The sequence below is a fragment of the Polyodon spathula genome, chromosome 4, assembly GCF_017654505.1.
Source record: "Polyodon spathula isolate WHYD16114869_AA chromosome 4, ASM1765450v1, whole genome shotgun sequence".
Taxonomy (NCBI): domain Eukaryota; kingdom Metazoa; phylum Chordata; class Actinopteri; order Acipenseriformes; family Polyodontidae; genus Polyodon; species Polyodon spathula.
This window is the reverse complement of record NC_054537.1, coordinates 29,233,891-29,305,979: the sequence shown is the minus strand read 5'-3', so window position 1 is coordinate 29,305,979 and position 72,089 is coordinate 29,233,891. Positions and strand designations below refer to the sequence as shown.

Genomic DNA, 72,089 nt, shown 5'->3' with positions numbered 1-72,089 from the left:
CAAAAAGGCAGTCCATCAATTCAAGAAAGTCAGTGGTGAATTCGGCATCAGAAGGCACTCTTGTTAAGCAGACCATTTTTTTTAAAACGTAAGTGGAGTGGATTACACACAAACATGTTTCATGTTTCCAGACAGACTATCATGTTTAAAAATATAAGATCATTACCTGCGGAAGCAGTATGACTGAACACCTGTGTTGCATAGTGAACATGCATGTTGCTGAATGGAGGCAGATTTATATGTTTTTCATTTGTTTTTGGTGCCATTCTAATGCTATGCTGCTTGGCGATGGAGTAAAACAGCTCAATATGCCACCATAGAACCTGATGACCACCAACCTGTAATTAGAAGTGATGAACATCATAAAAGTTATAGATTTTAAAATAGAGTGTGTATGTATGTGTGTATATATATAAATATATGTATATGTATGTATATATATATGTATATGTATATATATATATATATATATATATATATATATATATATATATATATATATATATATATATATATATATATATATATATATATATATATATATATATATATATATATATATATATATATATATATATATATATATATATATATATATATATATGTGTGTGTATATATATATATATATACATTCATAAATATATATATATATATCTATAAATTTATAGAAAATTAATTAAAAATAAAAACTGAAATAGCTTGGTTGGATAAGTGTGTGTATATATATATATATATATATATATATATATATATACACACACACACACACACACGCATATATAATATATATATATATATATATATATATCTTGTAATAGCAATCCTAAATTAGCTCATATATATATATATATAATGCCTATACAAAGTCTACACCCCCTTTCAAAATGTTCACCTTTTGTTGCCTTATAGCCTGGAATTAAAATGCGTTAATTATTTTTTTCATTTATCTACACATCCTACCCCACAACTTCCAAGTGAAAAAAATATTCTAGAAATTTTAGAAAATTAATTAAAAATAAAAAACTTGGTTGGATAAGTGTCCACCCCTCTTGTAATAGCAAAAGTTGTTGAAAGGCACAGATCAGGGGACGGGTATAAAAAAAATATATCAAAGGCCTTGAATATCCCTTGGAGCACGGTCAAGATGATTATTAAGAAGTGGAAGGTGTATGGCACCACCAAGACCCTGCCTAGATCAGGCTGTGCCTCCAAACTGGATGATCAAGCAAGAAGATGACTGATCACAATTTTTAAAAATGAATCATATAATCATTGCACAGATTCTAGGCTTGACGGAGGAATAGTAGTTGCTACATCCATAATAGTGGTTCTTTCTCCAATTAAGTTGCATACCAACATGAGCCATCCTCTTTCTTGCTCTAATGGGTGCAGTACATTTCCTTAGAGGGTTAGAACAGCTAATAAGAGTATAAGACAAACTGACATCAAATAATGTATACAGTAGGATTAAAACTATTTTAAAATATCTATTTTTTTTTTTTTTTCCTGAGTTTCCACAGTTTATAGCAGCACAGAGTCACGGCATTTTTCTTGTTTAAACACTGTGCAGGGAAATAAATATTCTTAATTCCGGTGGCCAGTTGCATGAAACACTAGTCTTGGACTTCCTTACCCAAATTAACTTTGAGTAGTCCCAAGATTAGCACTAATCTTGGTCTGTGAAACCAGGCACTTAAGTATTAAGTTTAAGGATAACACTGTAAGGATATTTTGCCTTACGGGGATTAACTCCTTAAACTAAGAGGAAATTTAACTTACCACACACTGGTTGTATCGCTTAAACAGACTGTCAGTCATAATTAGGCGCTAAAATATGGTTTTGATTGATAGACAGATTATGAATATCCAGATCATACAGTGACCCCCAACTGCATATATGTGTGCCACTATCTCGTCATATATGCAATTTGTAAGTTTTGAAAAAATAAATAAAATAATACATTGATACATGTTGAGAAAAATGAAATACCTTTATTGTATTCATTTAATACACACATTGCAATATATATTTTAATAAAACTAAACTAAGAGTATTCATTAAATTATTTAACAATGTGGTAACACCGGTTACTTTAGAAATACATAACATTAACATAAAATATTGAAGCGATGTCGGTTAACGCATCACACATGTGTGAGGCAATCCACGCCCAGGCGGAGGGCGGGCTCGAACCCGGGACCTCACGCACTAAAACCATAGCGTCGATACCTTCTGCTGCTGCTGCTTAGCTCAGTGCACGCTACAATATTATCACGACACAACAATATAGTCTGGTAAACAAACTACCGATACCTACTAGGACAAAGCAGGTGAAAAAAAAGTAATGTTTATCCGTATGTATGCTATAAAATTATTTCACAAATAATTAACATACACAAAAATAGTAATAAAATATATCTGATATGATATAGTTTTTAGATTTCCCGTTACCCGCTTCCGAAAGCTGTCAATCGATATTGTCATCAACGCCCTGCGATCAGCCGTAACGGTGTTTACTGCGCATGTGCCACGAACAGGACAGTGCTCAGAAAATAGCATTTTTCATAATAATTACGTATTGTCATAATTTGATAATGTTGCTGTTTTCTTCAAAAGACCTTGGGCAAATGTGAAATATACTTCATAAGTTTGATGTATTTTATAACATGGCGAAAACCAGCACGAAGCAACAAAATTTCTTACGCCTCCATTGACTCTCCATAGAAAAAAATCCACCAAGCTCTCTGAATAGACCACAATGCTTTGCGTGTAGTGAGACGGACCTAAAGACAGCGTCGAGTATCTTGTTAGAATATATTTGATATTATTGAACTCAAGTTAAGCATTGCTGAAGAGCAGCAGTCAAGGGAGAAAAAGATGAGATGACCACATTGTTGATGTGCCAGTGTCCCGTGAGAGGGGGAAAATGAAACGCAAATCACCCAGAAGGAAGCGCAGGTCATTAAGAGAGGAGGATCAGCTAGCAAGCGAACACTGTTAACCGGTCGACCTGGTGAGTGCGCTTGAACTACTGGTTAAAGTACACTATCTACAGGGTTAAACTAATGCAAACATTGGTATTCATAGTTAATATGCCAGGTATACCATTTCCATAACACATTATTTGTACAGCCCATTTAGGAAAAAAAAAAAAAAAACATTAAAAAATAGTGACTATGGCTTAATCCACTTGCTGCCAGCCACATCGTCTAAATGTGCCCTCATAAATACTGAACCAGCTGATGAAAGCAGATACTTTAAACACGTATATACTATAGAAAATATCGCTGTGCAATAAAATATATTTTTTTTAAGTTTTATTGTTATTAACAAGAACAACAGAAGTTGCTTTTTGACTAATAAGACTGCATTATGCCAACTTACTTAAATGAATGAATACATGAAAAGACTAGTTATGAAATATTGCACCCAACAATAAATAAAACTACCGTATTTCTGAATTCCACGTAGCGTCAGTAGAGGTCTCTGTAGATTATTTTCTCTGAAGCACCGTGAGATATTATTGGCCCTGTCTTTGGAGCAAAGTTCGCCCAGTACCCGGATGTGAGATATATAAAGCAGTCAAAGCTCTAGTTCCTTCTTTTCCAGTTTACCGATAGAGACGGAGTTTAGGATCCTGGTTCACCGCTGTTCGCACAGTTCAATTACGAATAAGTCGGCCGGGAGCGTTTAATCATGGTAAGATACTTTTCATATACTTCATGGTTCTCCTTTAAATAGTACACCCCCCCCCCCCCCCAATATATATATATATATATGTATATATATGATATATATATATATATTCATATGCATAAATATTTTACTAGCCTGTTTCAACCCACGTATTTCATTAAAATGATCAGGCCTGTTTCAACCCACGTGTGTAGTGTATGATTACGTCCAGATACTTTCCGTAGAATATGGCACATGTTTGATAATCTATGAATGGCGAGATTTAAAAATCAAATCAGCAGTGGAAGGTGTTAAAACATTTTAACAGTTTTAAGTGTGTCCTGGTTTTTAGTTTGCCGCCTTAAGGCCAATGGCTGCTAGTATGTACTGATGACTGATACGAGCAACTACAAATTCTGCTTTCAGCGTCTGTACACGTTACGATGTAGAATTGATAATGCCTAATCTTTTATTCATGCTACATTTTACAACGGTAATATACTATCGTTGAAACAACCTAAGTTGTCCGGTAGCTTATTTAAGCAAATCCGCTTTATCAAAGTCGTTGGTACAGTGTAATGTAGAAATAAGCTCTCGTCTGTGCGATTCATCTGGTTTTGCGCAGAATAAATACGTTAATGGTGTGTGTGGCTTTTTTTTTTCTTTTTAATGCGCTATCCTGAGCCATCACGTAGTTTAAAATACAGGAAAGGTGTAAAGTATTTTCCACGATTAAACTTGTACGTACTGTAACAAACAAACGCTGTCTAGGAAGAGCTTCTGCATTGGTGTGCATCAGCATACTGGTCGTGCTTTGAGGTGTCTGTTTATATGCATATTTACAGCACGTGTCAGGGGCGTCCTATCATATAAAAACTTAAACAGTTTAACGTAATTTTATCTGATAATGTACTATTTTTTGTTATATAAATCACACCAAACTAATTACAATATGATTTGCCAGCACAGGAGTAACTAACAAATTGTGGTATACACACTCGGTACTGAAAAAAAGCCTTTTTTACATTCATTTGTTCAGGATAATATACAGTAGTAGACTCCAGAATTATTCATACCCTAAATATAATGTAACTGAAAGCTGATTTTAGCAAAAAAATGCAAGTGCTTTCACTATTTGTTGCATAAAAAAAAAAATGAAAATGTAAAAATGGTGAGACTGGCAGTACTGGGCATTGCAAAAACAAATCTGGCCAAAAATCATTTCATTTAAATTTACAGGGTGTGAAATAAATTTGATAATGTTTCTAGAATTTTTTTTGACAGATGTTTTTTAGATGTCCAGTACACTGCTAGTCTCGTTTTCATTTATTTATGTAACAAATACTGAATGTACACTTGCCCACTATTTTTACTAAGTAATCCTGGAGGTTACTGTAGTGTTACACACCCTGTGGGGAGAGGGAGTAAAAATGAAAGGGCCCTTGTAGGCAAGATCTAGGTTCAAACACACAATGACAACAGGATATGGTACAAAACAGGAATTCCTGTTTTATTATTTACATACATTCTGAAATGTCAGTGTCAGTTCCCTCTCTGGGCAACTGAACCCCCCTCCCATGGTGCCCCTGGCACATGTTTGGGTTCTGTTAAAGCCATTGTCACTTTTTACAGGCATTTAAGGACACTGGCAAGGCACCTGTGGAGGCTGAGGTTGCAATCCACCGCATTCGAATCACCCTGACGAGCCGCAATGTGAAGTCTTTGGAAAAGGGTAAGCATCTTTACAGTGAAATGTTTTCTTGTGCTCCTGGTGTATAGTTAATACTGTCTATTTGAACTGTGCTCGGTTGAGGCAAGCAAAACTACTATTCTGGCAATGAGGATATCCTTTTTAAATGAATCTGTGATTATTTTATACGCTATTCTGAGCCAGCTCATGTTGCGTAGTTTCCAATGTGCAGTCGCACAAGACCCTGCTAACCGGTTGGTTTGTTTATTCTTGTTAGTATGCGCAGACCTGATCCGTGGTGCCAAGGAGAAAAACCTGAAGGTGAAGGGGCCTGTTCGCATGCCAACCAAGGTATCGAGATGAAAATACTTTTAGTATGGGAATAACTGATTTTAATTAATATAAATTCTAATACCAGGGGGCAGACACCATTGTGATTAATAATTTCAGTAATTGTACATTTTTAAAATCTCAATCATGTTTAAATCAAAGCATTTGTGTTTTGGGGAAGAATGATACCACCATGTACCTACTGTTGTGCTGGCAATGAGGATGATATTTTAAAATGAATTCCAGTGATTTAGTTATACGCTATTCTGAGCCACATTTTAATGGTACATGCCACTGCGATTGCATGTTTTATAAACCCCAAAATAAATGTGTTACGATCTTGGCTGGTTTATCAAATAAATTCCGAACTGGCAGTAGGTGATATTAATGCAAACGTAGGTGTAACATTTGAGAACCAGTATGGGCTTTGTTATAACTTGAATACACTTCTCTCCTAGACTCTGCGCATCACAACCAGGAAGACTCCTTGTGGTGAAGGTTCCAAGACCTGGGATCGTTTTCAAATGCGGATCCACAAGCGTCTGATTGATCTGCACAGCCCATCTGAGATCGTCAAGCAGATCACGTCCATCAGCATTGAACCTGGTGTAGAAGTCGAGGTTACAATTGCAGATGCATAAATTCTTTATCGGCTGCAATAAAGATGATAAAAGAATACACTGGCTTTTTTTTTCTTCTCCCATCTCCGCTTTTATATTTGAAGTTATTTGTTTTTAATTCAGTAAAGGCTGGGGAAAAAGAAACTGGGTTACAGATTTTCAAACACTAGGCTGCAAGTTCATTTGATGTCTTAAGAAAATGTGTTGCTTGATTAACTTCTTGTGGAACCTGCATGCGGTATGTTTCATGGAAGCTCTTGCAAGCCTTACACCTGGGGAAGTTGGTTTTGGGTGGCATGTTAAGTGTGCCCTTTAGACATAGTGTGATGCAAAAGAAAGCCTGCCATTGCAGGCTGCTCTTTGCCAATCAACCAATAGTGTATATATTACAGGCCCCGTTGCATGTAAAGCTTTTTTTTTTTTTTTTTTTTTCTTTTTCTGGGTGGAAAATGAAACGGGCTTTGTCTAACTGTTGTATGGGGTTGTAATGTGTGTATTATGTACATGGTAGTTTCTTCTACTGTAGGTCCATGCATTTTACTGATTTTTATTTAAGGATAAACTATTTACCAGTACAGAGGGTTTTTTTTGTTTTTTAAATATGTATGACATTGGTCCCTTGTTTTTTTACCCTTGCAACTAGTGGGGGGGGGGAAGGAAGCAGGGTGGCATTTCAGTATTCAAACAAATCCTCATTTCAGGTTTTAAGGTTGTTTCAGACTGACAATTTTATTTTAGAGATTTACAGAAATTGACATTGTTATTTAAACAGTCACTGATTTTTGAGAATTGATGCCAAAATATGAATCAGTTACTCACTATATGAAGCAAATTCATCCACTCCCTGGTTTGAAAGAATTGTATTTTCTACAGGTTTTGCTGAATCTACCCGATTTGCTTTGGAGCAATGGCGTAACTCCTTTGAATTTCCATCTGTGTGATGATGACTATTTTGTAGTACTACACAGCCTATGTGATCTGCTGTGATAAAGTTGCTTGATTTTAAGCCTAGAATTGAGTTCCACAACTGCAGAGAATCTCCTATTGCATACATAGTGAAAGAGCTCTATAGACAGGATTCAGTCAGAATGGCCTCTCCCAGGTGCATTATATAGTGAAAAACTACAGTTTTTGCATGCACCTGATTTTTGTGAACTATTCTATTTTTCTCCTGTTGAACTGTAACTTGATTGAGACCGTAGGCACCTAACCTAAAAAGCACTGGGGAGACAAACTATTTTGCCACTCAAGTCATTTGCTCTGTCTAAACACACTATTGTATGTTATAATTTTGCCTTTAAACGGTTTAAAATGCAGTAACAAAAATTAAGTCATTCAGAATAGGCCATGGGTCAATTGCAACATACAAGTGATTTAGTCCAGATCAAGTGGACTAGAAAATCCTGCCAATCTGCTAATTTAATCCTGATTGCAGCATACTAAACAGATGTCTGTGCAGCCTATACTGAGGGAGGAAGAGACACCGGCAAGCCTTACATAGAAACCAAACACAGGATTAAAATAAAGAAAAAAGGCACGCTTCCTAATATTTGTGCTCATTCTTTTTGCTTAGTCTGTGACTTCCATTCATTGCCAATTTAATACCGTATCAGTGATGCTTTCTTTCCTCAAACGAAGTAAAACAATGTGCCCGACTTCACCGTTTCAGTGGAGGAGAAGAGTGAGGCGCGTTCTCGTTCAGCTGTCGAAAAAAAGAAAAACCGCGTCTGCGCAGGCGTAAAATCACGGGGTACAGAATTCAGTGGGGTACAAAAATCAGAGGTACTTTAGTCGGATATTTAGTCTAATTTAGCAGATGATCCACCTGTTGATTCTGGTATGCAATCGGGATTAGAAGATGTACTCATTTTAGTGAAATCAATGGACTAAATTTGGTACGTTTATTGACCCCATCCAACACTGATATATCATTTTTTTTTTTTAAAAAAATAAAATAAAACGCACTTTATACGAACATTAGTTTGACTCATAGTCCGGACTGCACTATTTACACAGCTAGCGTTAGCAGTGGCGTGTCAGCAACAGAAGATGCTGGGCAGTTTATTTTTTTTATTTATTTATTTATTTTTTTGGAGACTACGAAAAATGATAAATATAGGCTCGGTAGTTGTTAGTTTAGTTTGTTTTTGTTCTGTATTAGCCCAATTAAAATACAATCACCAAAAAAGGCAAGAGTGAACTAGACGGGTATTTATGTAATTTTATTTTATTTTAAGTAAGGAAGTTAGTAGGTTTGTGTTTCTGCGGGTTTAAGTTCAATTACAAATCTAAATAAAATGTTGTTCCTGTTATTAAGCACTGGTAATAATCTGAAGCAGTGATAGTTCAAAATAACAGAAGCCCGTTTTACAGAAGCCCGTTTTTACTTTTGTGAAGTAGGCTAGAGTGCTCTTTTGTTATTAAAAACATGTCATTTATTGAAATTAATTTTCAGCTTTCATATTGAAGCAAGCAGGAATTTGCGTGCACCGTTTAAGACGATTTCCAAGTCAATTAAGCTTATTTGTGTATGAAAAACGACAGTGGTGTCATCTTACTTTGAAAGCACACGAAATCGTAAGGTAATTAAAATATTTTTGCTTATATTACTCTCCCCGTCATTCTGCGCACTGTCAACCTTTGTTAAAGATATAAAGTAATGTACCCGATCTGAAGCAAGTATAAAACGACCGAATATTGTAAGTGAAAAATATAAATACTTTAAAACTAGACAGAAATGACTTGGTTGCACTAACAGCAGTTACATTATTGTTGTTTTAAGTTATTTTGTTATGGGCAAACTTTCCCCTCTATAACTCAATGGACCATATTTAGAAGCAAGCACAAAAGCAAAGACACAATTTCTTACAAGAATAAGACCATTTTAATGGTATAAAACAAGGAACAAGTCTTGACTTGTCTTTCCTGCAACTAAGTTTATACTCTTACTGTTGAGTTGACCTCAGACCGCCAGCCAAAAGATTGGTTTTGACCCAGAAATTTCAGTCAAAATGATCATTAGCCACTTTCACCCATGTGCATACAGGTTTTAAGAGCTTGATTAACCATAGTATACAGATAACAAGCTTGTGTGTCTTACTAAACTCCTAGTGAAACCAGGACTGGATCAAACTGTGATGCAACTGGATTCTTTTCTGTTCCTGCTTTGTTTCATTATGTGAGCAGCACAAGAGAAGATTCAGCACAAAGAATAGACAGTGGGTGCTATTTAGCTGCTACAAGGGCAAGGTTTGGCTGAGTTCTCTGAAAGGAATAAAACAATTTGAACATATTATAATTAGCACGACACTACGAGTTGAACTGCTCTTGACAGCAACTTTATTTTATTTTATTGGTAGTTGTATTATGCTGTAATTCTTGTTTAACCCTTTACAAAATTGGGGTCAAGATATAAAACATGGCCCAGTGTCTATACTCTTCATTAGGAACACCTGTTGGATCTCCTTTCCAGAAAATCTCAACTGCTAGATAAGCAGGTGAAGATTGCACATCTGTGGAATAACAGGCTTCCATGAAGTCTGCAATAATGAATGTTTGTTCACTGTAAGAGTGCCATCAGTGTTATGTGGCTGACCATATAATGGCACTGGACAACTCTTGTTAAAACTCTGGTCTTAAAACACTATAAAATTATTATTATTATTATTATTATGATGATGATGATGATGATGATGATGATGATGATGATGATTATTATAAACTTTGGTGTTATATTTACCAGTACACAAACACAATAAAATACTGGGTAACACTTTATTTTAAGCACTACATACTAGGTATTTAGATGTACTTATCTGTGACTAAATAGCACATAATATATCATGTATATCCTCTTAATAAGGATTTGTTAGGTACTTATTATGCTTATTCTCAAACATGCCTTACTAACAGGTTACTGGACATTAATAAAGGATTTGCATGCCTTATACTGAAGTAAAGACTGTTCTTGACCATATTGGGTCCAACTAGCTGTTTGTATATGATTAATACTTTGGTATTAAAGCAGCAAAACAAAGTGGACCATAACACTCTATCCCAGATTTAGACTTTGTTTCCAATAAATGGCTTATTAGAAGGATGTGGGTCTCTAGTAAAAAGTTTTGCAGCCCCTATTCTGAAGTGAAGGTTTCATTATCACTAATTAAGAGCTTATTAGAAGCATATAGGTCATTAATAAAGACTTTTGCAGCCTGTATTCTGAAGTAAAGGTTTATTTTACATTACTTAAGAACTTATTAGCAGCATATGTCATTAATACAGTTTTGATCTAACAAATAATGCACAATTGGGGGGGCAGGTGTGGAGCTGGGGGCTTCCAGTTGCCTGTCAATTAGTACCTATTTTCTGTTTAAGCCCTGATCACTTGTGCCTTCGCTGTCTAGTGTTTCGTGTTCCTCCTCCCCCTTTCATACATGGCTTCACAATGGTCATCTCTGGGGTGGCAAATGAGTCTCACTTCCCCAACCTCAGGGCTAGGCATCTGTCTCCCTTACCTTCAGGGGGGTTCTCACCATGTGAGTCAGGGTGGACCTGTGGCCACACTCTGTTTTTTCACAGCTTCTGTGCTTTTCTTACCTCACTCGAGGCTCTGTTCTATACTCTACCTTACTTTCGGGACGTGGCTACTCCGTGCTTGAGTCCCATATTAACGTCTATGCCTTGTCCTTTTCTCAGGTCTCATTCCGTGTGAAATCTTGGCCAATTCGGTGTCTAACGAGCGCCTCTTTACAGAAGTCTCAGATGCTGGGTACCTCGCTCTATCTCCTTTCATGTTCTGGTCTACCAGGACGAACTTCCTTCCGAGGGGCGGCTCCCCGAATCATAACCCTTGTATCTGTTTTCGGTTGCTGGTCCTTTGCCCCTGGGATGTGTTGGCATCGCTGCTCTCAGTCAGCGACCTCTTTCTATCCTGTTTCGGTTGCTTGGTCCTCTGCCCCTGGGATGTGTCGGCCTCGTCACCCTCAGTCAGCGACCATCTTTCTATCCTGTTTTGGTTGCTGGATCCTTTGCCCCTGGGATGTGTCGGCATCATCGCCCTCAGTCAGCGACCATCTTTCTATCCTGTTTCGGTTGCTGGGTTTCTGCCCCTGGGATGTGTCGGCATCGTCATCCTCAGCCGCTCCTCTATCCTAAGTCCGGTCCTTTCTAGCCAGCACTCTGTCCTACTAACTGCTCCTTTCTGCTTCTTCTGCCCTTACACCCCCAGTTCACACCCTGTGAATAAGCTCTTAATTAATGAAAATTAAACCTTCATTTCAGAATAGGGCTGCAAAACTCTACTATTGACCAAAATCCTCCTAATAAGACCTTTATTGGAAACAAAGTCCAACTCTAGTGTCAGATTTTTTGCACATACTCTTTTTATCGATATATATATATATATATATATATATATATATATATATATATATATATATATATATATATATATATGCTCTGAGCACACTCTTAAACTCAGGGGAGACATTCAAGGAGGACAGAGGTGTTTTAAACTCCTGTAGTTGTTTTGTTCGGGGCTGGGCTTGCAACGTATCCAGATTACTTTTTAATAATCAGCTCATTTTAATTTGAAGTTTTAACGAATTAGATCAGTACAAGTGCTCTTTTCAGTTTATTAAATGCTTTAAATGGATTGAGTAGTTACAGTCTACTTTGGATCCCTGCTAATAGGCAGCCTGGGTGTTTGCGGTGCCTTTACAGGTTTAACAGCATTAGTACTTCAGTACAGTAATACAAATATGGGTATCATATATTTAGCTCTTAGGCTATAAAATGCAAAAAGCTAAAAACGCCCACCGCGAAATTCTAGAACATTCAATAGATATGTCACTCTCTTAAGACTAAAACATAATGTCTATGCCTTATAGCAATGCATCAATTCAAAAGAGATATTAAATTCAAATATATGCTTACTTTCCAGTATATGGAAGTGTAGTATAGGATATATTGAAAAATAAGAACTGTCTTCAAAAGGCAGAGACTTGACCACGACCAAACAGCAATCAGTTTTTCAGAGATCCTCAGAGTATGGACTGCACAACTCGTAGTTAACAAGTCGTGTGATACTTGACTGGGGTTTTGCCTTGGTTTTTATTAGATTTTCCCCCAGCTGAATACATCAGAAGTACCTGGTAAATCTAATCATCACTCGGCCTTGACACCTCATGTTTGAGTTTACATTCTAGAAGAATCTGGTCAACTCATTTTTCAAAACTAATTGGGTCTAACTTCTTGCTAAAAAAATATTAGAACATGATTTCTTCACTCTTTTTTCAAACTCCTTTTTCTAAAGTCAGGTGGACCAAAGTTCACAGGTCCCTTTCTACCAAATACAATACAAGTATATACAGGGTTGGTGCTAGGATGTGAAGTTAGTAAACTGTTTTTTATAATCTGTGTATATATGAGAGATGTTTTTAATATGCAACACCAGATCTATTTAATTCCATTAACGTCTTAGCCGCATATTATGTTACCCGTTGTCAATGAGTCAGTTTAACTTTATATACAAATGTGTGTTAACAAAGCGTAGAACAAAAAGACTGTAGGGGTTTATCACAAGCCTTTGAATAAGCATACAGTGATCACTTCAGTTTATTTCCATTTAAATCTAAGCTATAATGAAACATGTTAAATATAGTGTGCTTATATTAACTTGTACCATGCTTGGACTAAGCTTGACCTCTCTCGGTTTCTAAAAATTCGCCTGCAGAAGCAGATTTCTGACACCCTGTTTACCTGCCATGCCTAGTGTTTTAATTAACATGAAACTCAACTGTAGGCAGTTTTCAAAATTCACTGCATGAAGTGATTTTTTGGCCAATTCAAGAGACGTCTGGTCCGGTATCTTTTCAGATAATACAAAAAAGTTTACATCCTAATTTTTATAACTAAGCTCTCATTATTTTCTTATAATGAGATACATACTCCTGTCTTTCTTAAAGCAGCCGCTGTTGGTTATCATTCAAGGTTGGCAAATCCTGCTTTGAGGTGCCAAAGACTAAGCCTTATCTTTTGAAGGTCTAATGCCCTTCCATAATTATACTGTGTGTCTGAGACAAACATTTAATTATTTCACAGGAAAACTCTACAGCTTTTTATTTACAGTTTTCCTGTAAATAAATATCTCTGTTTATTACTGCAGTAAGATCTTTACATAAACTAAACAGGTGTATTCTTTGGTTTAGTTGATATTGCAACGTCTAAAGAACGTTTTGTTTAGTTGGAGAAACTGAACAAATTCTTAAATTGATTAAATGAACATTATTTCAAATGTGTCAACAATATATTTACAATATTGTTAATGCCATGCTTCTGTTATAATAAACTTTTACTATTTTCTTTCAACAGTTTAAATGGCATTATAAGATGTATATCTAATTAAGTTACTTCAGTATCCTAGAAATTGTAATATTATTTTACTCCATTGATAAATCTTTTAAGTTTTGAATGGAAGGTCCAGTTATTTATATCTAAATACAGGCTAGCATTAACGCACCAGAATGCTGTAGTGCTACAGTAACTGAATTAAGTCTGACCTTGTTCATACAAAATCCAGTCAAAGCAGATTTTAAGACAACTTTTGCTTTTTTTGCCAATTTTAGGATTGATTAATATGAAACACCATCGGAAGCATTTTTCAATACTCAATTATTTCAAACCAATATCTAACTTAACGTATTAACACATCTTATGCTTTCCATTCCCATCTTTTCCTGCCAGGTTCTAATTAATTTCTGTCGTACATAGAAAATGATTATTGTAAGATAAACTCCTATCTTCTGTTATCAGAAAGGTATTTCCATTCGTTAATATTAACAAGATCGCCCATTATAGAGAGGATCTTGGCTTTTAAATCGCTGACTGTCAAAAATCCCTGCTTCATTGGCCAAAACCAATGAGTTATTTTCAACATTGCCTGTACTACAAGCAGGTGAGAATGAGGTTACAACATTAGTTGTATTCCTTTAGTAAGTTTAGTGTTAGTTACAGTTTATACTTTAAATGATTTTATAACATGTAGTTCTAATTCAGATATGTCAATATAGCAATCTCTTATAAACTGCAGTTCTGTTTTGCTTCATTGATATACACAGAAGGCAAGGCTATTTTTTAAATATTAATATTAACTGCTCATACATTTATTATATTAGGTTTCTCATTTATTTAAATACATTTGTTTTTTCTTACTGTAATCAAACCTAGCACGATTGCTTCTGGCATATTACTGTGTTCCATAGATTCTGCTCTCGCTGGATCAGAATGTTTTGAGACTCTGAGTCCAATTAAAAAAGATGATTTTGCCTGATAAGGGAGGTTTGGAACTTTCAGCAGGCCAGCCTGACCTTCAATGCAATGAACTCCTTCTCACAGGCTTTACACAGATCGGCTAATAACATTTTCTACTGGTTGTACAATATATTCTTTAAAACACATTACAGTCATTACAATATTTGTTGCAGTTTCACAAATGTTCAATTTGCATCCCAAAGATCAGCCTGCTTTCAGTAGCTGTGACAGTCTTGGGTCAGTTTCTGCTCTCAGTGAGTCAGTTTCTACACTCAGGTGTGGGTGACAAGTCTTTAAAAGCCTGATACCTGTAAAAACTTAAATCTTGTTAGCTGGGCTCCCATCTCTACATTCTCATTCCCATTGTCAGTGGGCAAACATATTTTAACTGAATCTGGGTCCATAAAAGAACCGCACACCCTTGCAACCAAGGCCTTCCATGCAAAAGGATATATTGACTTCTAGCACAAAAGGGACGTGCTAAAACCATCTGTGACACTGGGATAGAGTGCTATCCATGCATGGTCCACTTTGTTTAGCTGCTTCACCTGTCAGTAAGGCATGTTTGAGAATAAACATAATAAGTACCTAACAAACCCTTATTAGGAGGCTATACATGATGTATTATGTGCTAATTAGTTCCAAATAAGTACACAATAAATGCCCCAATGTAGTGCTTAAAATAGTGTTACCAAATACCGCCAATAATAAAATAAACGGCCTGCAGAGTTTTATCTGCAGAATTCATGAAGAAATTTGTGGATGAGCAGAATAACGCAAGTATTCATAGAAAAACAATAAGCAATGTAAATTTAGTAAGGGATGACCTCAGACACAAGTCCTCTGTGGCATGTTAGGCAGCATTTTTGTAGACTGATGATGGCCCTCAGTGATGAGAAAAGCATCCAATTCAACCGTCCCAAAAAGCCAAGCGAATTTTCTACTCTAGGGTAGTAATAATGCAGCAGTTTTACCGCCCACCAAAAAAAAAAAAAAAAACATTGTTAAAAAAATATTGTTTTACATTGTTATTCTCAACACTTCTTCGATTGCTAACCCCCACTGCTCCTCTACTTCTACCATTTCTGTCTGTTGGTACCATTTATAACAAATAATAGTCGCCAAAACTGTAGAAGGCTGAAATTCTATCTCTGGTTTCTGGTGACATTGATAAATCACTTGAGCTAGTGCTCTCCATAGAATTACTTAGGCACAGTTGGGTGAACGTTATTCCTTATTATTTGTAACAACTACACAGAATTTTATTGTTTCAAAATATCAATTACTTGGAAAGTGCAGATTTTCTTCTACAAAACATGTTTCACATAGCTCATCAAGATTTCAGTCTGAACCATCAATAAATCGGTCTGCAGTATGCAAAATATCTACCTGATTTTTCTTTTAAAACACCACCAAATACCTTCATTTTAAAACTACTTCAATTGATCAGGTGGGTTTAATTATACCTGAACGAGACCACAAGCAATCTCATTTCACCCCATGCTTCGAAGGCGGGGTTACATTTGAAACTAATATTGTCACCAGTAGTAGCAAAACGTAGCGGATCGTTTTCTCTACATTACTGTATTTAATGTTATTCTCGACAAATGCTGAATCTGTTTTAAATGTTCGTTGTTAAGCAGACTTTTTAAAAACATTTTGTTAAAAAACTTCAGAACTTCGTTCCCAGCTGTTTCACATCGAGGTTTAGAACCTTGTTAGAAATGTCCAAGAGAATCGACTTTGCTGATGAAAGTAGCGTTCACGCTCATGCTGATACAGACGCAATGTAATCTACCTCCTATGAACTTAACATTGATTAGCTATACAAAAGTGTGCTATCCGAGCTGTCCACTATATCACAGACCTGACACAACTCAGACTGACTTCTTCAAAGGCACAGTAAGGGACCTGATATACAATTTCCTGAATGTTAATTACCTGAATGCTGGAAAAACACATGCAATCCAAGGCAAGAACCTAAAAAGGCAAAGCATTGTTTTGATCAGTCACAGCCTGGCATTTGTGATTCAGACTTGCTTGTTTCATTGTAGAAGAGGGATTGTAATGGACCCAACAGCATTGGCAGCACTGTTGGAGGCGCAGGAGCGGAGGCATCAACAATCATTGACGGCCATGATGGAGAGGATGCATGGCTTGTTCCTGGAGGCCAATCGGGGGAGGGAACAGGCGGTTCAACCAGCAGTACCCTTACCAAGGGTAAGGGTAGTGAAGATGTCGCTGGAGGATGACCCCGAGGCTTACTTAGTTGCCTGCCTTTCAAAGGTAACAGTAGCTCAGTGGCCTCGGGAGTGGTGGGCTACCCAGTTGGGCCCCAATTTTGATCGGAGAGGCCCAAGCAGCCTACCAAGCCCTGACACATGAGCAAGCCCTGGTGTACGACCAGGTGAAGCAGGCTTGACATCACAGAAGAGACACACCGCCGCCTGTTCCGGGAGTACCAGCGACCCCCAGGACTGCGACCCCGCGTGGTGGCCCAGAAACTAGTGGATCATGTAACCCGGTGGCTCTGCCCTGGCACCAACGATGCTGAGAAGATCACAGAACTGATTGCCATAGAGCAGTTTTTGAAGGTGCTGGGGACGGACACCCAGAACTGGGTCACCAGGCATCGACCCACCACGCTCCTCCCTTTAACCGACCCCGGATGGCGAGTCCAAGGACAGGATCCCCACAGCACTTCACCCCCTTCCCCCACGGGGCTACTTCTCATCGACACCCCACGGGCGGCCTTCCTCCACCCCAATGGAGGGCGAGGTCGACCCCCAGTGGGGTGAGAGCAGAGAACCCCTCCTCTCTGTCGAATTGGCAGCAGGACATGCAAGCTCCGTGGGTGCCCTTTCACCCCACATGCTACTGGTGCCATGAGGTCGGCCACCTCGCGCGGAATTGTCCGGCGGCGATGGAATATGGTGCGTCCTCCCATTACTTACTAACAGCACCAGGTAAGTCCAGGGGTAATGATTGGGAGGGGCCTTGCATTGTTGATGTACGGGTTGGTGATGTGAGTACCCACGCGTTGGTGGACTCGGGATGTGGGCAGACTTTTAATTGAAGAAGCTCTGTTGGCAGGGGTACCTTGGTGGTCAGGCGGGGTGGTGGTCATTTCCTGTATTCACGGGGATAACAAGGATTATCCCCTCACTAAATTAGATGTGACGATTGGATGTCATACCCGCCGTGTAATCGTGGCAGTGGCTACAAAGTTGCCATATCCAGTTATTTTAGGTCGAGACTAGCCATATTTTGAAACAATGATTAAAAAAACGGTAACGCCAGTCTCCAGTAAGACCATGGGAGCAGCGGGGGAAACTATTGGGAAAATATTCCCGCTGCAAGCTGATTTGTTCCATTCCCGATTTCGCCCAAAAAAAGAAGGAAGGGTTGAAAAATGGGAAGGAATGTCAATGAGACAAGGCTGGGGTTTGGTGGGGGAAACTTCAGTCTGTTAAATGTAAGGGAAAGGGGATTGGGACTCAGTGTGACCTGCGGGGGCAGGTTACTGAGGCCCCCAGTGCTGAAGCTACTGTAGCTCTGCTCGATATTCCAAAGTTCTGGGACCGAGATGTGGACCTAGTGTTGGAACAAAAAAATAATACTTCGCTGGCACACATCTGGGGGCAGGTTCGGTCTATCGAGGGGAAGGATGTAGAGGGTAACCGGCCGCTTACGTATCCTCACCACATTATTGTCGGGCATTTGCTGTATAGGGTATCTCAAGCCACGAGCACAAGCCAGATTGTAACACAATTACTCGTTCCTCAGTCTTTTCGACGTGAGATCATGCGGTTGGCTCACGATGTCCCATGTTCGGGACATTTAGGTAGCGATAAGACTCGGGAACGAATATTGGCTGGAATATATAACCCTGGAATGAAAGGGAGGCCCTGTTTATAGCTGGTGACAGTTAGAAGAGGATTTTGGTCCTACTGTCAATCCATCAGCTACAACTAACATTCCAATGGGAGAACAGTTACTTCAGGATCAAAAACGTGAGCTCTTCCAGTTGGTGGAAAGGTTTAGTGATGTTTTTTCTGATTTGCCTGGCAGAACTAATGTTATTTCTCATGCTATTATTACTCCACCAGGTTTCAGGGTCCGAGAGAGACTGTACCGGATCCCGGAAAGTCGCAGGGGTCCCGTTCGCAAGGAGGTGGAGGTTATGTTCGGGCTTGGAGTCATTGAACCTTCCCGGAGCGAGTGGTGCAGTCCTATCGTGATGGTGGGCAAAAAGGATGGCTCCACTCGGTTCTTTGTGGATTTCCGGAAGGTTAATGCCATCTCTAAGTTTGATGCGTATCCAATCCCCTGAGTGGATGAGCTTCTCGACCGACTGGGTAAGGCGCAGTTAATTTCGACTTTGGATCTGACGAAGGGATACTGGCAGGTTCCACTCACTCAGAGCTCAAAAGAGAAAACTGCTTTCTCTACCCTAGATGGCTTGTTCCATTTCCGGACCATGCCCTTTGGGTTGCATGGAGCTCCCGCCACCTTTCAGAGACTGATGGGCCAGGTCTTGGCTCCTCATCATCAGTACGCAGCTGCATACATCGATGATGTAGTGATTTTTAGCTCCACCTGGAAGGAGCATATTATTAGGCTTTCAGTCCTTCAGTCTCTAAGGGGGGCTGGGCTAACAGCCAAGCTGGGCAAGTGTGCATTTGGCAAACAGGAGACCCAGTATCCTGGCTACATTATAGGTAATGGCCGGGTAAAGCCTATCGCCATGAAAGTCCAGGCGCTGGTGGAGACAGCTATCCCGAGAACCAAGTCACAGGCGAGATCACTATTGGGGTTAGCTGGCTATTATCGCCGTTTTATCCCCGAGTATGCCACCATAGTCAACCCCCTGGTCGATCTCACCCGAAAGGCTGCTCCAAAATTAGTTAAATGGACAGGGCAGTGTCAGGAAGCATTTGATATGATTAAGAAGCGACTCTGTCAAGCCCCCGCTCTGATTTCACAAGATTTCAGCAAAGAGTTCATCCTTCAGCCTGATGCCTCCCACATTGATCTGGGGGCGGTCCTGTCCCAACAAGTTGACGGAGTGGAACACCCTATCATTTATTTGAGCAAAAAAATGGCTCCTAGGGAAGTTAACTACTCCGTCATTGAGAAGGAGTGTTTAGCCATCAAATGGGCTACTCACGCTCTTCACTATTACTTGTTGGGGCGTTCTTTCTCTCTTGTCACTGATCATGCTCCTTTAAGGTGGTTACACACGATGAAGGACAATAACGCTTGGATAACTCAGTGGTATCTAGCGCTGCAACCCTTCCACTATACAGTGAAACATCGTGCGGGTAAGGAGCATCAAAATGCAGATTTTTTTTCAAGGGAGGGGGGACCATTGGGGAATGTAGAGTTGGCCGAGTGTTTCTTCGGCATCATTCTAAGGGGTGAGGTGATAGAGAGAGAAAGGATCGATGCTGTAAATCTCCCTCCCGTTTAGAAAGGGCGCGTGCAAGGGGGAAGGTAAGCTGCCTCCTAGAGCTGCCACCTCGTTAGTAGGTGAAAACCGGAAGGTGACCATATTAGGAGGGGCGCGTAGCTGCAAGTACTCGGGACGATTCCTTTGCAGTCAGCTGCGGGGCAGCCCTCTATTAGGGAAACCATGGCAACGCGGTGACTGCGGGGAGGAGTTTGCTGGGTACAAAGGGGAGCAGCTATTGTCAAAACCTCTGCTTACGCTAAGGAATGAAACTAGACGGCCAGAGCCTGTATTGATTGATTTGTTTGGTTGGATTACATGTTTTTTGTGTTGCAGAGGAGGAGTGAGCCGCAGACCGGCTGAGCACAGAGCACGTTCCTGCACAGCACAGCACAGCACAGCACCTCACCACTCACAGCACCACGCTTCTCAGCACCAAGAGCACTGCGTGCACAGAGAACGTGGGGACGGACAAAGTCCCGTTTTTGTTTACTTTTTATTTTCATTAAGAGCTGCCGTGGACCCCCCAGTACCATTGCTGGTAAAGGGGTGGATTATTTTGTGTTGATATTACTTATTTGTTTTGTTATTATTTTCGTTATTATTAAAAGACAGACTGTTTTGGGAGAATGATTGTGTGGACCTCCTTCCTTCACTGCACGTGACCACAATGCCCCTTTATCTAATCTCCATTTGTGACCACTGGTCCTTGTGTCTTTTTTTCAGGTCGAAAAAGTCCCTTGGGTCGACATTGTCAATACCTTCATTTTGACTTTATGAAGCAAAATTAGTTACTTCTATAGGGTGACACAAAACCTTTGGTCATAGCCGTACATTCAACTCAATGGGCTAAGATGCCAAGCCCATTACAGTGGCGCCCTCTAGGAAAGAATCTTGACCACTGTGGTTGAAATGGGTAATTCTATATATTATATATCTCCACACACACTTTATTTCTTTTCCACCTCCAAGTGGAAGGGAGCCTTTTCAGTTTGCAGTGTGGATCTCTCTCTGTGAATTTTATAATGAATATATCAGTGGCTTGATGGTGCCTTTTCCCACATCTAGAAACCATAAATAGAATGCCTTAAGAGTGAGTAGGTACACATATATTGGTGTCACCGAGATGGTTGGTTTTGGGGGTGTTTCCATAACTTTATCATACTTAAGAGCACCACTCGGTATAATGTCACATTTTACAGCTGTTACATGCATACTGTCCATCATTCAGTATGTAGTAGATGCCCCCAATTGACCATACTAATTCAGTTACCATTTGACTTGGAGAGAAATGATATATGGCATGACATAGTATATACAATAACATATTTGATTTGAAGTGGCTCAACACAGAAGCAGCTTGCAAATCAAAAACAAAAACCAAAGTGCAGCATGCACCAGAATGAACCAGACTTCAAGTAGAAGGTATTCAGGGTTTGTTGGCCCACTGGCAGTAAGATGAGGTGTCTTTTGATTTGCGAAGAATGTTTCCAATGATGAAATCAACATTTTGCTGAACATCTTAACTTGGAACATGGTTGGTTCAAGGATCTAGGATTCTTTAATTATAAATCATGAAGCCAATAAAAATGCCAGATTGCAGATCATCCACACCATCTTATTGCCATAAATGTATCTTGCATAGTAGAATACCAACTTACATATTCTAAAGACACAGATAATGGCATGAACAATGTTTATTAAAATGTGATTTAATAACTTAATATTATCAGTCAACTTAGAGTGTCTTCTGTCACCAAAAGTGCTCATGTGAGACCAGGTCAACTGCACTTACTAACTGATTTTAAGCACAAATCTTTTTGAATGCCTACTCTTGCAAAACAATATGTTTTAGAACAGTGCTGTAGACTTCTGAATAAGCATTTATCTGGAACAGTCCATTTGAATAAATAGGTTTTGGGCAAAATGTTAATGACTCCTACCTTAACCCCCAAAATACACTTGCATACAGTTTAAGCTGTATTTAATTGTTCCATGTGGATGATTGAACTTTATTCTACTGTCTTTTACAGTCTCAGGATATTTTCAGTTAAGCTTATGAAAATTGATGGAACAGAAATAAAAAGTAAGTATTTCAGCATTCTCCTTCATTGACTGCTTCTATGTCTTTTAAACTGTATCCAAATACAACATGTAAGTTAGTCAGTTTGTATTTGTCTATTGTAACAACATGGATCACATCTGGTTAATGGGTAAGACTTTGATTCCGAAGCTAAACTGAAGTTCCTCACTGACTATGACACTCTTCTTTTGATTAGACTTTCTCTGTGATTTGACTGGATCTCAAAGGTGCAACAGAACAAAGACTTTTGGAGAGAGGCCGAAAGCAGCTAGAAACATTAATAACACGCTGCATATATAGGGCATGTGCATTGCTGTACTGCAACAGAACCAAAACCCCAAGTAAGAGTATTGCAGACACTCCACAGATCAATGACCCTGTGACAGAGATCAAATGATGCTTGGTGTTAGATCCCCCTCCCGACCTGATAAAAGGACTAGATAAAGGGAGCAGAATACCCTGGACTAAAAGGCATAATACTTTATTCCTGTGGGTAGGTGGAAGTCGACCAGCTAGAAAAGGGACTGAGCTACAGTACCCGAGCTCAATGACCCGAACGGGAAACGACGTGGCATCCGCGGATTGGAGAAGCAGATGCGCTCGTTAACCAAGGGGTCATGAGCAAGGGTATAAAATAAGGGCGTAGCAAAGTAATCTGTTCCTTTGTAAATGGTTGGATTTGACCTTGAAGGAGTAAAACGTATTGCTGAAAACTATGAGTGTTTGTTTTGTGTTTGTTAGTGTCGGCTGTAGCTGTTGTTTGTCTCAATAGACGAGTCACACAATCCAAAGCTGTAGCTCAAGCCAGCATCAACCCGGGCATCACTTTCACCCCTGCATTTCACAGAGTACTGTAATTACACCACCAACGAATTTCACTCACTGTCTTGTGTTTGTGTTTGGTGTGGGTGTGTGTAAAACCTGGACTTTTGGTTGCAGGTCAAACCCGGGGATTACAAATTACGATAGATACATGAGGCTGTATCACTCCAGCATTTATTATTTACAGGTGTTTGCCTTAAGGCTCTGGACATTTATTTCAATAAACACCCTTGCACCTGAAAGCAATTGTCTGCACTGCACTCACCTGTATTCACTCACCACTTTGCCACAGGCCCAGACACATTTGTTTTGACTGAGGTGTTATGTGTAGTCTGCGGGAGATATAAAACCTCAAAAGGAACTCTGTTTGGTTTTGATTCATTTTTCAAACCAATCTGGGTGTTCTGAAAATGGTGGACGGAGGTTGGTTTGGACAAGCAAGTCTGCTAATTTCTCAGTAAATATTACTGTGAAGAAATGGCATGTATCCCCTTTACCACAATCAGACCGGTGGCAGATGCCAGTATTGGTAAAGTGTGGTGCGACATTCGATGAGCTATATTGCCAATTCCAGAAAAAACACTTTAAACACATTTACACAGTTTATTTTTAAACAAACATCCTTGTTGTCCAGTGTGATGCCATATTGTGAGTCTTGTGATATTTTACTTTTCTTCTCAGGGTGAAGAATAACTATGTTTCCTTTCGGGAGAGCAAACTGACACGTCTTTCAGTCCGTTTTCTGTGGCAAAGACAGAGCCTGTATGATTGTCAATATAAACCAGTGTGCTTTTGCCTTTGATAAAACTCTTCATGTGATGAAGTTTTCAGCTCTAGCCAAACAGGTATGTAGTGATGCTACTGTTCTTAATGACTGTCTTGCCTAAAGCAACTTATTAACCAATATCTTACATGGTCAAACTTTAATCAGTAGTAGGATCCCTTCGCTACACTGTTTAAGGTGTGAAGCTTGCAACTGAAATTGGCATTAGTGACTGTGGTACACTTGGTCTCTTAAATAGTTGTCTGTTTCAGGTGGAATAAGTAATTCAGCTGAAGCCATTGGCGAGTATAGCTCCCAGACTAGTGGGTAAGAGTGGTAAAATGCTATTGAGGCTTGCAATTGTTGAACAGACAATGGATAGTTTACTGTTGGAGGAAGACTTGCTTGAGAAAAAGGACAGTGAAGCAGATATTTCCATCTTGCCTCAGGATGTATTGGTCTCATAGATTTTGTGTGTGTGTTTTTGGGGTGTTTTTTTTTTTTTGCTGTTTTGTTTAAATGATCAAAGGCAAACAGTAATATTTGAGCAATAACTTCTGAGTGAGTAAAATCTGTGACAAATGGAGGACACATTAACCAGACTGTCTTGAAGTACACTAGCTATATCTATTATACAAGATGATTTGAAGTCTGACTTAAACTAAATCAGTGACAGACTGATGTCGCTATGGACCTTGTGACATATCATATATATATATATATATATATATATATGTGCAGTCGAAACCGCTTAATGTCACATTCAAGGGACTGAGCAACAATGGTGACAATAAGTGGAGTTGACTTTATCAGAAGTTAGCCAATAACTAGTCAAATTAAATGCATTATGCTTCTTTCAGTTTACTGTGTGCAAAATTCTAGTATGTATGGCATTAATACACTGTACTCTTATTTTATTTAGTTCCAATCCATACTGTATTAAACCAAAATCATGAAAATGCTATTAATATATTAACGCATCTGCCTTAACAATATAAACAGGAAGGTATGCGTAAGAGTTGCCAAAATGCAGTTGGTTATAGATTTCCAGTTGAAAGTCATATTAAGTGGGGGTGAAATGAATTGTATGCCTGTTAAATTTGATTGACATAACCAAAATGTGACAATAACAAAAGTGATATAATCAGGAGTTTGTTTCCATTGACTTACATTATATTTGGGCCGGGACATTTCAATTTGATGATAATAGGCAGAGTGTGACATTAACCGAAGTGACATTAAGCGGATTCGACTGTATAGCAAAAATGTGCCTTGTTGTAAAAGGTTAAATAAATGTTCAGTCAGATCAGCCTATTCTGTATTAAATATTGGGATAAACTTGCCCGAAATGTAATGCTGCTGTTAATGTTCTCCACTTTTATTAAAGAACTTCTGAACGTCATTGAGAGCCTCAAAGAAACACTCGTGGAAGAAAAGCAGAAAAAAGTTCAAGAAGGAAATTGAAGTCTGTCAAGAGATGGGTGACACAATACTCTAACAACTAATGGAGAATGAAGAGAACTGGAAGTAGGTGCACATTTTAATGCCACATAAATAATTAAGTCTATCCTAGATCCGAGTGGCAATTGTCAAGACTTCTTCTGCTCTTCTGTATTGACTGGGTTAAATATACTAGTAAATGTGAGTTACATTTTTTTTTTTTTGGCACAGACAGTACTCCCAAAAGCATGATACTTTTACAATAGCACTGGTTGGGTCTCCTTTAGCATTCTACATGTTTAGGTGTTCTTAGCCTCTGTGGCCAAAAGCAGCAGTGTGTTCTGGTGCTTGTGAATCCTCTTGGTTGGATGTTTATGAACTATACCAGTAAACAGTAAAATGTGCAGGACATGAAAGCAACTGTATTGCTACACTTATGATTTACTATGACTATTTTTGTAATTTAAAATGAAACAGACTAAAAACAAACCTATTAAATTGTAAGTAAGAGACATTTGGGTTAGTAGCTATTGCCACACCACCGTTTGATTTTTATTTGGGCTCAAGTTTTGCTTCATTTGATGATTTTAAATGAAAATAAATGGTAATCTTGTTAGAAGTCAATATTTTACTTTACTATAAACACTATTATCCAAAGTTTCTGGTAGTAAAAATATCAGTTTTGATCTTGCATACAGATGTCAATTGTTTGACATGTGATTTAATTGTGTGCGGTCCCTCTAGCAAACAGGTTGAAGAATTAAAAGAGAGCTATGAAGAGATCTGGAGAACACTTGACATGTACAAAGATGCCATAAAGCAACATGCTTATCAATGCGCAATGGAAGAGGTACAGGACAATTATGTCCCTATCGATGAGTTTTTTTGCTGAACAAAAGAAAGTTGTGGTAGGGGAGATCTTACATTTGTTTTCATAGTAAGAGTTTACTTTTAAGGTGTTATTCTTAATGTTGTCTTGATAAAATATCAGGAACTTGTTTGGCTGATTTTATAGGACTGTTTGTTCTGTGGTGGTTCGTCCCATTAGACAAATTAGGTTCTTCCTCACTAAAGTTAGTATTTTATTAAACAAGAATTTGAATAAAATCTATGTTTTCTATTCAGTCAGCAAATGGCTAATGTTTTCAAATCATATTTCTCACATACGCATATACAGCAGTGGTGTTTAAACGTTCTACTGAGCAAGCTCCAAAGGAGTGTTGCCATAGTAACAGGTCATCTCTGAGGCAAGGAAGGATTTGCATCAGGGAGCATAAGTTCTTGCATTGAGAAGGAAGTAACAGGAGCTGCATTGTTAGTTATGGATACCTTGTGATACAATTATGTACAGTAAAAATCTCTCATCTCGTAGTGTCAACAATTGGCGAGTGCAGTTTAGCAGACCCAGTTTAAGTGCAATTAGGCAGACCAATCTATGTAAATACAATATTAACAAATGTCTAGTTAAGGGCTCAGATTATTGATATTTACATAAAATCACAACATTTACATGGTATTGAGTTGAACTCCTGCTATGGATACATTTTACTTTTTCTGGAACTTACCTAGCTGTAGTATTCAGTTACAGGTATGCTTCACCTATTAAAAGGTCATGAGCTGTCACGAACTTATCGCTTTTGAAGTGGAGTTGTAGGACTTGTGTTTATCCATTTTAAAAGTTGAACATGCTAGGAGGAGACGTGCTTGGTTGATGTGAAGATGTAATTCCTAAGCTTTTTTTTTCCCTTTTAAATCCAGGAGTTGGAGAGAAAAAAATACTGAAATGGAGTTGAATCTGAAAGCCTTTCAGAAACCACCCTCTGAAGCTGAATCTGTGGATGGTGCAAATTCCCTGCCATCTGCCACACTTGCAAACATATCTGTTATTGTATATTTAAACCTCCCTGTGAGGGAGATCTTGTGGTTTAGTAAACCTGCTATAACTGGCAATGTATGAAATCATTTCAGATGACTTGATTTTCAAGGGGATGGAAACTCGTTGGGCAAAATTAAGCAGTAGGCTTCACTTGACCTGTGATCCAAGATGGCCCTCATGTTGTGGTCATGTGAACTTTTTGGTTTCTGGATGGACCCAACGCTTTGAGCTTCATTTATCAATACACACTGTCATATCATTCTCTTTTGCCTCTGTACTGGTTGGCATCTTCATGAACTGAAAAGCATTTGTCTTGTTTGTATTTTATTATTTTACAAACCTGTGGCTGTTGAAACTTGTGACCTGGATCATAGGAGGTCGTACATGTGTCACACAATTGCTTGTCCAATTGTCATGAAACTTAGTATTAACATTACTTGGCATGTTATTCTGTTTTTAATCTATTCATCTTTGTCACATTTACATTTTTTTAATACATCTGGAAAATCGCTTTCCAAATTGTGACTTTAAACATTTCTTTGCTAATTCTATTCTGTACATGCTGTTGATGTGTCAGTAGGCTTTAACTTTCATCATAATGAGCACTTTCACTTTAACTTTTTAATAAAAAATAAAATTAAACCATGTAAAGAATCTCATCCTAGTGACTGAGTTACTAATCTCTGTATTGCCTCTCAACCTCAGTCTTGAACTTCAGTTTAATAGTAAACTCATCTTTGAATAGTGAGGTTATAGGTTTGGGTCTAGCCATTGACTCTACAGCTATGGCCAAATGTTTTACATGACCTATTTTAGGATTGTGACAAGAAGAAAAAAAAAAAACTAAACATAATATAGATCTTTTATTTATCATGTGACCAAAGAAACTACAGCATGCCAAAATCTACTGGAAGCTACAAGTGTAGCACAGCATTTCATTGCAGATTTTGAAATGTGAATGTCAGTTTTTCATTTAGAGGTATGTGGGGACAACTACAAAGTGGCATGTCATTTGATATGTTAACATAACGTTATTCAGCAGGTTTCATTTTGACTTTATGAAGCAAAATTAGTTACCTCTATAGGGTGATACAAAACCTTTGGCCATGGTAGGTTGAGTTGATTTACCTGTTGGTCTACCAACTCGGGTACATGGACCGCGGGAGATCCCCATTTAGAACTGGGGCCCAACTTTACCCATTAAAAGATATATAGATTAGATATAGATATATATATATCTAGACTATCTATATAGATCTATATCTATATATATATATATATATTTGCATAGTTAAATGATATTTTACAACGTATCAAGCTGTACTATGTATGCTGGCTTGTGAGGCACATGATTCTTTAACAACTTTGCAATTCTCTGAGCTTGGTTAGTATATGCACACTCATTACCACTGGAAGACAAGCTCTGATTAAACAGTGGGAGTGTATGTGGATCTCCTCCTTTAGGCATTCAATGAGCTTCGATTCCTAGCCAGTACAAGCACGAAACTCACTATGCACCACACTCCTACACCTGGCTCTATTAACACAACCAGTATACAGTTTGATTGGAGCTTCAGGGTGTTTCATTTTTATTTTTACAGGAATCTGATTGCAAAACTAGCTTATAATGTTAGTAGCCTAAAGCATCCTTATTTTACATGGTGTTTATTAAGACAATATTTCAGACTCAATAATACTGCAGCTTGTCCTGCCGCACAAAACTCAGATATACAGTACTTCTAACACATTTAATAGAAGCACATTTAAAATGAATACTGTTACATTTAAAAATGATTTAACTAATATGCTTTCGTTAACTCTAATTGTAAGATGAACTTACTTTGGGATGTTTTTAACTAGTAGACTCAACAATGAAACTTGATTAGTAGCATGACTGTGGGTTCTTCTCTATACAGTACAATGGATAGGGCCAGCAGAGTTCAAAGGTCATATTGTCACATGATTTAAAAGGAATGGGGGAGTCTGTAAAATCCAAGGCAGCTAAGCCTAGGTCAGAGCCAGGTAAAGAAAGACAGAGAAACATGACAAAAAGAGCCACTCAATGACTGCAAGTACTGTATCATGAAATAGGAAGAGAAGTTTAATTAGGGGCAGATTAAGCTACTCACTTACTCTTAAAATAATACACGTTTGTCTCAAAGTATTGTACTGGAATATTATTATTTTCTAAACTATTAGGGTGTCCTGAGAGTTTGGGGAGGAGAATTTGAACTTATTTTAATACCAAAAAATGAACATTAGATGGCACTCTAGTTATGCAAATACCCTTTAAAACTATGTATGTCAACTTGGGCTAGCATTTTACATAGGTGGGTTTCTTACTATTTGTTAAAAAAAATAACACAATACCATAATAATAATAATAATAATAAATAACACTATGTAACACAATTTTTGTTCCTGGGTAGTAAGTGTTATTTCCTAATTGCTTATGCCTCAAAAGTATAGAAAATGGCTATTATTCCCCACAAACTTTGCTTTTGTGACCAGAACAGTGATATTTCAAAATATCACTATTTCCAATGGGAAAATGGACAAATGTGTGTCTTTTTGTTCATATAAAGTCAGAAAAAAAACAACATATGAAGTATAAAAGTAAATCTCGAAAAACTACTCACTTCTAAATCTTTTGTAGTCGTTTTTGTACTACTTTAGTATAAATACATGTTAATTTGGATTCATATGTTGTTTTTTTCTGACTTTATATGAACAAAAAGACACACATTTGCCCATTTTCCCATTGGAAATAGTGATATTTTGAAATATCACTGTTCTGGTCACAAAAGCAAAGTTTGTGGGGAATAATAGCCATTTTCTATACTTTTGAGGCATAAGCAATTAGGAAATAACACTTACTACCCAGGAACAAAAAAAAAAAAAAAAAATTGTTACACGGTGTAATCTAATGACATGCATTACTGTCATGAGCAAAAGGTCCTAAAAAGATAATTACCAAAGTTTCTGAAGATGCAGCAGTAATTAAATAATAACTTTTGGTATTTCTCATCTCTCATAAAAGACTGTAAAAAAAAAAAAAAAAAAAAAAAAAAAATGCAATTTAGAAATTAGAAGAGTGGACCAAATTATCGTCTGATGGTTTGGAAGTTGAATAGTTTTCCAAGCATAAAAGGCAGTTTGTGTGCTATTTTAATTTTATTTTTTAATGAACTAATCAATGCAGTTGTAGGATAATAGGCATCAGTGCTTAAGAAATGGCTAAATAACACACTGATAATTCCACATGAAATAAGTAACACACATACACTTTACCAAACATGTACAGTGTTTAGATTATTTCTGTTGCATAATAGAGCTACATGGTAAGCCTGAGCAATAGATATTATAGTTACCCATATTGTACTCAAAGAGAAAAAGTCTTGACTGCACAATATTATACAAAGTAATGCTGCCTAAAATAACTGAATCTGTGTGCAGTGGGACACAAGCTTACATGCAGAAACAAACCCAACAGCAAGGAAGGCCTGAACCTGGAAGCATAATTACAAACTGTCTCAGTAGAATAATATTGTGAAAATGGTGAGATCATATGATAACAAAACACGTTTAAATGGCATTTGCTTAAAATAAAATGTTGGTGCCATTTTTGGGTAAACAGAAGTAATTGTATTTATATTTTGAAATTATATCTGTATTGAGAATACATGTATATAATGGTAGTTTAGTGTAAAATAATTCTGCTAAAATGTTTTTATTTTTCACTATTTAGCATACACACTGCCTTGCCAAAAATACCCAGACACCAGCCTTGAAGCTTAATCTGTGTTTTATTACTAAATATCCTGATAAAATTGAATACATTTTCTCTTCCTAAGCAAAACATATTTAAATAAGCAAGACATTCCAAGTGCAGTGGCACTCCAAATACTTTTCATTTACTACCCATACAGAATAATAGGTGGGATATGCATTCTTTCACAAACAAACAAAACAGATGTTTAATCAATGATGACTGATGCAACATTCAATGTGATGTGATACCTGTACTGGCAGTTCCCAATGCTGAAACTTGTATTTGGAATGCGAAAATGTTGTGATGTTTTTTGAAAAGTGCTTTTCATCCATAATGAGGCCAATATATTTTATAAATGCCTCTTTATTAATTTAACTGTTTCAACACTCCTAACCTGAAGCCCCAAAAACATATTGCACTTCAGCTCAGTATACAATACATTACATATTAATACACAGAAAGACTGGAAACTTTATACACAATATACAATATATATATCTATATCTATCTATAGATATATATATAATATATATATATATATAGATATATATATATATATATATATAATATATTTTTATACTTTTTTGAAAAAACAAACATGTACATAAAAGAATAATTAAAAAAAGATAAATTAAAAAATATATTGTGCTGCACACATTAGTAATTAGATCACATATTTAAAGTTCCACTACTGTATGTAGTATTTAAAAATTTAAATAAGAATATTGTAAAATAGCTAGTGCTAATCAATGGAGTTGTTAGATAGCTGTTAAGCAATGACTAAATAAAACACCACATGAAGTAATATGCATCCACTAACAACCTGTACAAGTTTGATTGTTTTGTGGTCTGCACAATAAAGCTAAATGTTAAGCCTGAGCATCAGATCTTAAATTATTATTAAATTAAATGGTTATAAAGGTCACATTTTTCACACATTAACATAATTCTGTCTGACAGGAGAGTCCATGTCCATGACTCAGAATGGACAAAAAGCTGGCAAGGCACCATTCATCTTTATTTTCAGTCAAACTAGATTAACAGAATGTCAAGACACTAAGCAACAGTTTATATTAGTATCCTAGTTCCATCTGTTGCCTTAGATGTTGTTTCTCAGAACTACATGAAGACTCTCTCCCCCCCCCCCCCCCCAAAATACAAAGCAATATGTCTCTAACCATTTGGCCTTCTAGATGATCTTTGTAATCAAGCTATCCTTTTTTTTTTTTTTTTTTTTTTTTTTTTTTAACAAAATATCCTGTGTCAAACATTTCACATGTTTTATTTTGTAAGCACAACAGGCTTAATGTCTTAATCATTATAGCCTTCGTGCATCCACTGAGCTATGAATCAGAAGCCTTTTGCCATATCCTTGTTTCTGAAAGTCTTCCAAAAGGTGGCCATACACGTTTTTAAGCAGTACAGTAGTCTTTGCATATAGGAACACCTCCTAAGAGAACACTTTGCCTAAGAGAACACCCTTGTGGTAAAACAAATTTTTCCTATTGTAAATGCTCTGGCTAAAGGTACAGGAACTTCACTTAAAAGAACACCTTCTTCGCACCGACAGTGATTTGTTCACAACGGATATAATACTGTTTTGTAACACGATAACCCGTCATCAAACTTAAATTAAAATGTAAACACTGATTAAACCGAAAGCGATTGGTCACCGAGAGAGTGTCTTGATACACACCGATTGGTTAATTAAATCTTTCTAGAACCACCGTCATATCATTGACTAATTTTGTACTCTGATTTCCACGAGTGCACCTTATCGCTACAAAATGGCATGTAAACAAACAGCGAAATGCACTGCTGTTTCTCTTGCTTTAAAAAGTTGGAAATTGTTCTAGCTCTTGAAAAAAACCTGAAATCAGACACAAATTGCCAAACAATTTGGTGTTTGCCGTTCTGGTGAGTTGCTTCACCATTCTGTTAAATAATGTGCATGTCTTGTATATTGCGCTGCATTTTTTAACATGTGTAGGGGTGCTGTGTTAATTTATTTATTGACTCATATTGTGTCTGGTGGCAAACTCCGTCTTAAAGAACACTTTGCTTGCTTCCCGAGGGGTGCTCTCTTAGCCGGAGAAGACTGTATAACATTTCCACTGCCCTTCTAAAACTATTCATTGGTGTAAATTTGGGCCCAATGCTCCAGACATGCAGTAGTGGGGATTCAAGATACTAATGAAGGATGAATACATGAAGATGATGATATGGTCAATGTAATTTAATATTACACAGGCCATATCATTAAAATCGTTACATGCAGTCACAACAACAAAAAAAATTCTTCTTGCTCTTAAGGTTGCTGTTGATATTGTCCTTCAGTTGCTGTGTAGAAGTCATCCAGCACACTCTGCAAATAGTCAAATGTGGGCCTGTCCTCAGGTTTGCTCTTCCAGCAGGAAGTCATGATGTCATAAAGCTCCTGTGGACATTTATCAGGACAACCCATTCGAAAACCACGCTGGACTGAACTCATCACATCAGCGTTGCTCATTCCTGCAGGCATAAATTAATAAATAAGGAAAATGTACTTAAATGTTCATTTAGCTTTACACATCTAGACATTGTTTACCCTATTCACACTATATTCATAATGCAATCATGTTTTGAACAACAAATTGTGAATGCAGTAAATGGCAATCATGTGGTTTCAACGCTATGTTGATCAAACATTATTTAGGTGTGGGTGGGGTATTCCAAACCAGGAGCAAGTCTACTCAAATCGAACACTTAGGGCTCTGGACTGTTCAATTCAATAATGGATGAAAATGTGGCGCACACATGAAAGCTTCACCATCCTTGAACATTGGACCGCATTCTACAACAAGGACAATCTACAGTGGCTCTCAAAAGTATTCACCCCCTTGGACTTTTCCAAATTTTATTGTGTTACAACATTGAATCAAAATGGATTTAATTAGGAGTTTTTGCCACTGATCAACACCAAGTCCATAATGTCAACGTGAAATATAAAAGTACAAATTGCTCTTAATTACAAATATAAAACAGAAAATAGATTGCACAAGTATTCACCCCCTTTGCTATGACACAACTAAATAAGCTCTGGTGCAACCAATTGTCTTTAGAAGTCACATAATTAGTTGAATGGAGTCCACCTGTGTGCAATTAAGGTGTTTCACATGATTTCAGGTTAAATACACCTGTCTCTGGGAGGTCCTACAGTTGGTTAGTACATTTCCTAACAAAAACTACATCATGAAGATGAAGGAACATTCAAAGCAAATCCGGAATAAGGTTCTTCAAAAGCACCAATCAGGGGTAGGATATAAGAACATTTCCAAGGCAATGACTATTCTCCGGAGCACAGTAAAGTCCATTGTTAAGACGTGGAGAGAATATGGCACAACTATGAATCTGTCTAGCACAGGCCGTCCTCAAAAAAGAGCACTAGTCAAGGAGGCCACCAAGAGGCCCATGGCAACTCTAAAGGAGTTACAGTCTTCCACGGCTGAGCTGGGAGACACTGTGCATACAGCAACAATAGCCCGGGTGCTTCACAAAACTGGCCTTTATGGGAGAGTGGCAAAAAGAAAGCCATTGTTGAAAAAAAAAAAAACTCACATCAAATCTCGGCTAGAGTTTGCCAGAAGACATGTGGGAGACTCTGAGACCAAGTGGAAGAAGATTATATGGTCTGATGAGACCAAAATGGAGCTTTTTGGTCTCAACGCTAAGCACATCATCCTGAGAACACTATCTCTACTGTGAAGCATGGTGGTGGCAGCGTCATGCTATGGGAATGCTTTTCTGCATCAGGGCCTGGAAAGCTTGTGAAGATAGAGGGCAAAATGGATGCAGCAAAGTACAGAGAAATCCTGGAGGAAAACCTGCAAGAGACCTGGGACTTGGGAAAAGATTAATCTTCCAGCAGGACAATGATCCCAAACATACAGCCAAAGCCACACTGGAGTGGCTTAAAAACAAAAAGGTCCTGGAGTGGCCCAGTCAATCCAATTGAGAATATGTGGAAAGAGTTGAAAATTGCTGTTCACCAAAGGTCCCCATCCAACTTGACAGAGCTTGAGCAACTTTGCAAAGAATGGGTAAAAATTGCAGTGTCCAGATGTGCAAAGCTTGGAGAGACTTATCCAAATAGACTCAAGGCTGTAATTGCTGCCAAAGGTGCCTCTACCAAATATTGACTCAAGGGGGTAAATACTTATGCAATCAGTTCTTTTCAGTTTTGTATTTGTAATTCATTTAGAACAATTTGTATGTTTATGGACTTTTTTGTGTTGATCAGTGGCAAAAACTCCTAATTAAATCCATTTTGATTCCATGTTTTAACACATTAAAATGTGGAAAAGTCCAAAGGGGGAGGGGGGGGGGGGGGGAGGGGGGGGGGGGTGGGGGGAATACTTCTGAGCGCCACTGTATATAGGCGGCACGGACTGCATTTAAATAAAAAGGGAACCAATCTACTCGGAGAAAGGATCCTCGAGGAGGTTCCGAAGCATTTAAAATAGAAAGGAAAGGGGAGAAATCAACAAAAAACTGTAAGACAGCCATTAAATGTATTTATCTAAATGCTAGAAGTACCAGAAACAAAATGTTAGAACTTGAAGCTACTGCACTAACAAGTAACTATGATGTTGTAGGTGTTGCAGAAACATATATATTATATACAAATATAATATTAGTGGGTGTAGACTGTATAGGAAAGACAGGCAGGACAGAAGAGGTGGAGGGGCAGCACTATACATCAAAAATAGTCTTGAAGCCCGGATGTTAAATCTGGAAGAAAAAAACAACGCAGAATCAAAAGGGCATAATAATAGGGGAATGCTACAGACCGCCAAATTCAGGCTCTGAGCAAAATAATCTGTTATACAGGGACATTAGAAATGCATGCAGTAAAGCAGAAGCCATACTAATGGGGGATTTCAACTTCCCCAATATAAAATGGGAAAACACGACAGATGAAATCGAAATGATGGAAATGACAAATGAATTGATTTTTTTGAGGATGCAGCATCGACAATGGATAATGGCAAAGCCTATGACATGGTTTATTTAGATTTCCAGAAAGCTTTTGACAAAGTCCCGCATAAAAGACTAATTCTCAAACTGAACGCAGTAGGGATTCAAGGAATTGAATGGATTAGGGAGTGGTTAACATGTAGAAAACAGAAACTACTTTTTAGAGGAGACACCTCAAAATGGAGCGAGGTATCAAAGTAACATTACAATTAAAATGTAAGGTTGTACTTAATGCATACCCTGTAAGTTAACATTAAGGTATGTACAATATTTACTGAAAGTACTCGTGACTTCAAGGTAATGCTGCATTTTACTCATCCAAAATACATTTTACTTACATAGAGGGTGATGTATGTATAGGCGCAGTGCAAATAATTGCAAATGCAAAATTCAAATTGCACTGAGGCCTATGTAAGTTTGAGAGCAATGCAAATTATTCAACACGCACAACTAATGATCCACAATTATGATAATGAGGGTCTCAATGAGCGCATCTGCCTATTTAGTGGCCGCACTTGCAGTTAGGAGTACAGAAAGCAGTAGTCGCTGAATGACATTTGTGGAGCACAAAAATACAATTAAAAAAAAAAAAAAACACGTCAGAGGAATGGCAGCAAAGTCCTCTTTGCACATGGAAAATAAGTTTTCTGACAAGAAGCGGAGAGACCTTACGGCTGAGGTCACTCAGCATGAAACGGGGTTGTTTGGAAAAGCCTCAGCCAACATCAGTTAAGTTAGTATCCTTAGGAAATGATATGTATTGACCTGCCCTTTTTAGCATGACATCCAAAAATTTGCCTAGCACTCTGGAAACTGTGGATTGGGCTATCCCTCCAGACATTTCAACTGTGGTCTGAAAGGAACCACAGGCTACGTAGTGCAGAGAACACAGCACTTTCAAATGTGAAGAGATAGCGGTCCCTAGATTGATGCTGGGGTCTAGCTCATCCCTCAGTTCAGCTATGAGGTCAAGGAGGCCCTGCGGAGTGAGATGATAACACTTTAGCACCGCATCCTCCGGTATCCCAAACAAAGTGACGCTGGGATTGCATATGCGGTGTCTTTTTCATCTTGCCCTTCTCCGAATGTGTTCCTGCCTCTCCTCAACAAGTGTTGCCGTGTCAGAAAGTGAACCACAGCAGCCATCCTGAAGCCACTGACAGGGCTCTGCTGGTGTGAGCTTTTATACAGATCTTAGCTCTCGTTTCTACAATGGTTTGCATCTTGTAAGAGGTGTAACGTTTTTGGAGTCAGCAATTGCCTAACTGCAAGGCACAATCTTTACATCACATCACATTTGCACCCACTTAGTATCCAGATCCCACAATATTCCATGCCCAATGTGCTTCTCAATATAATTGTAATGGATTGCATAAATGATGGCAAAGTGCAAATTTGACAGCGGGTGCCGAACGGCAGGTGAACACCATTCTTTACATACACCGCATTTTTAGCAGCCAGTAAAATCAGACTTATGGTGGTTTTGCACCTGCAAATCACTTTGCACATATTCCTACATAACCCTGTAGTGTCTAACTTGTAGAGTTAATTACTCAATGACCAAAATCTGATCTGGAGCACCACTTACAACTGTATTTTCCATTAAATGCACAGTACTTTTCAATTACAATATAATGACATGTGGCATACAGTGTTACTGTAACTTCAACACAAACTGAATCTGCATTTGGCTTAAACTTGTTTTTTTACCGGTCCCTTGAAATTCATATTAATGAGAGTTGACTGTATTTAGTTTCATTGCTGTATCGAGATAACACATTTTATTTAAGTTATCACTTTTGACATTTTTTCAAAAGTCTTACCTGGATATGGATTTTTTCCATGTGTAACAATTTCATAAAGTAGAATTCCAAAGGACCACATGTCTGACTTGATAGTGAATGATCCATAGTTAATAGCTTCCGGAGCGGTCCACTTTATTGGGAACTTGGCACCTGTGGTAACCCAAAACATTACATGCATTTGATCAGAATTGTATAAAAACAGGAAAATGCATATCAGGATTAATTTTTCATTCACAGAAACATAGCTCTGCCTAATTAACATGCCAGCTGGAACTGTAAAGGCAACATTTTCTTTCAAAGACAAAATATTCTCTTTTGTTAGTGCCAGTTTACTTTATTCATGCCAAAAAAAGGTTATTGAAAACAATTTTCAAATTTCAATGTCTTCAGGTCTCAGCTGCGTACATACGTTTTTGTGAATCATTTTCATAAACATCTGTTTTGTGCTTTGCTTGTTGAGAGTTGCCATTTAAGTTTTTGCACAGCTGGATACTCAACACGGAACTCCACAAGGTAATTTGGAGATTTTAAGCGCAAGGTTCTTCAGCTGTTAAGGGCTTGATTGTTTTTTAGTTGTTTAGAACCCAAATCTACTGGAAAATATAGTGCGAGGCAGTTCAAAAACACAAAAAACAGAACATGAAGTTCTGGCACAAAAATAATTACATATACAATCCTTAACTGTACATTACCGATGTGAAATCATAAAGGGCTTTTAAATCCGTTTATAAATGTGATTTGATTGATTACATACAAAAAAATGTTATACTTTTTTTTTACATTTTATTTTCAGCCTTAATCTATAATATATGTTACTGATTCTCCAATTACAGTCCAGTGATCGCATATAGCGATAATGTTAATTGTTTGCTCTGGGTTATACTGTAGGTCTTTATTGGTAGAGTAAATTGTTGAAATCAAGCATAAGTTTGAGCCTATACAGTAGTTGAACAAATGCCAATGACAAATAGGTACTACATCTTTGTAGCTCCCTGACCTAATGGGGTCTGGTATGAAGGTGAAAGTACAGGATGAAACTAAACTATTCAACTAATTTTCACACATATTGTCAATTAAATTGGCAATTATCCACCATTTTTATGTGCATGCATTCCATAACTCTTAGTAAAGGGTTGATGCATATGTGTTTTTACCTTCCCGGGCTGTGTACTGATCATCCTCAATGACTCTCGCTAAACCAAAGTCAGCAATTTTGCATAACAGTGACTCTGAAACAAGGACATTTGCTGCTCTCAGATCCCGATGGATGTAGTTCTTTTTTTCAATGTAAGCCATCCCCTCTGCAATCTGCAAGAGAAGCACATATACTGTAGGGTTAACATTCAATGAAATGCCTTATTATTATTATTAATAATAACAACAACAACAACGTAACACAAATAGATTACAGCGTTACAAAAATACAGTAGAATTTGGTCCATTGAAATTTGTCAGGTGTCCCTATATTTGTACACTCTCAATAATTTGAGTGAAAATGTACAAAAAAAAGAGGAACATTTCTCAATATAATCAATAAAAGTGTGACATATAGTATGTCCATTTCTCTACTATTTTAACCACTCCCAAGCGGGAGATAAGACCTGTGATGAGATCCAGTATATTACTGTATATATCACATGGCATTAATTACGCCAAGAGTATGTTTGTTTCTAAATTAGAATACACGGGTAAGGTGAAAGTTAAGTTTTGTGAAAGAGTAGACAACCACCAACCAATGCTTTTGGGATACAGGTCAGGTATTTACTGAGCACTTCATGTCAGAGCTGCCGATAGGCCCTTCCGGGGAATGATGTTCTAAGTAGTCATTGTAAGGGAGTCCACATGGAGCCCTAAATAGGCTGTACTCTTTACCAGCATTAATTGACTTTTTGCATCATTGAGGGTGAGACCCAGCCTCGACAGATGGTCTGTCGCTATCACCATGTGGGACACTGCTTCTTCTTGCGACTGGGAACAGATCAATCAGTCGTCCAGGTAATTCAACACCCTGATCCCTTGCAGCCGCAGAGGGGCTAGGATGGCATCCACTCACTTTGAAAACGTGCGAGGAGGCTAAGGAGAGGCCGAATAACAGCACGGAAAACTCGAAAACGCTTCCCTGAAAAGCGAAGCAGAGATATTTCCTCTGTGTGGGACGAATAGGGACATGAAAATACGCATCCTTTAAGTCCACAGTGGTAAACCAGTCGCCTGGCCAGACAGACTGGAGAATGTGACAGTGCGTGAGCAGTTGGAATCTCCTCTCTCTCAAGAATCCTTTGAGATGTCTCAGGTCTAGGATGGGGTGGATGCCGAAGTCCATTTTTGGCACTAGAAAATACCTTGAGTAGAACCCCTCCTGTGTTTTACAAGGCGAGTGGCTTGTTTGAGAAGTAATGTATCTACTTCTTGCCTGAAAGCCAAGACCTGGACAGAGTTACTCACGGATGTGACTGTGATCCCTCAAAAGGGAGGAGGGTCCGCATGGAACTCCAGTGCGTAACTAGTGTGTACGGTGGTGAGCATCCAAGTATCTGAGGTGCAATTGCACCAGTATTGTGCTTGGTGTTGTGATAAAGGGTGGGTCTAAGGCCGCAAGCCTTCAAGGGACCTGCCAGGGCTGCTGAGGCTGAGGCGAAGCCTGCTTTGAAGGCTGCCTAGGGTGATGTTGGGACTGTCTCCCTGTGCACTGCTGCGCTACATGTCCCACATTTCTCCATCTTTGCTGGTGATTCTTGTTAGCTGCTGCGGAAGCCACACAGCGCAGTGGAAATCGGGACCATCCGTGTCACTGTTTGTGTCACAGGTGGACGCCAACGCCTCACCCTGTCCTGTGCCGGAGCACGGAAAGGGAGTATTGATACCACCTGTCGGGGCGCCTCTCTCTCTTTGTGGGAGCATTGCAAGATCTCCTCCACCACTGGCCCGAAAGTATCGCCAGGGCAGATAGGCGTGTTTAGCAAGGTAGACTTGTCCGTATCCTGAACCCTTGCTTGAGACAGCCAAAGCTGTCTCCATGCCACTATGAGGCTTGCCCTTGGAAACCTGACATTTGCATCAGCGTGTCTGAAACCAAACATAAGTCTGAAGTTACTGGTTCAGGGAGAGGCACTGTTTGCATAATGCCATCCAGATAGGCCATGAGGAGACCTGCTGTATTGACCAGACCTGCGCTTCAGCCACTACGCTCTTTTAATGTGGGTCTCTGTTATCCTGCATTAGCTATTAGGGCATGCAGGGTCCTTAGCCAGACCTCCTACAGGAGGATCTTGTACCAGGGATGCGATGGTAGAATCCTGCTAACCCAACACCTCTGGGCCTTTCAAAGAAGCCAGCAGGGCTGTGTGTCTACAGACACTTGGTGCTGAGGACGGTCAGTGCTGAGACCGTACTTCTTCCAGAAAGTCTGGGAAAACTGGTAAGGCCTGAGGAGATGTGGCCTATGCCGTTCTGAAAACTGAGTGGCGCTGTTCAAGTGCTGCAGTCCAGGGAATTTGGAGGCTCAGTCCGTAAGTGCTCGAACTCAGCTTGAGGGAGGGGTAACATCTGCACTGAGGCCCGTCTCCTCAGTCAGTTCTTGGGCCTCTCTTTCTTACTGTGGGAAGGAGTCACCATCCCAAGACACTGTGACTGAAATCACATCCTCTTGCTCCTTGCCACATCTTGCTCTGATACATTCAGGGCGATCACCAGTGGGGACGGGGTCAGTTCCAGATGCCGAGGGCAGAGCTGGGGTCGGAGCAGGGAGAAGAGCCTACTGCCTGACCAGGTACTCCAGAACCTGAGCAATTTGGCTCTTCAGTTCAGAAATATCTCTTGTCTGTCTCGAGTGTCTCAGTGCTCCTTGATGGGGACCTTGACCGACTGTGAGACCAACTGGTTGAAGCCTGCATGCAGCGAATGCTCTGTGAAGGGCTTCAAGGCAGATGGAGTAGGGGGAAGCCGGGGCTCCCAGCGCCGCAGAGGGCTTAATTGAACGGGGTGAGACAATTGCACCCGTGAACTCTGCCATCCTCCTATGCAGGGTCTGTGGTCGAGACGCTGTGCATATTGTGCAAAACGTGTCGTCCACCAAGACAGAGGAGGCGTGCTACCTGCCCAGGCACCATACACAGCAGTTGTATGTCTTGTGGAGGGAGCATCCTCAGGGGGCCGAAGTACTGAGGTAGAGGCTCTGAGGCGTCAAGGTCATCTAGGGCACTGATGCAGGGATTGTCTAATCACCAAGGGGCAGAAGCACCGAGGCGTCGTGGGCACTGCGGGCACAGGCGCAGTGAGTGTTAAAGCACAAAGGCCCTGAGGCATCAGGAGCATTGAGAGCACCGTGGGGATCGATGCAAGGAACATCTAAGTACCGCGGACATCAAGCACCAAGGCACCGAGGCTCTAAGGCGTCGAGTGTACTGCGGGCAAACAGCAAAGGAAAAAACACAAAACAACAAGCACTGTACGGTTAGAAAAGCACGTTTCAATCACAAGTGACGTAGCTGTTAAAAAAATAAATAAGAACTAAAACGTGGCACAGTTGTGCAGTGTTTAGCAAAGTCTTCAGAAGCCAATTCTGGGGAAGTGGCAAACCGATTTCCAGCAATAATTGCAGGCAACTCTAGAAAACTCGAGTGAGAGCTCTTTTAATACTCAATCACAGCAAGTCCAGGTTAGTTATATACCTGATGTGAGAAGCAAGAGGAAGTGAGCTCCGTGGAGTGACTACTTATTCCCTCGGCAGGCGGGACCTGGGATGTCACTCCCCAGAGGGGCCTATCGGCAGCTCTGACATAAAATGCTCAGTAAACACCTGACCTGTGGCAGACTTATCTCAAAAGTATTAGTTGGTGGTCGTCTTCGAATTGAAAGGGAACAAGCCTAAAATAGCCAAAGTCAATTTTTGGCTGACAAATCTAAGTGTAAAATTGGTACTCTAATAATAAGAACTGGGTAGACTCTTCATAAAGGTCAACTTCCATTAACACTTCATTTTATTCTCAGAAGAAAAAAAAAAGTTTTAGATCCTCTTTCTGTGCAATATTCTGCAATAGGAAATATAACACCCACTTGGCAGTGTTCTTTGCATCAGCAGTTATTCATCAACCACATTGGTCTCTTGCAAACCAAGTTTTTTTTTTTTTTTAATTTACCATTTTAACTAGAATTTGTTTGTGAACAAAAAAGAAAACACCCCCTGGAGAAGCTGACCCAGTGTGGGAACAGAGCCGGTCCCCGCCCAAAGAGTCCACTGTACATTCCTGTATTATTAAGTGTAGCATCCGAGCTCTACAAAACACAACGCATTACTTTAAATCCATAAAAGCCAATAAGCAACTGCCTATGAGTAAATACCAAACCATAATATTTATGCTTGTGACACTGTACTTATTTCTAGTACTTTGGAAAACACAAGCATTTAAAGCTGGTCGGAGAAGGCATTCAAATGAGGAGAAATGTTCTTGTTACTTCATACTGCTTTTTAAGCTGTTTTTTTCTCCCTTTCAGTATCCACCTGGTATGCTACTGGAAATCCTGTTTCTTCTTTGAAATGGGACACTGAATGTCAATGCTAATGCTGTCTATTGTAAAGCACTTAATGTAATTCTTATTCTTTAATTTATCAGTGAATGTTGCAATAACACAAGTTTCATAAACCCGATTAGCACTATTCTTGGACACACTAATGTTACTTTGGGTAAGGCAAGGGCCTGTGAAACCAGCTGCTAGTCAAAGTGACTGCAAATAAGCACATTTTATGTTCCTCTTTTGGTTTACCAGTGGAAATTCTGACATTAATTTCTATTTTTGTTTGGTATGAAATGAACCGTGTTGAACATTTTGAAAATGGGAACCCTGGAGATTTGTTTTTAAATGTCCTTTTTAAAACTTTGTTATGTTTTACAATAAATGTCAGCTTAATGTATTAAACACTACATTGTAAGGCAGAATTGTAAAAGAACACCATTGCTTACCTGAGCTGAAAAATCAATTAGCTTTGGTAACAGTAGCTTGTTGCCTTCTTCGCTTTTTAGGAAATCTAACAAACTACCTGTAAGACAAATGTTTAAAGAGGATGTTGTGACTTTTTTTTTTTTTTTTTAATTAACAAAGTGTTGTTATTCATTATACATGAGTGTTTTTATGAAGTAACATGACTTAAGCTCAGTATTTTGTTATCCCAAGGAACAATACCTCTCAAGCAATCAACAAACCGATCTACTCACTATGTAAAATGTAAATAACATTATGTACGTGCCCAATGAGCTACTGATATAAAACTTACTGTTGAATTTTCATTGTGCATATATATATATATATATATATATATATATATATATATATATATATATATATATATAACGGATCAACACAACAGCTCTTAAGCCTCCATTTAAAAGTTTGACAGCAAAAAGTAAACAAACCAGATTATGCATGTGTATGCATAGGGAAAGCTATCTGGGTCAAAAAAGCGTTGTGCTGCGTTAGCGCGAATGAGAATCTCAGGACAGAAGAAAGGTACGCACGTGATTCTGAAATGCCTGGCTTGAACAGTGCCCAACTTGCTGGAAATGTTGTGTAGTGATTTTTATATAGATTGTACATTATATATTTTTTTGTTGTGACTTATGTGGAATGTAAGAAACTAGAACCAAAACGGTGAGTCTTTTCCCCCTTCATTTTACAATGCCATTTCCACGTTTGTTTTATTTGAAAAGTTTAAAGTTAAATTTTAGTTTTCGTTTGGTTTCGTTCAGCTAGAAAAAAGCAAATGTAAACCTCATGTTATTACTTTATGAAAACGTGACTATGGCCGCTGTTTACTGGGAAGAAACGATAATGGCAAGGAATTAAAAAATAAAAGTAAAAAAATAAATAAAATGCGGCAGAGGATGCTCTAGTCTTTAAAAATGTGCATTTGTGAAAAGCATACATCTCAGAATCTGCGTTTTTCAACCAAACGCCTGCATTTTTACATATTGCATCAACATAGTTATATTATTTTCTAGTGTAACTATTTCACAAAGTTAACATTAAAAACAGTACACTGTATAAATAATGGTAGTAGAAATAGACATAAAATAGCGTGGGTGAACAGAGCGTGATTATGTTCATCCGACTGTGTTCAGCAGAAAGGCCTTGCAAAACCGACACCCCCCAAACACACACACTCACTGTACATTTATGGAATACTTCAACACCAGAACCGCCACGGTTATACTCATACCTACAACCGCCAGTACATTTTAAACAGCATCAATATTAAAATGAAAGACAAACTATCAGATACAACTCAAAAGTTGTATTCAAGCACATCATATCAAACATCTGCACAGCCGAAATATCGTATTTAAATGAACAATTAAACATGAGTTTATTTTCTAACTTCTCATATAAAGCACTACTTAAAAAAAATGAAAAACTATAATAAAATAACCATTTCAAAATAAACTAGTGTGTAAACAGGTATATGCACATACAACACTGTAAAAACAAAAGTTGTTTTTAATCTAAAACAAAAGTAACATATGATTTATCTTGTGTGTGTCTGTGTTTGCAGCACAGAATCCATGTTGAGCTGCTGCAGCCTGGCTGCAGCTTTGTAGTTTTGTGATCAAAACGTTTCTGCTGAAGTGCTGTGGCTAGCTTCAAGATGAAATCTCTCCTACCTTGTAAAAAAACAAAGGAATTGATGGCTGTCAGGTCCAGTAGAGATAACAACAGGCTTGAATTAATATTGTAGGTTATATTCAAAATAAAAACATGTACTGTAAAAGGCGATTTTAGTGTTAATGAAATGTAAACAAACACACACACAAATATAAATTCTAAGTAGTAAAACGAACAAATTATATTTTACATAATTGTGTGTGTGTATGTGCACATGTGTGTGTTGGAAAGGTAACCAGATGAACAAGTAGCTGATGCGCGGTGCACAACAACATGTGAACACATGTATCTTGTTAAATGTTTTTATCTTCATGGCAACGTATGCAAGCTCTCTTCACGACATTAAAAGTCGTTCTTTCCCAAATTAGTATGCAGACAGGAACATTTAAATATCCCCTCCCCTAAATCACTATGACTGCAGTAATTTGCATTGTCACTGCCAGATTTGTCATCCTAAATCATAACTACATGGAAATGCAATTCCTGAGAAGTACGGCCAAAACACTGTCATGACTTGTCAATGTAAACACTGTCAATGAAACCTGTCGTATTAATCATAACAATTTCTGAAAATATTATATAAAGCTCACAAAATATAATTCTTTGAATTGTACAATTCACCTAGATTACATCTGGCACAAAACAAGAATACTTTTCTAAGTGGATTTTACTGTACAATAGTTTGTTTTTAAAAGACAAGCAATAATGGCATTTCCAGACTAATGTCTGTGGCGGGTGTCACAAAGACGGCTATAGTGGGAGATGTCAGACCAGAAACCAGAAACCAGGAAATAAACAACAGAGGTGGAGTTTGGTGAAGCTGAGCGAATGGTCTCGCTCAGTGTTTAATAATGAACAGACAGACAGAAAATAAAAGGTTGTAAGACAAACAAGACACAGGACACGGCACTGGTAGCCAAAACAAAAAGACAAACAAAACAGACTATACAGACAAAAGCATGGTGAGCTTCTATTAATATATCTATTACAATTACCCCGTCTCCAATCCCGTTCTCCACTCACCGAACACAGAACCCCGAGTGAGTGAAAACATGCAGCTTTTATGCAGCTGTACGGAGACAACTGCATGTAAATTAATAAAGTGCAATTCCCCGTGCTCACGCAATCCTCGTGCCTAAATACAAATATACATTTTAAACACTCGTGTTACAGACCCGTTTATATTCCGTGTACCCATGACTATACACCAACAGTATCACACAACACGTAACATACAACACAAAATACACACAGGGGCGGGCAACATTGCCACACGGGTTACTTATTTTCAAAAATCCACACCGACTTTATTATGCTACACACACAAACAGAACTAAAATAAACTTAACAGATTTTAATCTTTCTGAATCTCACGAGGCCGTACAATGTACAATGACGGCAATGCATTTTTTTGCAGTACAGTGTCTGCCTCGGTGCCACGCCCTCCTGACAGTCTTGGCAGAGTGACATATGACTTTTTAGGGGTAGGCTCTAACATAACAATACATTTTAAAAAATGATCTATCAATTTAAAATAACAATCTAGCTTGGAATGAATTTTTCCAATGAAAAGTTTTAATATTTTAGTTACAAATTACTATTATTATTATTACTTTTTTTAAAATTCTTCAGTTAGTAGAGTGCAAACCTTAAATCCAAGATGGCTACCAGATAGGTACGCTAACTGAATTTGGTGCATTAAAATAACATTTTGTAAACGTTTTAAAACTTTGTAAAATTTTAATTTCAGATATGTTTAAATTAAGTAAAAACTATTAATAACAACATATGAGTTTTGTTTCTTGAAATCGAAAAAAAACATTTGCCCACCCTACATAAAGATAAGCTTACTGTTTTCTTATGAAAATCCCCCATTCACGATGTAAAAATCAGTGTTAGAACATGTACCAATGTCTCTGCGGGTAGCCGTCAACTTCATAACTATTTACAGTTTTGCTGTTTAAAAGTGCTTTAAATTTTCCTTTTAGCACCCAAGTCAAAAAATGACTTGTACTCTTTCCAAATCAAAGTCTTAACAATTCCCAGGAGCTTCCATTGAAATTGTCGTGTTTTAGACGATCCTCACGTAAACGAGAGTGTTTGCTGTTCTGACAGCTAAAACCCTGCTCTGCTGGTACAAGATGACACGGGTATCGTAACTGCAATTGCTGCAAGCTTTCTGACAACAGGAAAGATGTCGGAAATAGTGCTCATAAAAACCCTGCAGGCCTCATCCATGGTCTTAAAACCATGATTTTTGAGCATGTGTTTTACTTGTCCATTCTTGGCTGAGTGTTAACAGGTAAGACACTCTGATACAGATTACTGAGTTGCTCTAATAACAGGATACAGGGAGCAGTGGAACCATTTTGACAATGATATTTTTTTATTTTAACGTTACATATTGTAATATCTTGCTGTAAAACACAGGCACACACAGGGGCCACCCCCCCTGCTACTGCTGCTATTCAGTCTCTGCCTGCGTTCTGAGCAATATAATGGCTTTTACTACCTTTTGAAAACAAACGAATATCCAAATAACGATTTTAGTTATGAGAGACTATCCGAACGTGAAAATCCTGTGTTAGTCCCAGCATGTGGTGCAATGCATTAAAATATTTAAAATTGAGGGGTTATGTGACATTATAAATGTTTGTAAATGTACATGCGACAGTAACAAGTGTTGAATTCAGAATAGTTTTATAGTAATCTTTAAAAAGACATGACCTGCTGGGTCTATAAAGAAAAACCAAGGCATGTAGCTCAAGGAAATTTTGCTAAATCTCCAGCTTTACAGCCTGACCAGAGCCTCTGTGGAAGGACCTGCCCCTTCAAAGCAATGCTGCTGACACCAACAGGAAACAGCAACTCAAGGTGAGAGAGCAGGTTTCCAGGACAGCGGGCCGAGAGCTCAGCCCACTACACAGAATGCCACTTTCAAATTCACTGGTGTCTTTTTTTATTTATTTTTTTATTTTTTTATCTATTCTTGGATTGACAGAGAAAGTCAATCAAGTGCAATACAACTTGTTCTTTACTGTGCTGTATGTCTTATTTCTAACTGATCTATCGTTTACAGTGCATCCAAATGTGTTGCAAGAGGACACAGAGGTCAGTGACTTCATTCTGGTGTACCAACTGCAGCTAGATACGCTTGAGAGCTGTTTTTATGATTAAAAATATCATCAGGGTGCAATGACTGGGACAGCAAATGACTGCTTTTTAAGGAGTCTACAAAGCGTGAATGATTTTTGGCCTGTACTGCGTGTCTTTGTTAATACACTGCCTGCATCAATGATACTACAGACCTACTTGTTTGTGCAGTATGCAATATTGTTTTAGCTTGGACATTAAACTTGCATACGTACCATTTGCCATGAATTCAGTGATGATATAAATGGGCTCCACCTTGGTGACCACAGCGTACAGCCTCACCAACCTGTCATGCTGAAGGGCTTTCATCAGGTTTGCTTCTTCGAGGAAAGCCTGCACAGACATGGTGCCTGGTTTCAGGGTTTTCACAGCTACTTTAGTGGAGTTGTTGTAGTAAGCTAACGAAGGAAAGCACAATAAATTAACTGAGACCAGGTAACAGCCAAAGGCCATGTTGTGTTAAACAGAAATCTGAAAAACAGAATACCTGAAACAACTATTCAGAAAAAAGAAGCATTCATTGTTTCTGTATTAGCTGACTTACAGGGGCACTTCCAAGTAAGATCTCTCAATATATGTTCTTTCTGCCAACAACAGCAGAATATACCCAAACTATGACAAGCTGTAGCTATTGCTAAAAGTATATAGGAACACAGAAGGGTAGCTAATACTTTGTACTTACAAAACCTCTTTTAGTTTATCACTAATATGTTTGCAGATAGCAAGCTTTCTTTAAATTGAATTATAGTAATGCCTTTTGTATAATATAATGGAATTAATTTTCTGTATAAACATTGCATTTAAAAAACAATTAAATATTTTATTTCACAAAAGAAGAAAGCTTTCTGTTCATTCTATACTGAATCTGCACAACCAAAGCAATGTGTTGTGTTATCTATATTAAACCTTAGGGACTACTATATATGAAAATAACAGTTTTATAACAGTGAATCAGTTGAAAGCAGCTACAGATCTCATACAAAAATCATCTTTAAACTCAGAAACTCAGAAAACTCAGTTCATCAAAATCATGAGTAACACAGATTCATGTAAAAGTTATCAAGCAGGCCCACATTATTATGAATTTCTTCTGAAAGAAGTCCAATTTTACCATTACATTTTACTAGTAATGTTCAGAAATCTTTATGAAAACTAAAGTTTTTAACCACAATATCAGTCAACAAGGCTTATAATTCATGCTTCATTTTTAGACCCATGTTTGTGTAAATATGACCAATACAAATTAAACAAAAGCATATATTATGCAGAAAATTCTGAGTGTTTCTTATTTCAAACAATTCTAAGTTATAACGTAATTATTGCAGACAGTATAATCCAACATGGGGGTAACTGGGCCAGCACTTACTGTATAACTCACGAGACACCTCCACAATTTTGTGGCAAAATACTACAACTGATTTGCAGAGATTTAGGGGTCAGTAACATTTGACTGTGGATGAACATGATCACATTACTATGTTCATAAAGGGTTTTGTGTTGCGATCATGTGGTTACTACCGTGCTTATGCATCTAGTTGTGAAGCGCGTATTCCAACATGTCAGTATTAAGTGTGGTGTGTGCAGATATACATTTGAAATGTTGAGATTAATCTCTATGCAGAATGCTCAATTATAGCTTTTAATAGTACAGTAAGAGTATTTTTTGTATAGCATGAATAGGCTTTTATTCTTAATTGTTTAATTAAAACAAAACTGTTAATTCCATTTCCCTTTACTTTAAAATACAATGTTCATGTAAGACTGCAAGCTGGCACAGTTGTTTTCAAGTTTCAAGTAAAATTTTATGAACTTGTTCTTTAGTGAATCAGACCAGAAAGCAGCCAAATTACTTTGATTTAAAAAGACATCCAGAATAAGGGAAACTTCTTATGAATTAAAAATTGCATTCAAGATAACTGTTCACAATGCAAAAATACTGTGATTTTCCGTGTCCAGAAGCCTGTATATGCAAGGAGGCCAGGAATTGTATATATCCTTATTGGCAGGGCATAGTAAATGTCTCTTGCTTTTAGCACTGGACCCTTTAACAGAAGCAAGAAAGGAAATGTACTCCACTGCGGCACGGTCCAGCAGTTTCCTCATCGTGTAACAATTCACAGAGGAAAGCAGTTTACTTAAATCAGATGTCAAGAGGGCTGAACAACAAGAGGAAACATCTTGAACCTGAAACCCCCCAAAAACTTTTTTTATATTTGCAAAGCTAGTAACTTCCGTGAATTCATATCCTGCACGTGGGTATCGGAGCACTCCAATAACATTTTACTTAGTTTATAAAGCAGACAGTAAGAGGGGGGCATTGATTTCACATTGATTTCATTGTATGACTGTCGTCGTCTGATTTTTAAATAAAAAAATATTTATTTTTAAACCATTTGTTACCTTTAATGTTTCCTAAATCTGTGGCTATTGCCACTGAAGTCATTCCCAGCAGACATTAAAACAAAACATCCTCATTCTACCCACATTCAACCCCTCTCTGATGTAACAATCATCATAAACAAAATGTTCATCACAAGGAGCATGCTTGTCATTATTGGAAATCACTCACCCAACCACACTTCCCCAAACTGCCCTGCTCCAAGTTTCTTCACCATTTTGATAGACTCCTTGGAAATCTCCCAGGCATCTTTATCCCATGGCATCTGGGCCTTGGGTTTGGAACACGGCTTGTCCAGGCATCGACATAGACCATCTGATTGTTCTGAACAGCAAAAACAATGTTATATTATATAATAAAAACATGTTTGTAACGAAATACAACCCCTTCCACAGCTGTACATTTATAAAAGCTGTCAGTATCATAAAAAGTAGATCGCTGTGACCTACAACCCACAAACATACACAACAAGAATGTCAAAGTAGGTGTGACATATGTTAAGTCAGATGGACAGCCCTCATCTTAAGTAGAAGTTAAAATGTACAGTAAGTTTGTCTTTCGTACAGAGTACAGGCTTATACAGTACACCCTGATCACTAGTGATAAGCATCTCCAGTGGCGGATAGTAAGAAATTAAGCAATTATGTAAAATACATAAATACAAAAAGACCTGTTCTCTGAGTTTTATAAGGGCTTAAAGAATTCTGATATTGTTTCAATAGACAACGGGCTGTTAGTTTGGATATTTACACACACACACACACACACACAAGCACACATTTAAAAGCCATCACATTTAAATGGAACTTACTCTGATAATGCTTCACCATTTGAGGAATGTCAGGAAATGTAATTTTGGGAGAGATGTAATAGCCACCATTGTCCAGATTTCGGATCTTGTAATGCTTGATCACATCCACTCCCTTCTGATCAGAGTCTCTGATGGACAGAGAATAGCTACCTAGAGAAACATCAAAAAGAAGAGTAGTCAAGGCTTGTTCTTTAGTTGTATTCAGGTTTAAATTTGTACAACACAAAACATTGGCAATGAGATATGTTAACCAATTTTAGAGGTAAAGTATGACTGCAAGGCAGCATGTAAAGATAAAGACCTACAGTACAGTAAACCAAATTCATCATGTATTGGCCTGTGCACAATGTACCAGTATTTGCTCTGTTAAACAGGAACAAACAGCAATATTAGATAATAGGACCAAAGCACAAAAAATTAAAATAATTACACTGGAAGTTAAAAACACTTAAATTATAATACATCTACTATATGATACAGTGTTTTTTTGCGTATGACTCCTCCCATGTGTATGGTGCATACGAAAACAATTAAAAAGGTCTAATTAAGCAAATGATCTGTTCAATTAAGGGACTAGTTAAGTAACTGAGAGCTCAGCTGGAATGAAAACCAGCAAAAACAGTGGGTCCCCAAGACCAGGGTTGAAAACCACTGCTCTAGTACATTCAAAGTATCCCCATAATCACAAAGTACCAGATAGGAACAGTTTATTACAGCTAATACTGGAAACAAAGTACTACAAGTATAAAATTGGTAATATTGTTCAGTGATGCAGTGCATAACGGTCCTTTTTTTAAGGAGCTTTCTTGAACACTTACCTTTTGAAGTTTCACTTTCTCGAATAAGGAATGCCCCTGGTTTATTTCTTGGGGCTAGAAGTTGCCTCTCAGCATCTTTCCTTGTGATATCTTTGAAGAACCATCTGTATAAAAAAAAAATATATATATGAGATTACCCCACATGAGGCAGATTGAGAAGAAAACAAATACAGTACATTGCAAATAACCTACTCCTCTGTCTCCAATGTGTTCACTTGTGCCACGTAGTTACTGGGAATGAAACCTTCCTTCTTGGTTGTAAGGGACATGGCTTTCCACCATTCTCCACATCTGAAAGAAAAAAAAAGAAGGCCCCTATATTGCAGTTTATTTAGCTAAATATTGTGTTATAGTGTTCTTATTATTTCACCTACAGTCCATATTTTTGGGCCACATTGAACTGGAGCGTCAGTGAATTGCACATTGAAAACATTTTTTGCAACAACTTATGTGGGATGCACCACTTTAAATTAAAAAGGAGATTTTATATACTGTACATTCAAAAAGTAAAAATAATTTGCTTTGTAAGACAATTAATTGCAGGTTTATTTGACACAACATAATGCCAGTGTCAGTGCCATCTAGTGCACAACTACTCCAACCACTCTGAAAACCCTTGTGTTTATGGCAAGCTGAATTATCATGTAGAGATATCTCAAAATAGAGCTTGAAATGAGATGTCTAAAATGCATTTTGACATTTATTTAAATTATTTAAAGATATATCTAAATGTTTTTGAGATATATTTAAATAACTTAAATATATCTGAAATTCAATTTAAGATATCTTAAAATTACTTCCTGTTCATTTAGAGGTATCACCAAATCATTTAGAGATATCTCGAAATAACTTCCTGTTCATTTAGAGATATCTCTAGATCAGGGGTGGGGAACCCTGGTTCTGGAGGGCCGGTGCCCCTCCTGCTTTTTGTTCCAACTGTGCCCTAAATTACTTAATTGGACCAATTACTGGTCTAATTAGATATTCAGGGCACAGTTAGAACAAAAACCAGGAGGGACACTGGCCCTTCAGGAACATAGGTTCCCCACCCCTGCTCTAGATGGACAGGAAGTCCATCTTGAGCAGAGCATTTTCACAGAAAGTCATTTTGAGATATCTTGAAATGGCTTTTTGTTAATTTGAAGATATCTTCAAATGATTCAGATATTTTTAAATGAACAGGAAGTCATTTAGAGATATCTTCAAATGATTTAGAGATATATTTAAAATGTTTTAATTTTAAGATCTCTAAATGACAGTTTGGCATACCATGCTAGCAAAATCCATATGGTTTCCATAGTGTTTAAAGATATCTGTAAATCAATCCGAGATATCTTTATTTCATTTTTAAATAGCTCCAATTGATTTACAGATCTATAATTGATTTACAGATATCTTAAATTTTATACACCTTAAAAACTTTACAGTTAAAGATATGTAATTCAATTTGAGGTATCTCGAAATGATTTAGAGCTATCTTTAAATATTTCAAGATATCTTAAAATGCAATTTCTGATATCTCTAAATGATAATTTGGTTTGCCATATGTGTTTTTCTAAATTTGAATCATATTTTCTATGGTGACTGGACCAGGAATACCAAAACATTTATTACTGGACACTCAGAACATAGAAAGTCATATAAAAAAAAAAAAAAAAAAAAAATTGGCAATCTCTTAATACCAAGGATCATAACAGGTTAAAGTTGTGGTTAGTAACAGTGTATATAAATTATAATGTCAGCTTTAAGGCAAGACAAACAATAAAATGCATTCTGTATTCTACAGTATGGGGCCTTAAAAATATTTGCTTATATGCCAAGACTCCTGATCCAGAAGTTTAACATACAAAGTCAGCCAGTAGGGCATAAAATCTGTTTCTGAAGTCATACCCACAACTTAACTCCCAGTTAGGGACAACAGCAAAGAAGCAAAAAGGTGAAAGCAGAATATAAACCCATTATGAGCCACTTTTGTACGTAATAGACATAAGCATCTCTAGCGACATCACCTTTATGTTACATAGATCAAATTCAAGCGACGGTCATGCCAGGAAACGAAAACCGCCTATAGCCAAAAGAAGCATGCAAGGAGACAGACCATACAAACCGTACACTCCATAATTTCTGCTAAATGATGATTCTCCAAGCTGTTCTCCAAAATAATTCTAAATTTTCAAATGACATACTATAAAGACAGAGCACTCGCTATATGATATGAACACACTCAATAGGTCTGGAGTAGGGAATCCAATTTCAGACACTTCCCAATCCAGGAGTTAGGGATTGATTATATATTATATATATATATATATATATATATATATATATATATATATATATATATATATATATATATATATATAATTATAAATTCGCAATTCCATTTCTGGAATAATAATACCATGCTTTTGATTTTATTAGCCTAATAATTAGTGACGTACATGCGTAGGCAAATGCAATTACTTGATAAGGGAGTTCAACGAATTAGTCAAAAAACACATACCACATTGCAAGTAAAGATAACAGTTGTGTAGCTCCAGCTCAGTGATTTCACTGTCTAAGTAGGGTGGCACAGCTGCCTGCTAAACTCAATAACACTTACTTAAAAACATAATCTTAGACAAAACACACTGAACTGATTAAACTAAACTAAAAACACTGAACATTTAAACTCCAGAAAGCAAACGTACATAGTAAATACTACACATTTATAAAAGTAATATCATAAAATGATTATTATTTTTTTTTTTCTTTTTAGCCTACAGACCGCAGAATCACTACATTGCTATTTAAATATGTAATTTAGCCATGTGTGCGCTCAGCGCTCACTCACTGTCAGCAGCCGGTTGGGTGTTTATAGTTAACCTCGCCCAACAGAAAGGAAACATACACCAGTACGGCTCTGGTTTTATTTTTGGTTTAAAGGAGATTCAACATTGTTGATTCGATTGCTAAGTCGCAAAGTACTACAATGTGGTAAAAAAAAAAAAAAAAATCTGTTGTCTGCCATACCCCCTTGCACACCCCCTGAGAAGAGCTTGAGTAACCCCAAGGGTACGCGTACCCCAGTTTGAAAACTGCTGCTAAATGCAAAACCTTCTCAGCAACAACAAAAATATTAGTAATTCAATTTGAAATTGTTGATGCACCATCTTGTCCTTAAGTAATTGGTGAAAACCCTCATCCCATGTGTTGCTACAACTGTTTGCATAAGGTGTGTGTATTGTTTGAATTTTTTTTGTATTTTTTTTTGTATTTTTTTTTTTTTTACATATTGACCACTTTTTTAAACTTTTAAATTGCATTTCCTGCTTCAAGATGGCTTCCCATGTACCCACATGGACCTCTCAGAACTACATTTCCCATCATCCTCCTGCTCACTGGTAAATCCATCTCAGTTACATATGTGCATAAGAGAGGATGAAAACTCAAAGCACTGGTACTTATCCTTCTTAGTTTTTGATGACAGAAACACCATTATATGATTACCAATATTCATTTCTTTGTACGTACACAATAAATATTCAAGACACAAAGAACAATTAATATTCGATTAAACAATTATTGGTTGATAAAATGAATTTCACAGGATTCCCTGGATGCGATTCTTTTCTTCTACAAACCAATAACACATCACTTACTCCTCAATAACTCGCAGTCTTTCCCCTTTCTTGAATCTCAGATCTTCATCATGGAGACCCTCATATGGGTACAGGGCGACTACGATCTTCCCAGGTTCAGACTTATCTGTTACCAATAAAAAAAAAAAAATAATAATAAAAAAAAGTCACATAGTGATTATAAAGTAAACAAATGCTATCCACTATTAAAACAGAAACTAGATTATTTTACCTTTCAACTTCAGGAATCTCTGCCCTGGCAGTAGATGACTATCTTGAGTTGATGGGATCTACAACAAAACATTTGAAAGTGTATTATACAGTTAAGAAACAGTTGTAATCATGAAGTGGTTTATTTCCAAGATTAGCAGCATATTATAATAAGTGCTTTGGCTACCACACTCTTAATGAATTCTCTTGTAGGATAATATTTGTGATTTAATTCACACGTCCGCAATACCACGTTACCACTGACAATCTCAGGGCATTCAACTGTGCCAAAAATACACATTTTGGGGCACAGTACATGTTGCTAAATAAGGGCAACTTTACACTTGCATATAAGAAATCCACTACCGTTTCAGGGGTACTACTTAAGTAAAAGTGTTCACAGGTTTGAATTCCTGGCTGATAACTACTGCCAGAAACTGTGCATTATTAGCAGCATGACAAGACACATTACTGAATGTTTGACAGCCTCTGTTAAGTTGAAAGCAAGTTAAGTTAAAGCAACAAGGATCTAGAAATCCAATCTTGCAAGCATTTAGACATATTAGGAAAAGAATCTGAGAAACTGAATTAATTATACAGCAGAGAGAGAAGGGGGTGGGGGAGTACATAGGAAAAAAAAAATATGTAGCTCAAGTTCATGCATTTGGATCTGCATACATCTGTTTTGCTATTTAGAGTTTAACTGATATTGCTCAGTGGCAGATGGCACCATAATTCACTACTTACTATTACCTGTTTACTGGACGTTGGATCTTTCGCATATATGGTTAGGTCAGTACGTACTGGTTGCGATTTCTTCAGATCAAGTGCACCACCATTCTGCTCATCCATCAGCTTGGATTTTTTACATCCCATATTTTCTGTCAGAAGAACAATAAATACATTTTTAGCATGACTTTGATAAAAAAAAAATAATAATAATAATACAAACACCAAATAAACAACAAGGTTAATAACAAAACTGATAAAAAAAACAAATGTAATATGCAAGAGCACTAAAAAGAATACTAACAAATATGGCCTTGTTGTAAAGAATCTTGCAATATTGTTTAAATCCTAAAAAAGAAAACAAGTTGTACCAAGACCTTCCCACAGTTACATTATGAATTCTTGATTTGGGTTTAAAATGTATTGTTTTCAGATTTCTATACATTTTTCCATACCTTAGATATAGTTAGGTCTGTGAAAACAGCCGTAAGGCTAACTGTTTTTTTGTTTACCTAAATCCAACAATATTATTGGTCAGTGGGACAAGAAAATCATCTTGTAATAATTTTTTATAGCAAACTTAATTCATAGAATATAAAACTCGATGTGTAAATCTTCACAATAAAAGCCATCATTCACTGGAATTTTTTCTCTCTACACCTTCTATACCACTTTTGGTGCTGCGCTAAAATAGATTTATCAACTTGGCTCATTCTTTAATCCTTGCCCTTAGTAGCTAAGGACTAAATAAAGTGCTGCTAAATATACTCACTATTAAAAAACTGAAAGAGGATGTGTCACAAATATCAAGTAAAACAGCTTGCTCCAAGCACATGTGTATACAGTATTTGCATTTCTTGATCAGTTTCTTAAGGGTTGGAATGCTTGATAACACATTGCATTTTACTTTGAGTAATGAGGCAAAGCAATTAAATAATGACATGTCAATACTATTACATCAAGGGTTAGACTTGGTACCCCACTCAGGAATAACTTATTAACTTTGCCTTTAGACTTTTCCACCGTCCAAAAGAAGAATTGTTTAAGCCATCCTTCCTGCTAAAAATAGAAGCAAGTGTGGTTGCTGAACTGCCCCTACTGATGACAACAGTTAGATTCACAGGTTTAAAAAACACAAAACGTGCCCTGCTTTAATTTAAACTCCAATCAGCTACTGCAGAACCTTGACCCTTACCCCATTAATGCAAATTAAGTTTTGTGAGAGCTGGAAGCTATAAAACTTTGTTGCCCGCTTCCCCACAGTTCCATTGATTGTGTTTGGCTGGATGCACTTTACTGTTGGAAGTGATAAGTTTAGTGTTGTTGAAAATACAGAACTGCTTGGAAAGTCTGTGATAGATGTGTGGTAAAAATGGGAGAGAGGGGAATAATTTGTTTTTTAACTGTAAAAATGAACATCTTCTTTCTGGGTGATATCTCCCTGCAATGAAAAAGTGACCATTTCAATGTAGGTCTGAGGGAAAATGAAAGGATTATTATTTGTGCCTCTCCAGAAGTCTGTTGCTTTTCTGCTAGCTGGCAGAGGAGACCCTACTGGTTGTCAGACGACTGCAGATGATTTCTCCTGTTGCACCTTCTGCTTGCAGACATTTGCTTCAATAGAACATAGAAATGTTAGACTAGACACACAGTTTTGCTTATTTCATCGTTCCCATGCTTTAAGTGTTTGGTATAACATTCAAGTTTACATAATCTTAAAATGGGTCCCTCTCACAAAGACAGCCAGAGTGGGTGGCGTCAGACCTGAAGCAGGAAAAATAAACAAAACAGGACAGATGAGTTGAAATGATGGTGTCGCTTGCTGGTGCCAGTTTATTGAAAAATAAAACAGGTTTCACAAACACGAAAACACAGGATACGGCACTCTACGCCAAAATAAACAGACAAACAAAAACGGACTAAACTTAACAAAACGGTGCACGGACAGACACTGACAAACACGGTGAGTTTTAAATTAACAAGTGGACCAGCACGTAATAGCAATTGATATATTTAAGTTTCTCCTTCTCTCGCTCCCGTTCTCCACTCACCGAACACCCCAACCGCGAGTATGTGACAACGTGCATCTATATATACCGTTGTGCTGGGATTCAATTACCTATTAATTATTCACTTGAATCCCAGCACGTGAATTAATAAAGTGCAATTCCCCGTGCTCACATATTACTACATTTTACTTGCACGTGAAGTGCTGTGCAATCCTCGTGCCTAAATACACACATACATTTTTAAACACTCGTGTTACACAGACCCGTTTATATCCCGTGTACCAATGTCTATACACCAACATTTATAAACACACAACATGCAACACATAACAGATAATATACACAGGGGCGGGCACTTTGTCAGTCCCTCAAACTGCAACCTACACAGGTAAAGACCAACACAACAGATGGAAGAAAAGAAAAACACAATTTTAAAATTAGAGCATAAGAATGATCAATTAATTAATCAGCTACTTTTAGAAGTCCTAATTTTTAGTAGAGGAAATACTTGCATAAAACTGTCCCAAGACCACCTTTTCCAAAAAAACCTCCCCACTCTTTTGTAAAGCATGTCCATTTTAGAGTGGCTAAACTGTCTTTCTGTACTACCATAATCCAAAAATATATCAAAGCTGTTCCTCAATTTTCTAAACAGGCGACCAGGTGGGTTGTATAAACATTATTACAAAATAAAATAGAATATAAAAGTTTAGGAAGGTCAGTAGGATATTTCCCTATATGTCTGTACTAAGATTGAACGTTGTTTTCCAGTGATCATAAAGGGAATTCCACAACTTCAAGGTTACACAAAATAAGGAAGGTAACACAGCCTAGCAAGTGTACTGCATCACTTTGATGTCCTGCAAAACCCAGAAAAGCAGGAATCAATGGTTCACTTTAATAGGGTCTCTGATTTCTGTATATGCAAATATTTGCAAACCTAGACACAATATATGGTTATGTTGACTGATGACTAGTGATCATTTTTCACTATGGGCTATGTTGTCCTCATTTTAAAAAAAAAGAAATGCGTACAAAAAAAAATGGAAAACTGGAGTCATTAAAGCAAACTCAGTACAACTAAACATGACCCACTAACTCTGTAGCCAGTCCTGGGTTTCAGAACTATCATCGGGTAATCTTATTATTTAAAAGCTGAGGAGCAATATAACACGACATAATCCAGTCAGTGGTAAGGGTTTTTAGTATGATCATTATGAACAACTTGTTAAAAAGACATTTGGGGGGAGGAATACTAAACCAAAAAAAAATAAATAAAAGTCCACATGTCCTAATTGATGGTACATAAGGCTGATGTCTCACCACTCATGGTCTTCCTCAGCTAGTAATCAATTAATGCAACAAATGGAGAATATGTCATGAAAAACACAGTTCGCCAGCCATGACATTGATACTGCATGTCATGCTTTTTCATGACATATCTTGTTTATTCCACACATGTTAATTTTTTATAAATAAGATATCAATATCCTAAAGAACAGTGTAGCTCCAAGTACCTGTTGCTGCAGCAGGCGGGAAGGAGCTCATGCATTCTTAATACCTGTTTTTTCTGGAAAGTTGATTTGAAATTCCTCTTCCTAGAGAAAATTTGTCTAAAAATGTACTTCCATTTTTAAACATTTGCTATTTTATGAGTATCTACATTTTGTCAGTATAGTTTCTTTTAAAATGATAAACAGTCTGCTTAACAAAAATGTACTTGGGGTGCAGCAGGCTATTCGGCACAATGAATAAAAACAGCTTACTGCAGTGATGTTGTTGCAAGTGACATTTTTCACTTCCTCCTTTGACGTTTTGAAAACAAAAGGCAGACAGGGGCAGAATGTCTAGATAATTTGCATCATGCAAAACGTGTTCCCTGAAGATTTCGTTACTCTGTATTGCTCTAACACCTCTTTTTATAACTAGTTGTTTGGAAAACAGATATATTCATGTGGCTAAGTTTCCATGCACTTCTCTACCCCCAGCCCACCAGCTGGAAGGGGGCAAGCTCCATACTGCCAACTCCTTGTAAAAAAGGAATAGATGATCACACACTACCTCCAAGTGAGTTTGGGTAGCTACATTATTCTGACTGATACCTCTATAGAAAATGTAAACGTTTGAGGTCTAAACAAGATCCGTTATGAAAAACCATGACATACGGTAATAATACCATGGGCAGTGTGTGACGGCAGGATATTAAACTTACTGAAACTACATATTCTCTATTCAACCAAAGCAGCCTAAATAAATAACATTTTACTGTGGTTGCAAAAGCAAAATGTGGACAGAATGAGCTATTTGTAGAGTCACCTTCACACATTGTACAACAGAATGTTGTACTGTAGAGATGCTAAAGGTTACCTCACAAACAAAGTCACATCCTAGTGCTTTATAAATATTTGGAAATCTATTGTAAAATACACCCAATCAAAATTAGTAAAAAAAAAAAAAAAAAAAATGTATTACTTCTTAATGCTACTGCAAGTGCACTTACTGTGACTGTGGTATAAATAGATAAAGTCCACACATTTGTATTTAATATATAATGACCAAAAGTGTGTTTGGTAAAACATACAGGAAAATGTATTTAAAAAAGATGATTAGGGTTTTTAATATTGGAAAAAAAGTAACCAATAAACAGCTTGCAACAGTTAACTTTAATATGGTGTAACTACACAAACTACTGTACATGTGCTATACATCATATTAATAAAGTGAAACTGTTTAAATCATCTTATTTAACTAGGTTATAAAAACATATTTAAAAAAAAGCAAAGTCTGAGTGGCTGCCTTGATCTCCTGTAGTATGGATATCAACTTGTAAATATGTTAGTAATTACACCCTGTACTTCTACATACAAGAACATAAGATTATAAAATTAGGGGAGGCCCTTCGGCCCATCAGTGTTCAGTTCACAGTTATGATAATAAAGTTAATATTTGACTAAACAATCTGATAAAAAATATGGACCTACAGTCATGGCCAAAAGTTCTGTATCACCTGGAATTTCAGGATGACAATTAAAAAATAAAAAATAAATAAAAAACTCTATGAACATAACTTAGATCATTTATTTAATATGATGTGACTGATCAAAAAAAACTACAAAATGATATGAAAGTCTACCGGAAGCCAGAATAGTAGTACAGTATTTCATGTTAGATTTGCGAAATGCCACATTTTTTCATTTTTGGTCTGTTTTTTGTTAAGTACTGGGAAAACTACAATGCTGTATGCAATTCAGTATGTTAACATATGAAGCGAAATGTGTTAATTCTTTAGGGTGATGCAAAACTTTTGGCCATTGCTGTATGTACTTAAATGAAATGTACAGTAAACGGAGATAGCATACACTGTATTAAAGGGGCTCACTGGATCTGAACAATGTAGGTGTACCATCAGAAAAAAAAGAAAAAAAAATATGAACAGGCCCCATGATAACATTTTAAGTGACAAATTGTACAGCGGATTCCTTACGACTGCAGCTTAAAGCTGGTCTTAATACATGGTGTTACTGTGTGGATGTGTGTGTGGGCTTCTTGTAAGATGCTGTGGTCCCTTTTGGTAAAAATGTCACGGGATACATTCACATAGGCAGCTAGTCTAATAATAATAAAAAAAAAAAAAAAAAAAAAAAAATTAAAACATAAGGGAAGCTTAATACTACTATTTTGTTTTTTTAATCCAGACATCAGCCTTACACGATGCTCACCTCCTTGCACTGTAGTACTGGCCACTGAATGATAAAGAACAAGAACAAAAATTGACATTACAGGCCAAAGTCTTCATATGGTATAAAATGGGAAACAAACCAACACTGTAAATAATATTATTTCCTTGACACACTCATGCATGTTCTGATGCCTGTAAACATTTAAGTTTGATAAATATTGCATATCTGTTATCAGCAAAACCACTGATTGCATGCCTATAATTAAATCTATGATTCCACAGCCCAACACAGATATGCAGATTCTTAAAGATACATAAATCAATTTTATAATAATTAAACATCTTTTTTTTAAATCTAAAGATCAACATGCCACTCGAACAACTGAACACATTACAACAATGTATCCGATTTTGGAACCTGGAGAAAGTTGTGTCGGTTGCTTTTGAGACAGGTGGAGCATTATGGAAAATCAGTATGGAATCACGTGATCACCAGCCCCATCATTCTTTTGGTGATGTTGACGTTCGTAGTAAAATACTATGCTTATATTACTGCAAGAATGGCATCAAAGGAGAAGCATTTATGCTTTTTTCTGTTCAGTAATCAGTAAACAGTAACCAAATTATTTAAGCTGAGGGAACAAGAAGTCCTCTAGATCTGGAAGCTGATTGGCTGTTCACACTCAATCTTCATAAAAAAGTGGTTTTGTATTCCCTCAGCTTTATGGTACAAGTGTAATAAATTATCCTTTTGCTTGAGCAAACATGATAAAATAGTGCATCTCCTAATCAAATACACATCTAGAGCCCTTGTCATGCTATGCACTGTGCATGTTATTTAACGTTTCTTAGTTATTTACGTGGACATAAAAGTAAACTCTTCGCTCATTAATGTTTAATTTTTTGGATGTTACAGTTACTGTGCCATGTAAAAATAATTACACAAATGTATTTGATTCAGACATAGCTTGATGAATATAAAAGTTTTTAAGTTTTCCATACAAAAGGAAGACTTGCAATGCCATCACAAATCCTACAGGCTAGATCATCACGACCTTACGGACACAGACTTATTACACACGTCATCAGTGCCATTTAGAATAATGATAAACATTGTGATTTGGGCAAAGGGTACATAAGGGCCTTTTCATTTTATTGTGTTACATGTTCCCATCTGTTGCTACAGCCCATTTACATAAGGTGTGTGTTGTTTAATTTTTAATTTTATTTTACATTTTGGCCAGTTTTAAACTTTTAAATTGCATTCCCTGCCTCAAGATGGCTTCCCATGTACCCACATGGACCTCTCAGAACTACATTTCCTATCATCCCCCTGCTCACATATGTAACTGAGATGGATTTACCAGTGAGCAGAAGGATGATGGGAAATTTATTTCTGAGAGGTCCATGCAGGTACATGGGAAGCCATCTTGAGGCAGGCAATGCAATTTAAAAAGTTTAAAAAAGCAGGTACATTAAATCCAAACCAAGACTTAAAGCAAATGTACAGTTATGGAAACCAGTTTGACCAGTTGATAGGCAGTTCAATAGTGCTGGCAGCTGCTAGAATATTACTGTGTTGCTCTACATTAGTTTTATTTATTACAGCAACAGATCAAGAAGCTCAAAGCAACTGAACAATAGCAACATACTGTGGGTTAGGTGTTTACTACATTGCATAACTACGATGCCCATTTAATATTTTCTAAATATTAACCACACCCATACAATACAAGCATTACTTTTTAACAGTTTGTGTCTAAAGTACTGGTACAGTAATACACTTCTAAACATCTGCAAACACCGGGCTGTGTTACATACCAGTAGTGAAAATTATTTTACACAGTTTATGTCATATAAGACCTAATTCCAACTCCAAACTCTGGGGATTATATGGCATTATGTCTTTCGCTTTTTAACCCCCCCACACAATATAATCACACATAAGATGGTCAAATATAAGATGGTCATTTTTCAAATCATTATTTTCTAATCTAACCCGCTGGAATGAAACCAAGGACGGTGGTTATGTGATGCCTCGAGGCATCGGCGACATTCATTCATTTTATCTGACAGTTCATTGTTGGCTAGTGATTATACTGACAACACAGAATGGCATTGCATTCTAGTGTTTCTGTAATATATATTACTGATATCATGAGGAGTCAAAGGAAAATGTCAGATATGTTTGCCACAGTAGGTGGAAAAAAGAAGAAATTAAACACAGCGAGACAACAAGGAGGGATTCACTTGCGGAATAAACTATTAATATTGCTTATGCTCAGGTACAATCATTTACACATGCTGTAAAGAAAAAGTATCCTAGATTTTAAAACTATATTTAGGCTCATGTACAGGGCTGTGCTGTGCGCTTTCGGATTGGGTAACAGAATGCATAGCTGCTCTACAAATGTCTTTTTCACAGTGGACCCGTGGAAAATTATATTTATGTTAAGGTGGTAGACTACAGTATTAGATAGATTCTAGTTAAAATGTACTGTTATAGGCCCATTTACTGTTTTAAAACGTTAAATTGCTTACGCATTTATATGGAAATTATTATTATTATGGCAATGCCATACATGAAAATCAATGTCCTTCTTTTTCTAACATATTTTATAGTATGCAAATGTTGCTATTAGGTTAGGCAAATTAAAGGTTATTTTCATGCACAAAAAGGGTGTAAACATACCTGCGTATACGATACTGGGGATTCGTCATCTTTTGGTTACTGAGAACAAACACGACTATGAAAAACATTAGCCTTACAAACTCAGGCTGGTGTTGAAAAATTTGCCAAGATGAAAGCGAGACTGTACAACCGTTTAGTGTATTCGTGATTATCTGTGTAAAACGTTGATACATATTTCTACTTTCGACATTCAAGGGGATGTAGTGCTTATTTATTTAGCAGTTTATGTTCATTGGTTTATATTTGATACAAAGTGTCATTCTTTGTGGAAAGCAGTTAGAAATATATCAAAGTTAACTCGAGGTTGTAAGTAAGCTATGTATCAAATGAGGTGAGATGCATTTGAATGGACGCTCTAAAATAAAGAATTAAACTGTGTTCTTACCCCTGGCTCTTTTTGTAAAAACCGTGGATGACATTTTCTTACCCCCAATTGTCTGAGAGTAGTCTTATGTCCCTAGCTGCTACTGTAAAATGATTAATATATATATATATATATTATATATATATATATATATATATATATATATATATATATATATATATATATATATGTAGCTCGCTGTAGCGCGATTTATTAAATGTAGCCGTAGTTACAGTATGTAACTGTGAAATGTTTAGTTAACTGGGGTATAGAAAGCTGGCAGCAGAGCAATTTGGTTAGCGGTAAAGCCTTTACCCAACCAAGGTTTCAATGAAAATTACGACTTTAACGACATTTGGCAGTTTGTTATAAACCAGTACCGTGCTTTAAAAATAATTCCACTGCACAATTTGCATAATTTATTCTAAGAATAACAACGCTATCTCTTTGTAAATTAGCCCATTTATTTCATATTTCATGTTTTTTTTTTTTTTGTTTGTTTTGTTTTTGTTTTTTAATTACGCTATTTGGGGCAGAGAATGTTCAACGTTCACATAACTTTGCCCCCCTCCCCACCACACACACACACACACACACACACACACACACACACACACACACACACACACAAAATATTGCCCATGATACTAATTTAAAATAATAAATAATAATAAATAATAATAACTGGAACTTTACCCTAGTATACATAATAGTCGTACTACTAGAGATAGTCACACTAAAGGATACCGACTTACAAAGGAGATGATTATTATTATTATTATTATTATTATTATTATTATTATTATTATTATTATAAAGAATAAAGGAATAAATATACTTACCTTTATATTGTTTAGCCCAATTCCCAGCTCTAGAAAATATTAGCACTACAATTTCGACAATTCCTCGTAAGATATATTTACCATTTATTGGTTTACAAAGTTGACCTCAAGCGAACAGTCCTGCTTGTTTTAGCGTCTGTTACATCCAGAAACTAAAAAAAAAAAAAAGAGGAACTGGCTGACCCGTCTCGTAGGGACTCACTTCCTGGTAGGCAGGCACACTGGACTGTTTTTTTTTTTTTTCATAATTATTGCAAAGACGAAGCTCTAATGTCAAATCAGCAAAGTAATCACCATTTCGATGACAGTAATCGATTTGTTTTGTATTACTGATATACGATTATGAAATCCACAGCAGAAGTACAAATATCACAGATATCCACGGTATCAATTCACACCCTGCAACAAGTGCCCTTTTTAATGTTTTTAAAAGGCATCATTTGAATTACCTTGAACTTAAAGCAGAGTTCAATCTGAAACCAGCAAAACCCGTTTAGGAAGTTCATCTAAAGTCTGTGTGACTCATGACGGAAACTTGCATGTTGTAGTACAGCATTTTGTTGGTAAAGTGTGGAATTTGTTACATCGGTACTTTTTGTTTGTACAGCTATTATGGTCAGAAATACTGCATCATCCTAGAGTACGGTAAATAACGCTGGTTCATAAAGTCGAATGAAACATACTGACTAATGTTACGTTAATTAATTATGCAACGCTGTGTAGTTCCATATACTTAACGAAAAACTGACCAAAAAACAAACAAATGAAATACGTGACATGAAATACTGTACTACTGTTATGGCAGTAGACTTTTATGAAATCGTTCTGTAGTTTCTTTGAAAATATTAAATAACATATATAAAATGATGTTCATATATTTATTTATTTATTTATTTATTAAATCTCAATCCTACAATTTTAAGTGATGCAAAACTTTTGACCATAGCTATAGATTAATTAGAGATCATGATTGGATGCGATCTTGTCACGGTACAAATATGAACAGAAAGTACTGATTAGAGGAAAAACCTCACAATGGAGTGTGGTAACCAGCGGTGTACCACAGGGATCAGTATTAGGTCCTCTGCTATTCCTAATCTACATTAATGATTTAGATTCTGGTATAGTAAGCAAACTTGTTAAATTTGCAGACGACACAAAAGTAGGAGGAGTGGCAAACACTGTTGCAGCAGCAAAGGTCATTCAAAATGATCTAGACAAGATTCAGAACTGGGCAGACACATGGCAAATGACATTTAATAGAGAAAAGTGTAAGGTACTGCACGCAGGAAATAAAAATGTACATTATAAATATCATATGGGAGATATTGAAATTGGAGAAGGAATCTATGAAAAAGACCTAGGAGTTTTTGTTGACTCAGAAATGTCTTCATCTAGACAATGTGGGGAAGCTATAAAAAAAGACTAACAAGATGCTCGGATACATTGTGAAAAGTGTTGAATTTAAATCAAGGGAAGTAATGTTAAAACTGTACAATGCACTAGTAAGACCTCATCTTGAATATTGTGTGCAGTTCTGGTCACCTCGCTATAAAAAAGATATTGCTGCTCTAGAAAGAGTGCAAAGAAGAGCGACCAGAATTATTCCGGGCTTAAAAGGCATGTCATATGCAGACAGGCTAAAAGAATTGAATCTGTTCAGTCTTGAACAAAGAAGACTACGTGGCGACCTAATTCAAGCATTCAAAATTCTAAAAGGTATTGACAGTGTCGACCCAAGGGACTTTTTCAGCCTGAAAAAAGAAACAAGGACCAGGGGTCACAAATGGAGTTTAGAAAAAGGGGCATTCAGAACAGAAAATAGGAGACACTTTTTTACACAGAGAATTGTGAGGGTCTGGAATCAACTCCCCAGTAATGTTGTTGAAGCTGACACCCTGGGATCCTTCAAGAAGCTGCTTGATGAGATTTTGGGATCAATAAGCTACTAACAACCAAAGGAGCAAGATGGGCCAAATGGCCTCCTCTCGTTTGTAAACTTTCTTATGTTCTTATGTTCTTATGTAAAAATCATCACGGCACAGTCCGGCTAAAAATAGACAATTCACTGAATGGTCATCGCTACAAAGATTTTAATTTAAATATATGTATTAATGTAATATACTGTAATATTTTAGTATTTGTACAAAGTAAACATACACAAATTTAATGCGTTTTCTTTTAACACAGGCTTCTAGTCAAAAGTAAACTTTTTTTTGTTTTAATAGTTCCTTAAACTTCAAAATACTAAAAATCAACCGTAACAGGAATATACATTTACATTCTGACACGTATACCCTTTCCGATGTAAAAAAAAAACAAACAAAAAAACCCCAAACGAACACTGAAATTGCGTTTTTTAAAAAAGAAAAAAAATCCTTTAAATTAATGTCTATTTAAACACACCTGTGGTTTTGATACTGCAAGATGTACGCTGAACGATTAGAAGGACCGTTCTGCATTTACACCGTTGACACCTGACAAGTACCAGGGACGTGGCTAGGAATAGATTTTTGTCCAAAATAAAAAAAAAAAAAAAAAAAAACCCTGCTTATCCTATTTATGAAGCCTGGAGACTATTAATGGGAACTGCAAAGCAATATATAAGTCGCTAACGCTTTTACCCAGTGAACCACCTTGGATGATGTTTGAAATTTTATGACACTTTTTTTTTTAACAAATCTCCCAGCAAAAACAACACCAACCAAAAATTACCATATTCACACTGTTAGAAATATGTGCTATTAAAAGGACAAGAAGAATATAACTCATAAATATGAATAGGTAGATGGGCTTATACCTTCATTGAGACATGCTTTTGGTTCACTGTTACTGATGTTAATGCTGAGACTGGTGACTGATGCTACAACTGGAACTCGTAAGACTGGTGCTGCTTACTGTTGGAACTGGTAACACTGGTTCTGCTACTGCTGGAACTGGTGCTGACACTTCTCGGACTAGTGCTGCTACAGCTGGGACTGGTAAGACTGTTGCTGACACTACTGGGACTGGTAAGCTTGCTGATACTAGTGCTAAGACTGTATGATGCCATGATTAAAAACACTGATTTAGAAGGCTTTACTTTAAATATAGTTTGCCAATCCTGCCTGTATGGAAACGCTGTAACACTTCCTCCTGGGACATGTCTCTGTGGACATATAGCAGGGCAAGGCCATTCGGTCTATGTGTACCCATACTGCTGCGAGACCAATCAAACATATTGAAAGGATGCACTCAGTTAAACTCTTTCACAGGCCCTCTATCCTAATCTTTCTCCTCTAGTCAGCTATCTGTCTTAACTCTGGCCCCTAAACTGTCTCCTATTCACAGGTTCCTTCGGAACACATGACCTGGCACCGGACGCCAGCTCGACCTCAACCATGAGATTGCCACCTGGTGCCAGCCCTGTCTAAATCTTTCTTATTCCAGGTGTGTGACTTTTCTGTCCCTATGGGTAGCCAAGTCTCTCCAGGCCACTAGAACGGGGTCCTCCGAGCAGTAAACGGACTCTCCATGTCTTATATGTTTTTCGGTTCCAACCATACCAGAAACACTTGCTCCCACGGGTACAGTATTTTGCTCCAAGACCGCTGAGAAAGCTCCTCACAGTTCTCTGAGTAGTGAGACTCATGTCTGTCCTGTCTGTCTACTAATTCTCAGCCCTTAAAGGCGCCCCGTGAAATCTACTTCAACTAGGGAAACTGACCAATAAGAACGAGAAGCAAATATGTCTGTCAAATTTATCTACAGCCTAAGATCACAATAATGTTACGAAGAAATGGCAAATAAAAACAATAATGTAAATGGGCACATTATATTTAAAAGGCGCTTACCAGCTTGCCTGCCTGCTCACCAGCACGCCTGCCTGCTCACCAGCTTGTCTGCTTGCTCACCTGCTCATCAGCCCACTGGCTCACTAGCTCACCTGCTTGCTCACCAGCCCACAGTAAAATAGAGACAATAATGCAGGATATTCACAGCTCCATCAGTGCACAGGATAGTACTGCAATACAGTCAATCCAAAATGATATTGTATATATAAAAAACATTATCCATTCAACTGTGCATACTAGCCTGAATTGAATCCAAGTGTAAACACTTGCAAAAAAGTGAGAAGGAACAGATTACAGTCTTTGTGCGTGGTTTACTGCCTCAATTGCGCCCATATGTTGTTCAACCAAAACTGCAAACTTGGATCGCTGCTATTCAAGCAGCATGTCTTGCTCAGAAATAATTTCCATGTACCAGTTGAGTGATACTTGATTGGGGTTTTGCCTCAACTTTTGTAGAGTTTTTGCTTCACTTCTTACGTCAGAAGACCTAATCAAATCTAATTATTTGCTCTGTTTTGACAGCTCCTATCTTTGTGTTGATAATATATTTCAGAATATACCAGTGACTCCCTTTTCAAAATTAATTGAATGTGAGCTCATGGTTGACTATCTCCCACTCTTCCTTTCCCTAAAAATCAGGTGATATACAGTATATATGAATATAGAGATGATACACAGTGCCGAGAAAAAGTTTGTCAACCTCTTAGGATTTTTACATATTTCAAACCTAAAATGTTATTAGATCTTAATATAAGTCATAATAATATATAAAGATAACCTGATTAAACAAATGTCACAAACATGATACTTTTTCAACATTTATTTATCCACAACTGATTCAACATTCAATATCGATATGTGAAAAAGTATGTGAACGTTTAGATTCAGTAACTGGTGGCACCCCCTTGAGCAGCAATGACTTCAACTAAGCGTTTCCTGTAACTGTTGGTCAGTCTCTCACATCAGTTTTGAGGAATTTTGACCCATTCCTCCTTACAGAACTGCTTCAACTTGGTGACATTTGAGGGCTTCCTTACATGGACAGCTTTGTCTAGGCCATTCTAAAATGCAGAATTTCTTCTTCTGCAGCCATTCTTTTGTAAATCTGCTTGATGTTTAGGATCATTGTCTTGCTGCATGACCCACTTTCAGTTCAGCTTCAGCTCACAGACAGATGGCCTAACATTCTCCTCTAGAATCTTCTGATACAATGCAGAATTCATGGTTGTGTCAATGATGGCAAGCTGACCAGGTCCTGAGGCAGCAAAGCAGCCCCAAACCATCACACTCCCACCACCATGCTTGACGGTTGGAATGAGGTTCTTCTGTTCAAACGCAGTGTTTGTTTTTCACCAAACATAACGTTTCTCATTGTGGCCAAAAAGGTATACCTTTGACTTGTCTGTCCAGAGAACATTGTTCCAGAAGTCTTGTGGATCATCTATGTGCTCTTTGGCGAACTTCAGATAGGCAGAAATTGTCTTTTCAGAGAGCAGTGGTTTCCTACTGGCTATCCTTCCATGAACACCATTCTTGTTCAGTCTTTTTCTGATAGTTGAGTCATGAACACTCATATTAGCCAAGGCGAGAGTGGCCTGCAGATCCTTGGATGTTACTCTG

General features: G+C 37.4%; 2 protein-coding genes and 2 non-coding genes across 6 annotated transcripts; 3 read left to right on the top strand and 1 right to left on the bottom strand.

The window, feature by feature from the left end:
- Positions 1 to 3,592: 3,592 nt before the first annotated feature.
- rps20 (ribosomal protein S20) lies at positions 3,593 to 6,372 on the top strand. The gene is made up of 4 exons (XM_041247574.1): positions 3,593 to 3,700; positions 5,309 to 5,408; positions 5,644 to 5,717; positions 6,155 to 6,372. The coding sequence occupies exons 1-4, from the start codon at positions 3,698 to 3,700 to the stop codon at positions 6,335 to 6,337; spliced, it is 360 nt and encodes a 119-aa protein (XP_041103508.1). The 5' UTR covers positions 3,593 to 3,697; the 3' UTR covers positions 6,338 to 6,372.
- Positions 5,509 to 5,572, top strand: LOC121315214. The gene has a single exon (XR_005950218.1). It is a non-coding gene; the product is annotated as a small nucleolar RNA U54 (small nucleolar RNA).
- On the top strand, positions 5,908 to 5,973 carry LOC121315215. The gene has a single exon (XR_005950219.1). It is a non-coding gene; the product is annotated as a small nucleolar RNA U54 (small nucleolar RNA).
- Positions 6,373 to 32,837: 26,465 nt separating the features above from the next.
- LOC121314381 (tyrosine-protein kinase Lyn-like) lies at positions 32,838 to 66,972 on the bottom strand. Of its 3 annotated transcripts, none has more exons than XM_041247571.1 (13): positions 66,637 to 66,972; positions 57,075 to 57,202; positions 56,344 to 56,401; positions 56,133 to 56,238; positions 52,684 to 52,782; positions 52,492 to 52,595; positions 51,674 to 51,823; positions 51,034 to 51,186; positions 48,680 to 48,862; positions 43,616 to 43,692; positions 38,810 to 38,963; positions 37,674 to 37,805; positions 32,838 to 33,345 (listed from the first exon to the last, which is right to left on the bottom strand). In XM_041247571.1, the coding sequence occupies exons 2-13, from the start codon at positions 57,195 to 57,197 to the stop codon at positions 33,143 to 33,145; spliced, it is 1,542 nt and encodes a 513-aa protein (XP_041103505.1). In that variant the 5' UTR covers positions 57,198 to 57,202; positions 66,637 to 66,972; the 3' UTR covers positions 32,838 to 33,142. The 3 variants fall into 3 exon arrangements, with proteins under 3 accessions (XP_041103505.1, XP_041103507.1, XP_041103506.1); XM_041247573.1 differs by having other exon boundaries at positions 57,126 to 57,202; XM_041247572.1 differs by having other exon boundaries at positions 66,718 to 66,972.
- Positions 66,973 to 72,089: the final 5,117 nt, after the last annotated feature.

Coding starts and splice junctions, on each gene's coding strand:
- LOC121314381 (XM_041247571.1), bottom strand. CDS start 57,197: ATGGGATGTAAAAAATCCAAGCTGATGGATGAGCAGAATGGTGGTGCA. Junction 56,402..57,074: donor ATCCAACGTCCAGTAAACAG/GTAATAGTAAGT, acceptor GTTTTGTTGTAG/ATCCCATCAACTCAAGATAG. Junction 56,239..56,343: donor GAGATTCCTGAAGTTGAAAG/GTAAAATAATCT, acceptor TATTGGTAACAG/ATAAGTCTGAACCTGGGAAG.
- rps20 (XM_041247574.1), top strand. Junction 5,409..5,643: donor TGTGAAGTCTTTGGAAAAGG/GTAAGCATCTTT, acceptor TATTCTTGTTAG/TATGCGCAGACCTGATCCGT. Junction 5,718..6,154: donor CTGTTCGCATGCCAACCAAG/GTATCGAGATGA, acceptor CTTCTCTCCTAG/ACTCTGCGCATCACAACCAG.